Genomic DNA, 71,372 nt, shown 5'->3' with positions numbered 1-71,372 from the left:
CTGATACTACTCTCAGGGTTCTTCACGGTCTAGTATCCTGGGTGAGGCAACAATTGATCTTGCTGATTATGCTGAAGCATCAAAGCCTTCTGCTGTTGCTTTACCTCTTCAAGGATGCAATGCGGGAACCATATTACATGTGAGGCAAATATTGCTCCTTCTAGCACTTCTACTTGATCACCTTCAGCAATGTCTAGATTTGTGTTTTAAGTCATAATGATGTGCTATAACAAATTGTTTTTGGTTGATACAAGAAAAGTATTCTCAATTGGCATGTTTACTACCTGAATTAATAATCACCTTTAATTGTGTTAGTTGCAGTGACATCCTTTTTGTTTTCACCATTTCCAATCTTCTAGAATTCAAGAACTGCTCTTAGGCAAAACCAATGCCTCTCAAGCAGCTGCAGTTATATTACATTTTGTAGCTTACTCACCTAAACACCTGCTTGGAACTATATATTGAGCTTCTGCTATAAGTACATTTCTGCTTTTGGATTGCTGTATACCTTTTTACATGAGCAGTTTGGATGCTCATGGAACTTGATAGGGATCTATGGATCAGTTACCTTTACTTCTTCTTTCTTGCTGAACCAGTAACATACCTAAGAGAACTCCTATCATCTGCTATGTCAACCTAGTCAAACTTAATCTTCATCAGTTTGACACTCACTACTCATTAGGCTGCAACATAAACATCATTATATTAGGATAAAATATTATATCAGCATGAGTGTAGGATATCTGATCTACCAGTCAATCTTTTCCCCTCACAAATCTATTTGATGATTACTTTTCTCTGTACATATTAGTTCTGAATTTATAGTTATTCATTTATATGTATTCTGTTATTTATTTTTCTCACTTTTGTTTAATTTGTTGTTTAATTTGTTGTTTAATTGCATGTTATTGCTCCAGGTCACAGTTCAGTTGCTAACATCTAAAACAGGATTCAGGTAGCACATCTTAACATCTAAAACCACATGATTTTTCTTATGAGCAAGTGACAGAAGATGCATTTGCTTGCAGAGAATTTGAGCAGCAAAGGGAACATAGGGAGAGAGGTTTGCAGTCAGGAGAGAACAAAAATGATGACCCTGTTACTGGGAAAGTCCTATTTTCAGGAGAGACTGGCCATGATCACATCGATAAGGTCTGATTATTGTTAGCACCAGTAAAGTCTTCTTGATACACAGTTGATGATGGATGATCCCTTTGTATTTCATTTGGTGATCTAGAGTCTCAATTCTAGTTTTAGAGTAGGTAGTTATCAGCAGCCAAGCATGAAGATGTGATTGAGTTTTTTGATCTTTCAAACGAAAATATAAATGTTGTGATGGCTTGTGAACCACCTAACTGTTAGTTCCTAACACATTGCTGTTGGTCAAATAAGCTTCTGTGACTTCCTATATGATCTTATTGTTTCCTTGCCTTTGATCATTATCATGAATTTCTGTACAGTTGCCAAACTCCTGAATCGCAAGTACCAGCTTTATTTAGCCTGTTACTTGACCATGCCAATTTGGCGATTTGAACAAATGTTCTAGAAAAATAGAATAAATTTACTGGTCATTCATGACATTGAGAAATTAGATCTTTTTTTTTTTTGTCTTTGTTCGATTTGCAAATTTCTTGATTTGCTTCTATCTCATTTGCTGATTCTGGTTCCATTTGTTCTGATGTAGGTTAGTTCAAGGGTCAGATTCAGACCAGAGGCTAAAGAACTCTCTTCTGTTGAGGAGGAAGTGGAACTAAACGAATATGCTGACTTGACAGCTGGATTTGATGGCTCTTCCAATACTTCAGAGAGTCTATATGCCGAAAAGCATGATTCATCAAGTGCACATGAAACTGATAGTCAAGGAATGCAGTCGGAGAAAGGTAATAAATCTGACAGTCAAGCAATGGCCCAGAGTAGTAGTTCAGTTCATGGATGGGCGTCAGACTGCTCAATGGATAATGAATTGGCAATTGCTTATGAGGAGAATAATAGACTTAGAGCAAGCCTGGAATTGGCAGAATCATCAATTCTTGAGCTTAAGCTGGAGGTAAGCACTCTGCAAAGTCAAGCTAATGAATTGGGCTCTGAAACAGAAAAGTTTTCTCAGCAACTTACTGCTGAGATATCCTCTAGTGAAGAGTTGGCAAAAGAGGTTTCTGTCCTTAAATCAGAATGTTCAAATTTCAAAGATTGTATTGAAAGACTAAGAACTTTGAAATCAAGCTGTCAAAATCATGGTGGTGAAAGTTGTGGTGCCGATTCTGGCCGCTTAGTTCAAGATCTACAGCTTAGATGGATGAAAGGAATTTCAGTGGTTGAAGATAGAATCAAAGAACTTCAAAATAAAGTTTGTCTCGGATTCTATGAAAGAGACTACAGGTTTCTTCATTCGGAATTGGAGGCATTGCTTCAAATTGTACAGGAGGTCAAACTAGGAGCAAGAGATGAGATGTCATTGCTAAATAAAGTAACATCAGTGGATGTAAAGGAGACTAGAGCAACAGATTTACCCAATATCGAACTGCCGTTGCCAGGGCTTGGGTTGGAATTGGATCTTTGTACACCAGAAAACTTGCTTCATCATATTGGCATACCTCCTCTGGTTTCTCAAGGAACTGATTCCACTGTTGCTATTGATGCAATGAAAGCCAAAATTTTTGATCTGGTAAGAGAAGTGGATGAGGCGAAGGTTGAAAGGGAAAATCTGTTGAGAAAAATGGATCAGATGGAGTGTTACTATGAAGCTCTTGTCCAAGAGCTCGAGGAAAATCAGAAGCAAATGCTGGCAGAGTTGCAGAATCTAAGGAATGAACATTCAACTTGCCTTTATACCATATCGAGTAGCAAAGCTGAAATGGAATTAATGCAACAAGATATGAGTCAACGTGTGTTACAGCTTGCTGATGAGAGACGTGATTTGGATGCACTTAATAAGGAGCTTGAGAGAAGAGCCACTACTTCAGAAGCAGCTCTGAAAAGAGCCCGCTTGAATTATTCTATTGCAGTAGATAAGCTGCAAAAGGATTTGGAGCTTCTTTCCTCACAGGTTGTGTCCATGTTTGAGACTAATGAGAACCTCATCAAGCAAGCGATCCCAGAACCTTCACAATCACAATTCCTTGGGTATGCAGATGTTGTTCAGAATTTAGAAGAATATGATAATACTGAGCAGTTGCGGTCTAAGGATCAACATGTGATTGCAAGGAAACTAACACTCAATGGAGATGTCCTTACTGATGACTTGAAAAGATCACTATGCTTGCAGGAGGAGCTTTACAGGAAGGTTGAAGAAGAACTTGATGAAATGCATTCAGTTAACTTGCACTTGGATATATTCTCCAGAGTTTTACTTGAAACTGTGTTTGAAGCTAATGCTAATGCTGGAATGATGAAAAGAGATATGTATGAACTTGCTCAGCACTTGGAGGCTTCAAATTTCAACAAGGAGCAGATGGCTATAAGATTGCAGGCTGCTTTGGAAGATGTTCACATTTTGCATGAGGAGAAAGCAAGTTGCATCCTCAGATGCAGCGATCTTGTTCTGCAGAATCAATCTTTGGAAGCTGAACTCGTGAGTCTTTCAAAGGCAAACTGTCTCCTCACTGAGAAGGTCATGGAATTGGAAGCAATCATGGTGCAACATACGGAAGCTCAGAATAGATATGAAGCTTGTGTGGAAGAAAATATAGCACTCTCCACTTCATTGAAGCAGGAATTGTTGAACAACAGTAGGCTTCAAGATGAGATTTCACTTCTGAAGGATGATTTGCTAACTGTCAGAGCCAACTCAGAGGGCTTGGCTTCCTCAAATGAAAATCTTCATGAAGATATTAGCTTTGTGCAGGGTAAGTTGGCTGGTATGCTGGTTTCTTATGAGAAGGAACTATCTCTTCTATGCAATTCCTCTTCCCATGAGTTGGAGCTCAGGGATATAAGAGGTCTCACCATGCAACTGGAAGAGGTGCAGTATAGTGTGTCTAGCAAGATTCTTCATCTTGTGCAGGAGAAGCAAAATCTAGAAAGTGAAAAATCAGTTGCTGAGGTGTCTTTGAATGCTAGTAGATCAGAAATAATTTGCGTGAAGCAAAAGTATAAAAAAGATATACAGAGTATGGTAGCTAAATTTGATGTGTCAACTGCCCTCGTAGAGAAACTTCAGGTTGAACTTGAATCTGTGACCAACAAACTTCACCTTAACTCTGAAGTTGAAGAAAAGTATGCACAACAGAACAGGGAGCTTCTGGATGATCTTGCTGCCTTTGAAGTCGAGCTACAAAATTTAGTCTCGAAGAATGGGGATATTTCTCGAGAGATCTTTGGTTTAGACTCTATAGCTACTGAGCTTGAGCAGAATGACTTAACCATTTCTGAACTAGTACAAGAGAAGGAGGATCTCATGACCTCTCTGCATGACAAGTCTGAGGAATTTGCCAAGCTTACGTCAGAAGTTAGTCATCTGAGAGACAAGTTGCAAGATGAATTGCAACTTGAGAGAGGTCTTAAAGATAAACTAGAGGGTTCAGTGCAAAATCTTACTTTGCAGTTGAATGAGAAGGATGACAGGTTACTGGATTTGGAAAAGCAAATAGCTGAACTGGTGCATTTCAGGCAGCTGGCATCAGAGTTAGAGATTGAGAAATCTAGACTTAGTCATCTTTTGCAGAAGCATGATGAGCATGCAGCAAAGCTGCAGCAGGAGTTATCCTGTGTGTCTGGTCTAGAGGGTTCTGTAAGAGATCTCACTTCTCAATTGAATGAGAAGCATGACAGGTTACTGGATTTGGAAAAGCAAAATGCTGAAATGGTGCATTTCAGGCAACTGGCATCAGATTTAGAAGTGGAAAAATCTAGACATGATCAGCTTTTGCAGCAGCGCGGTGAACATATCATTAAGCTTCAGGAAGAGATGTCCTGTATTTCTGGTTTAGAGGACTCAGTGCTAGGACTTACTTCTCAACTGAACGAGAAGAATGACAGGTTACTGGATTTGGAAAAGCAAAATGCTGAGCTGTCTGAGCTGGTGCATTTCAGGCAGCTGGCATCAGAGTTAGGAGTGGAGAAATCTAGAGTTGATCAGCTCTTGCAGCAGCGTGATGAGCATGTGGCAAAGCTTCAGGAAGAGTTGTCCTGTGTTTCTGGTTTAGAGTGCTCAGTCAGAGATCTTACTTCTCAATTGAATGAGAAGCATGACAGGTTACTGGACTTGGAAAAGCAACATGCTGAACTGGTAAGTTTTAGGCAGCTGGCAGCAGATTTTGAAGTGGAGAAATGTAGACTTGACCAACTTGTGCTGCAGCGTGATGAGCATGTGGCTAAGCTTCAGAATGATTTGTCCTGTGTTTCTGGTTTAGAGAGCTCAGTGCGAGATCTTACTTCTCAATTGAACGAGAAGAATGAGAAGTTGCTGGATTTGGAAAAGCAAAATGCTGATCTGGTGCATTTCAGGCAGTTGGCATCAGAGTTAGGAACGGAGAAATCTAGACTTGACCATCTTTTGCAGCAGCGTAGTAAGCAAATGGAAAAACTTCAGCTAGAGGTTTCCTATATTTCTGATCTTAAAAGGCACATGCTAGAAATACAAGAGTATGCCATAGCTTCTGATGTTAAGTTCACAGTTGCCATGAGCCACTGTGAAACACTTAATCTGGAATTGGTGCGGCAGCTTAAATCATCGGATGGGTCCACTGCCGAGCTTCAGAAGAGATGTCATGATTTACAGGCCAACTTGAATCAATGCCTTGCAAGTGAGGCTTGTTCAATTAAAGAAAACAAGGAGTTGCTAAGATCTCTTTCTTCTGTTAGATCTGACTTAGAAGCTTCTATTGCTCAAAATAATGTTCTTTCAGATGCCAAGTATGTTAACACAGTGAAACTTGAGCAATACAAAAAGGAGATGACAATATTGGAGGATTCTCTCCTCGAAACTAATAATCATCATGCTCTTGAAGTGGAGAAGTTGAAGAGCGAGCTGGCAAATGCTGAAGAAGAACTTAATTACTTGTCACTTTGCAAGGAGGAACTGGAGATCATGGTGATTGTGCTCCGAGGCAAATTAGATGACCTGCACCCCTACAGGATCTTACAGGAGAACAACAAAGATGAAATGGTCACCTTGCAGTTGCAATGTAATAAGCTCACCCACAAGTGTAATGAGCTAACTCTTAAGCTCTCTGAGCAGGCATTGAAAACCGAAGAGTTCAGAAACTTATCCATCCATTTGAAGGAGCTTAAGGATAAGGCTGATGCAGAATGTCTCCAGGTTCGCGAGAAAAGAGAATCTGAAGGACCACCTGTTGCTATGCAAGAATCCTTACGGATAGTCTTTATAAAAGAGCAATATGAATCAAAATTCCAAGAGTTGAAGCAACAAGTTTCTATCTCCAAAAAGCACGGAGAAGATATGCTTTTGAAGTTACAGGATGCATTAGATGAAATTGAAAGCAGGAAGAGATCTGAAGCTTTGCACTTGAGGAAAAATGAAGACCTAGCTCTCAAAATCTTGTCTTTGGAATCTGAGTTACAGTCTCTGCTTTCTGATAAGCGTGATATAATGAAAGATCATGACAGAATAAAGGCAGAATTGGAGTGTGCTCTGCTAAGTCTAGAGTGTTGCAAGGAAGAAAAGGAAAAACTCGAAGTAACTTTGCAAGAACAAGCGAGAGAATACTCCAGAATTGCAGCTGAACTTACTTCGACTAGAGAAGAGCTGATGAACGTCACATCTTCTGTTGTATCTAAGAGAGAAAATGGCCAGATGAGCAAAGTTGAACTTGCGCCTAATGAGACAAATGTAAATCCTTCTCCTGATGCCACACCTCGAGAGGATTCATCTGATGCTTGGAATGTGAAGGAAACAACCTTATTTATGGATGATAGAAGTGAAGAATCAAGCTCACCAGTGAAACTTCTACTCAGTCCGGTAAGCTCTCTGACAAGAACTACTAATGTGGTAGTGATGTAGAATGTTTTCTTGAAGACCTTATTTAAATATTCATTTTTTGAGCTACACAGTAAACGGCTACAGAACTCGCATGATGAAATGTAGTAACATAAAATAAATAGTAAATATACCCCTACACTATCCTAATTAACTGACGTGATGAAGTAAATATAGTTAATCAATGTCTCTGATTGCGCAGATTGCTTTTGTTTTTTACTTCATGGAGTCCTTTGGTGTTTGAAGTACTTAGTTTTTTCTTCCTTTTCAATCATTTACAGGATGCTGCATCAGTAGGTGTGCATGCAACAACTGGAGATGCACCTCTTGAAGGTTACTCACCACCCAGCAATGGAAGGCATATAGATTTCAGCAGTGAACAGTTTGGAAGCAGGAATTTGAGGTCTAGCATGGAACATCTACATGAAGAGGTATTTGTTGATCCAACTTTGAGTCAACAATCAGATTACAAGTGAGATATATGGTGGTGTCATATCAATTTTTTTCTTTTACTTGACTTGCAGTTGGAAAGGATGAAACGTGAAAACTCTCTCATTCCTGAGGACCATTATTCCGATCAAGGCTTTGAAATTTTTCAGAGCGAACTCGCGCAGTTACACAAGGTATACTGAGATAACTTGTATATATTGTAGTTGAATATGTCATTGTGCGCTGATCACTATTTATCATGGTTCTTAATCTGCAAGGCAAATGAAGAGCTCCGAAGCATGTTCCCAACATTCAAGGATATAGCTATCACTGGTAATGCATTGGAGAGGGTACTTGCCCTGGAAATTGAGCTTGCTGAAGCATTGAAGGCAAAGAATAAACAGAGTATGTTCCAGAGGTAAGTGCCTTCTGCTTAATTGTCCCTGGCAGATACTTCATTCTTCCATTTCTTTTAGTTAATTATAGTAAAACTTTCATTCATGATTTCACGCTGCTTAATCAACATTCTCAAGAACATTGGCCAGCCCTGCTTAATTTCTCATGTTACTAAATTGAGTCCACTGCTAACAATTGATATTACTGTCTATGTTTGATCTGTTGCTGTAAATCTATGCTAACATCGATTATGTTTTCCTCGGACATATTACTTTATTCTGGAATGTTTTTATGGAAATAATAGTATTTTACATGTAGCTGATTGACAGGTGATGCATCAAAATGGCTTTCTGAACACTTCTTGCCTAGCTTCTCAATTATACTAAGAATTACAAATGAAGTTCACATAATTCATATACTGAACTGCATATATAGAATCTGTAAATCATGTTCTAGAAGGAATTCCTTGAAGCATTTCCTATGTCTATCTATGAAGACATTAAAAGACGAATATTTTCTTTTAATCTGCTATTGTGGCAAGAAGCAGTATCCAAGGCTATTGCCATATCAGTAGTTTCTGTCTTTCGCTAGGAAGCTTACTGGAGAAGTAACTATCTAGAAGTGTTTTGCTGTTTTCACAGTGAAAATGTGTTGTTTTCTTGGGGTTCAATGTGATGATATTTATTGCGAGGATAAAATACTATAGAAGTGACAAGTAATTTATTTATGCTTCAGTTCGTTTCTGAAACAACATAGTGATGACGAAGCAATCTTCAAAAGCTTCAGAGACATCAATGAGTTGATCAAGGAAATGTTGGAAATCAAAGAAAAGCAAGTAGCTAAGGAGAATGAACTGAGGGAAATGCACGATCGGTACTCTCAGTTAAGCCTCCAGTTTGCTGAGGTTGAAGGCGAAAGGCAAAAACTGAAGATGACACTCAAGAATGTCAGAGCATCTAGGACAAAGCTCATGCAACTAAATCGCTCCTCATCCTCCATTGTAGACAGTCCTTCGTAGGCACTCTTTCAATCCATTTCTTGATTTGCTAGTTTCGCATAGAGTGTCAACGTGCAAGACTTTCAACCCTTGTCTTGCATGTCAGCTCTAAAAGTTGGTTCACTTTTATGGACAAGCATGCCAAGATAAGTCCCAAATATGGAGGAACCAACCCTGCAAGCTGACTTGCTCCTTGTAAATGTTAAACTGTGGCTATCAGATTTTGTAACCCATTTAAGTTATGTGTAGATCTAGATATCCCATATGTTATAGCCTCATTTTTCCATTTTATACCTGTATTTGGCTGTAATATTATGTATAGAAATTAGATTATCATGTAATTAGCTCAGCTTCTCCTACTTTAAGCCACGCAAGAGGCATAAAAATTTGTTATAACTCAATTGCTCTGTCCTTTTTAAGTTTTCAATTTGGGTGCCTCCCTGTGGCACAGCTTTAAGATGTAATGTAAGCTGGAATTTGACATGCATCATATTGCTGGAGATGGAAGTAGGACCATATCCTACTTTGGAAATAACATACATCAACAACATACCCCGTGTAATTCCACAAATGGAGTATGGGGAGGGTAATGCGTATGCAAACCTTAACCTTACATGGTAGAGAGGTTTTTGATAGACTCTCAGCTCAAGTAACTTGGGAAATAACATAAACAATATAAATTGTTATGGTGAATTTAATTCCATAGACATTGGATCATCAATGACAAAAGAAATGGTGCAACAACAACAAAGTACACATGCCTGAATTTGTAAGTTCTTCATAGTTATATGATTGCAAATTTAAAGAAATCAAACCAACTATAATCTTGAACAATTCTTTTGTTCTTCTTGTTCCCTTGTTTACCCACCTGAACAAAGGAAGAAAACTTTTCGTACTTCCCACAAAAGTTCCTACACAGCAGTGCACCAAATCCCTTTTAGCCTTCTAAGCAAGTTTGTCAAGCTGAAATCTAAAGGTAAAAGCAAAGAGCTTGAATGATAATTGAACTTCAAATTTTGCCATTTGATACTTCTTGGATGCATCCAAAGATCCGCTACTGAAAAATCCATGAACTACGGAATATTACTGAACTGGAATAATTTTGTTATATGGTTAGACGGATTACAAGATTGTGCATGCACACCCGCCTTTGTTCAGGGAATCATCCTGTAGTTTATCTGTAACAAATGCATTGAATCTTCATTCAGCAGAAGGCTTCAGAAAAGATAGAACTAAAAAGAAGAATCAATAAATAGATTATGGATGGAAATGCAGAAGCTCATAAAAATTTCCCAAAGACACAAAGCTTCATGTACATTGCACATGGGAGTGATCCCTATAACAAGGAATCACTATAGAACAAAATAATTTAAAGAGTCTCCAGATAAATCATAAAATATCTGTAACATACATCAACATATAAATTTCTCAGGATTCACTTAAGTTTGAACTCTTATTGAACAGCACAATTAACAATCATAAACAGAAATGAAGACCCTCGGAGAAAGTGCATCATAGCTGCGAAGTTGAATTGGAGCTATCATCCGACACTTGACAAACTAATTTTTTCTTTACAACCTAAAAATTCCTTCCTCCACCCCAATTATTTAGGGCTCAGAGGTTAACAAGGCGATGATGAGTTTTGACACAAGCAAAATATGCATAGAGTACCAAAAGTACCAGTTGTACCAAACAATTTGTTTTTTTGTATCAACAAGAATCTACAACAAGATACATCAAGGAAAATTGAAAACAGGAAAAGGTAATCTCATCACTTCTACTGATTGACACTTTGGTTACGTAAAAATATCCAATACGAGCTACCGGTGATTTGTGACAGAAGGCTGTCCAATTATTGTCATGTACTACAAAAACGACAACATGATACATTGAAGCATCTATCTAATACACATTTATCATGATCTGAGTTTCTATGATTACAACAAATTGTGAACTTACCACGGGCTTTTTCATTCATAGGTGGGCGTACAACAACATGCATAGTGATGACACCTCCTGGAACTTCAGCAACTGGAAGTCTTGATTCACCAAGTGTTTTATTGTTCTCAAGTATCCTTCCAGCATTAATAAGCTTCACATCATTTATTGTCTTTGGCCCAGAATCTTTATCTGCCATGAAAAAGATCCTCCGTCAGCAAGACGATTATAGGTGACTAAAAGAATAGATAAACTAAGAGCAGCACATTTGTGATTTCTGATTCAAATTTCCTCTAAAACCAAACATGTGGAGAAGGAGAATACACCTAGAACTATATTACGTGCTCCTGTTGTAGCTTTCTGAGATGGTCCTCAAAATTAAGCGTATGATAGTCAGATGAACAAATGATAACATCCTAGTTTACTTTACCGTTATCAGAGCCTTGTCATTAGTCTAACAAATAAAACACTTTTTAATTGGCTTCAAAGCAATATGAGGAATGATGGGAGGATATCCCTTTTCATCAATTCGCAATTACTGGCCAACAGTAATGTAAAATAAAAAAGATCCGGAAAAGACCAAAGAGATTCAAATTCCAGAGCTCATGTTATCATAAGAAATATTTAGACCTTAAAGTTTTTTAAGTTCATTTTCTTAGCAAGTGCATTCACATATCCGTTGTTAAAAGGGGATCTGCCTCAGCTGAATCTGGTGTATATATGCTCAAAGGTTCACCAGTGAGACACAGAAATTCGTATTTTAGAGTTCTATACTATCTTTTAGATGTTTCAATATTATGCAGTATTTGTATTTTAAATGCTTCAATAGTCTAAACTTGGGCAGCAAGTCTATGGAATCATGAGGAAGCAAGTCTACAAACAGCTTTCATCCTTACTTGGTGCCCAAGTAACTGTCCTTATAAAATGCATCTTTACCATCAGATTGCAGCAAAGCATTGGACCAAAGATGTTTCAGAAATATATGTAATCTCTTTCTCTTCTTCTCCTCATTCATCTCTTCATTTTTTCTTAATTCGTATTTGAGGGGTCATCAGTATCATGTCAAATCACGTGGAAAAGCCTAGTTGCGGGAAGCTAACCGATATTCAAAGGGATGAGTTGCTACTGAAGTTAATTGAAGAGGTTCAGAATATAAAAACTCGTGTGAGAGCCCTTGAGTTGCAGAACTCACAGTTGCCAACTAATTTACCAGCGAAAGGAAAAAAAGAATCTGTCCGAGTTGTTTTGCATGAAGGACTAGAGACCGGAGAAGATGTTCAACAGCTTGACCAACCAACTAATCCAACTGAAAAAAGAGGACTTGTGGCGAAAAGGCCTCTGCAGATGCCTCAACCACCACTGAGTAGAACTCTCCTAAACAGAACCCTCTATGAAAATCAAGGTACAACAGGGAACATCAGAAAGAAAGTCAAAAAGGAGTTACCAGTTTTTAATGGAAAGCTCAATCCAACAATATTTGCTGATTGGCTATCAGCTATGGAGGAATATTTTGACTTGTATGACTTGTCAGATGATCGAAGGGTTAGATTTGCTAAAACGAAGCTAACTACTCTTGCAAAAGAGGTGGTGAAGTCCACAAGTAAGAGTTCTAATGTATTGTAAAACAATCTAAGCTTAATTTACCAATATTGCGAATAAACTTAAGATTTCCTTTCAATTATTCAACTGTACTTGCCAGTGACTAAACCTAACGCAGTTTTACAAATAAACAGAAGTTACAAATATCAAGCAATTAGGCACACACCATAATCTTGTAGCATTAACTACAAGTGAATTTAACAGGTTAAGACAATTATTCACAAAGCATGGCACAACAAACACAGGGATATCTAAAACCAATCAGGAGATGTACTCAACACTAATAATAGTCGCATAGATTATGTAACTAAGGGCCAGAAGTACATAAGAGTATCAAATAAACTCAACAAATTGATGACCAATATAGCAAATCCTTGTGGATATGAGACAATTGCCTCTGCAATAATTATTCAAGATCAGTATAAAGATAGAGGCCTTATATGTGTGTTAATTAGGTCACCTTTTGTTAATCAACATGCAGCAGGTTTGCACTGTGCAGTGTTTGTGCACAAAACATTGACCTTTTAACCTATATATAGTACAGGATATGCTGGCCAAAGGAGGAAAAGAGGAACAATAAAGAGTAATCAAATGCAAAGCTTTATTCATTCACATAGCAAAATGCATCAAAATTATTGTAATGGTAAGCCAAATGGAAATCTATGATGCCATACCATGTATACATGCCTTGTTTACAATCTTGCATCATGACAGAAAAAAGATAAAAAGAAATCTATCCTTATAATTGAAAAGACAAGCTTTATGTATATTTTCATGAGGCAGAAACTACAGTCAACACAACAATTAACTGTTCCATTTCAATTATAGTGATAGATTCCTTTTATATATTCATCCAAGCATACCCCCTCCCTGTTGGTCCAAGAGAGAACAACAACAAGAAAGTACAAGAATGATTGTCAACAACAACCTACCCAGTGTACCCCACAAGTAGAATCTGGGGAGGGTAGTGTGTACACTGTACACAAACCTTACCCCTGCCTTAAAAAGATAGAGAGGCCTGTTTCGATAGACCCTCAGCTCAAAACAGATGAAAAAGACGACGACAAGAACAACAAGCAGGACAACAACAAGAAAATACAATAATCAAGGTTAGATAATCAACCAATAGAAATACAAGACTAATACAAGAACGATTGTCATCAGAACAAAATACGTTCGTTCTGAAAACAGAAGCACTACATTTTAAATCCAAACACCAAAATATCCAACAAGCAAACAAATTATGCACCCAAACAAGAGCTAGCTATTAAGATGAACCAAACTGCCCTGAATTCACATATACAGTAAAAGCTAGAGAAAATGAAAACCTTTGGGCCACTGTGCAATTATCTTTTCTTTAAGAGAACCCACTGTGGTGGCAGGTGTATACTTGTTGGGTCCAATATCACTGCCATCAGCAAGCCTGAACTTGATCTCAATCAACTCTTTTAAAGCCATTCAAACAATCTCTCACAATCACCAATCCACTTCAAACTCTCATCAATCCACCAAACAACAACCACAAACTTCCAAGAATACGCCAACAGATCAAAAACTTAAATGAACAAAAGACTCAATTTTAACCAATACCCACAACACCCAAATCCAAGAATATCTCAAAAACCAACTTTTTGATTCACCCCCTTTTTTCCAACCCAAATCAAGAAAAACCCCAAATAGCAATACACTGAAAAGATTACAACTTTGGAAAGAAAGTGGAAAATTCGAATCCCTCAATACCCAAATAACCAAGAAAACAAAGTGATTGATTTCAGAAATGAATCATATTTTGTGGGAATTTCTTAGAAAAGTTTCAAGAAATGGAAATATGAGAAAATAAAAGAATCAGAGAAGATGAATCAATCAAAAACTATGAGTCAGCTGAAAGAGTGAGGAACTTGTTTGTTTCTTGGGTGCTATAAATTGCTTGATGTTGAAAGAAAAGTAGGAAAAAAGAAGAAGAAGAAGAGATCAAATTGGAAAGTTTAACGTGAATCTTTACAGGAAGAAATATCTAATGATTTGTAAAGCGATGCTTCTTACTTCTTCTTCCATTTTTGGTAATTTAGTAAAATTCACTACAAACCGACGCGTTCAGGAAATAGGTTAATTACATTCACGTCCTTTATGTTTTAGATTTGGCAATATCACCCCTGGATAGGTGTCGTTACACAAACTGAAACTTCTCGTTGTTATCTAATTGAAACTTTTCGTTGTTATCTAATGATGAAATGATACAGTGAAATTTAAGTAAGTAACAATCATAACAATTAAAATAAGTATTATATTTAAACTAACAATTCAATATAATACAATGAGTAACAACCATCTAAACAAGGTGTAACGAAAAAGAAAAAAAATTGAGTAGGAGAATTGATAAACTTTAGTACATAACATAGAAATTCATCCATTCTTAATTAAAGGTCTTAAATTTGAAATATTAGGCATAAAAAATTAATATCGAGAGCATTGTCCCTAGAAATGAACTCATATAATATGTAGAAAATCTCCAATAATTTTTTTTAGAAACAATTCATCATTTCAAAGATGGCCTAAAATTAAGAAGTCAATTCGTAGCTATGAGTGTGATTTAGTCGTTAATTAAGCTAGTCGAAAGTCATAAAGTTTTAAGTTTAAATTTTAATAGAGATAAACAAATATTGAATGATTATTTTGATTTATTTTAACTCTGTTGAACGGGGTTATTCAATATCTATTGCTGATGAAAAATGATGATTATCATATAAAATTAATTTAAGTACACACAACCTAACGCAAACACTGTAATTATTTAAAAAAGGAAAAAGTCAATCGAAACATGGAATATGACACGGTATTATTCTAACTCTTAAAATGTTAATAAAATTCGTTGATCTGGATCCAGCTTAATTTTTTGAAAATATGGGAAAATGATTAAACTTTATCTTCGTAATAAACCAATAGAATCTAAAGATCAATTCCGCAATATTATAAGAAAGAACTAAAAAGTTCAATTTTTTCATATTCAATTGATCAAAACTTTTAATAATATTTTATTTAGAAAAACAAGTTTTTTTTAAAATGATAAAAATAATTTTCCTACTTAAAATAAAAAAAAAAGCAAAATCCTACAAATGACATCCTACATTGATGGTATCATATTCCCGCTTTAATACACTTTATGACTTTATTTCAATCCCTTGCCCCCCCCCCCCCCCCCTCACACCCCACTTTCTTTAATATTTATCTAAATTATAAATAAATACATTTAAAAATACATTTTTAATTTAAATATCAAACACAAAGAATAAATTAAAAAATATTTATTTTTATTAAGAAAACATTTCTCGATGAAATATTTTTTCATAAATATTTTTTTTTCTTAGTACGAACACAACCTACAAGTAAAACAAACTAACCAAGAATATTCAAATGAAAATGATGTTGACATAAGGTAGGTAGTAGAAAATTTATTTTGGCCGCATTCTTCCAAATTAATTCAATGAAAAGTATAGTAATTATAAATAGCAGTATTCTCTTCGTTTTTATTTATTTATTTTATTTATATTTAATACAAGATTTAAAAAAATAAATAAATTATAATTTTAAATTAAAATATATTAAATATTAAAAAAATTTAAATCTTAAACATATCATATAAAAAAAATTAAATCCAAAAAAAGTATATCACTAGTTGGCAGCTAGTATCTTCAAGCTCCAACTTTATCCCACTTTTGCCAGCAGCCTTTGAATTATGTAGCCGTAAATATTTGAATTCTATGGTTAATTTCTGCCCAATGACGCAAGAGTAAAATTTACTACCTTAAAAGCATGAATTTTCAAATTTGAATATTGAATTATTATAATACCCCAATTAAAAATACTCAATTTATTTTATTTATTAGTTAAATTAATTTTATTATATTAAAAGTAGATACCTTTTTAAATTAAAGGGATTGTGTCTTTTTCAATGAGTTGTGATTTTTTCGAAGGGTTGTGAATTTTCTAAAGGATTGTGTCTTTTCTGATGAGTTGTACATTTTTCTAAGGGTTGTGACTTTTCCGAGAAGCATTGATTTTTTCGAAAGGTTGTGACTTTTCGGATAAGGCACAACTCACACCTATTCGTACTACTATTTGGAAGCTATAAATAGAGGGGTTTCCTCACACTTTTAAACTACAATTTCTTTAAGTTCTCTACTCTTCTTCTTCCTAAAAAATCTCAAGTGTTATTTGAAAAAAATGATTAAGTTCGAAATTCAACGAAATTCGAGGTACCTCATAAGAAATAGTTGGTGAAAAAATTGTAGCAAATCATTCATCAATTCACACACTTGTATTTTTTTTCTTACCATTTTCAAGAGTTAACAGTGACGAAAAGTTTTGGGAGAGACTAATAATAAACATATATGAAAAAAGACATATGATTTGGGTAAGATATTTCTTCTTTATTTTTTTATTTTTTTATTCTTTTCCCTCAAATGAAGGAGTTTCTTCCTAATTTTGCTAAAACAATGAGTATCAACGTAGTCCATTGAATTATTAGTTTTGATAGTAAATTCACTATTTCAAAAATTGATTTTCACTTTTACTTATAATATGATAACATAGCCATGATAATAAATATTTTTTAATAGATATGTATGTAAAAATGAACGGAGAAAGTAAAGTGTTGCTGACAAGATATTTAAATCAAATGAAACACTAGAGTGAATATAGCATGAGTATATATTTTCGTCTTCCTTCTTCATTGGCTATGTATTGTTCCATATATTTTTTCTTTATGTCACAAGATACACTCCTTACTAGCTATATAAAAATAGATAAGAAAATAGTCATTGATCATAAAATTAAATGATCTTAAATCAAATTAATGATTCTATAAATAATACTTTAAATTTTATTCATCTATTAATTTTTATTATTGAAAAATTTAAATTTTTATATCATGATACAACTTCTATAAGATACAAGATACTTTCATTAGACAACAACTATATGATATGTAAAAAGGAGAAGACTACAATTCCACAAAGATAAGGTAGAAACTTAATGAAATGAAATATTTTTCACCATATGTGATGTTATTCATATATTAAAATTAAATTATTATACTGAAGTATATATAACCATCATTCATGATAACAACCAAGTACACTTTTTTGGTAAAATTACCTCTCTATAATAGCTTTACTCAAATATTAATTGAGTAATAATATTTTGTAAAGATATGTTACATATAAAGATAAAACATTGAAATACTTGTGGTAATCCTTATTAGTGTCATGCACATACTAAATTTCAAGTAAGAATATTTAAGACAAAATTTGTACTTAAATGGTGCACATTATTTATGTTCACAACCTCAAGAGGAAAGGCGGTGACATTTTTTGAATGAATATTTTGTTTTCTAATTGTTGTTGGTTAGATTTGTTTACAAAATTGAGTGAAGCAAGAGATAATGTTATTAAAGATATGTCACTTTCTCCCATATTTAAACTTTGAATGTATTTTGAAATGTTTTAATCATATCTGGTCATTTTGATCTCAAAATACAAGTAAGTCTATGACAATATGTATTAATAATTTAAAAACACTTGTACTATGTTCTTTCAATTATAATTATTTATTAAAAAGCTTTAATTTAGTAATATTAATTCTATTTTACAACATCATATATTATATATACGATATACACGTGTGACACACGTATCGTGAAACTAGTATATATATATATATATATATATATGGACAATATTATAAAGAATGTGTGTATTATATTGTTCAATAATTTAATTTATCAGAACAGGTTACTTTAAGTTCAACTTGTATCAGATGACCCCTCAAATCTTGTACATCGTGCAATAATATATCTTGATTTATTTTTTTGATTGATTAACACACCATGTTGCTGTGTGATGGTGACATTAGACCAATTCACTATAGTGAACAAATATTGTATTATTATTATTATGCATGTTGCACTGATTCCCTACCATGCACTAATCAATACATTCACTTGTTATTTATTTTTTAATAAATGGTTTGATAAGTTCCCAACTCTCTTTATTTTATTTTATTTATATGACTTTCACTTCAAGGATATGATTGGTCAGTTTTTTGATATAAAATATTGGGGAAGGCATTGATTCTGCAGCTATTTGCTCTTTATTTAATGAAGTTTATAAATGTAAATAAAGAACGGAAACCAAACCTCGTCAAGACATTGAATATTTGAATTGCAAGTTTAGTGACCATTGACCAACTCACATGATAAATAACGTGGAAGTGAAAGTTTTTACAATGGTAGATGTCCAATCAATAATTGTTGTGTGAGGCTTTATTCTTCTTTGAGAAAATTGTATGAAATAACAAACTATTAATTCAAATTAAATGTTATATTCATAGTTTATTTTATTTGTAATTCGCAGCAAACATCCCCTTTTTTTGCCATCTGATTCGGTATACAATTAAGCATTTTCGGTTTACAATTAGCCATTTTATACATTTCGGTATAAAATGTATAAATTTCGTTTGTGTTTGTATAAAGCGAGAGAAAAGTGTATATATAAATATAAATACATATATTTTCATCCTATACACTTATAACTATACAAATACAGATCTTATTATATAAATTACAATGTATAAATGAATTTATACAAAACTGAATGATTTGTATAAAATTGGATGTATCTAGCGATTTAAACAAATCAAAAACTCCATAGCAAACATAAAATTTGCTATGGAGCGCAATTATGCAAACTATAGTTATAACATATAAATATGATTTTTATGTTTGCTATATGTGAAAGTTATTCTTCTTCTTTTAACACTTGGATAGTGAGCCCTTTTCTTACTTTTTACATGTTATCCACCACTTCTCTTCCACTCACTCCTCTCTTCTTTTATTTTCTTTTTTTTACTCCTAATAAATATCTAATTTTTAAATGCATAATTAAATAATTATTACATCTGATAAAAAAAATATAGATGAACATATTTTCTGTTAAATTATTTAAAAACTTTTAGAACTGTTAATTTTAAAAAATTAACTTACTGCTCAATATTTTTTAATAAAATAAGTCAATTTCTGATCTTGGGTGTTTTTTAATAAAATAAGCCAATTTCTGATCTTGTTTAAAAATTATAGATAATTTTTTCATCATAATTATAATTTAATAAAAATACTAACAAGATAAACATGGCAAATGGAACGGATTTATAAACGATTTAAAAAAATTATGCAGGATAAAACAAATCACATAATAAAATTTAAGTTTTTTGAATTAAGACTTTAAATACTTAATTTATTCTTCAAGAATCAATTAGTTTCGCCAACGTTTAAATTAACTACTCATTATATATTATTATTATTATTATTATTATACGTTTTCTGTATATCAAGAGGTCTTCACATTCACTTACAATTTTATTTCTTTAGCGGCTTTCCATTAAGTATTTTAAAAGATTGTAACTAAAAAAAATTTAAAAAAATTAACTGATAATCTATGTTAAGATAATGACTGCACATATATGAATTAAAGTCTAAGACAAAACAAAAAGAGCTATCAAATAATAAATTTGAATTAATTTAATTTTTGAAAAACACTAATAATTAAGAAACTGGATTTTTTTTAGTTAATTTTATACTAGTAACAATATTGAATAATAAGATTATTTTTAATATTCAGTCATGAGAACGCTTTCATTTGACAAAAAATATTTATTAGTATTTTTATTAATTATATCAATTGTTTACTTATATAGTTGGGAATTGGATATTTATTAGGACTTAGGAGTAAAAAGAATTAAAAAAAATGAAAGAAAAGAAGGGTGAGTGGAAGAAGAATAATAAAAAAGTAAAAAAATAGGTCCACCATCCAAGTGTCAAAAGAAGAATGGAGCCTCACACAATTATTGTTGGTTGGGCCTCTACCATTATAAAAGTTTTCCCTAAATAGAAAAAATACGGAGGTTGAGGATTAGGATAGTAACAAGTAGTCAAGTGTTGTGTAGTTTTTTAACCTATGGATATTGTTATGATTACTCTCCAGTCTCCTCCTATAAATCTTAGTATACGATTAATTTTAGTTTTACATTATCCCTTGGCTACAATTATTATATTATTTGTAGTTGTTACGATTCTTTTTTCCATTGTTTTCAATATGACTTCATCATTGTTGTATTTACTTTACATACTTGATTTTTGATATATTTTACTTGAGTTAACCGTCTAGCAAGAGTAAAAATTGAATTTGATTGACTATTTGTATGTAATAATCCCTTTTATAAAATGTAGCTTCTTACTTTTTTATAAGAAAATTGAACTTTATGATTTATATTTCTCCACTTGTTGGATTTATTATTTGTGACAAATTACACTAGCCAAACTGTCCAATGATGAGAGGTATCACCAATAATTATATACCTTGTGAGTTGTATTAAAGTGATTAAAAGGTATTCTAAACAGCATAATTAAAGAGATTAGCATGTAATGATATAGAATAATTAAGTGGAAATATTCTCCCAATTTTGATTGATAATTCTTCACTCTTTTGTTGTATGTATGTAGACGAATTACAAGTTAGATACTTATATTAAGTGGACTTTTTAAATATAGACGGCATAAGAATGATTCTATCATAAACAACTTTCACAAATATACCAAATAAAATAGTGTGTATATATATATATATATAAAAGTAAGACAAATCTTTTTTTTATTGTCGTAATTTTTGAAAGGGTTCGTAGCGCTATTATACCTTATGGTGTACGAGTTCGAATTAATCGACTTGGATGAATGATTGAAAGAGAGAAAAAAATGTTTTTTCTTTAACAAATAACACTTTTTTAATCTTGTAACTAAGAAATAGTTATTATCTTGTAATTTTTAAGTTCTATGCGTGAAACTTCAGAATATTGTTGTACAGTTATATTTTACTATAGTCACTTACCTCAACAAGAAAACAAAGCCAATATGTGTATATCCATATATATTCTATGTATATTCATTTGTATTTATCTTTCCTGTATATATGTGTATCTTTTGTATATCATGTGTATGGATATATATTCATAAAAATATGTGTATCATTTTACATTGATATATACCCCATGATACATATATATTATTGCAATGACATTTTTTAAGTCGATTTCATCTTTGAGTTTTGACTCCAAAGCAGTCCAAATTCAAATCACCTCCAATCTTCCTAAAACTTTGTATATAGCCTCATTTAGTATTATCAATCAATTTCAACCACACCCACACAAAAAAAATAGAGAAAAGTATTTTTTTTAAAAGTCGAATCAATTTTGGACAAAAATGTCCTAGAAATAGAAATTTCCGACGACCTGCTATTTTTCGGGGTATAGTGAACTAGCTTGAAAATTTTGTGGTTTATTAGGATGAGAATATTCAAAATAGACACAAGTTAAATGACGATATCAAAAGCAGGTATTTGTGCACTTACCTCTGAAGTCTATTTACTGAAATGTGTGAAGGGTTTGGGCCATTGCATGAAATAAAGCCCATTGTGCAGATGTTGGCTTTGAGTTCTGTTTCTTGCTTCAAGTTTTTGCATTAACTCTCCCGGCCGGAGAGCCTCAGGACAAGGAGATAACGATCAACCATCCACTCTCGAGATTCAAAGGAGAAAAAATAAACTAATGTTGTGCATGACAAAGTTTCAGTTAAGACATATGATTGTTAATCAAATTACGTAGTACGTCTTTTGGAACCTAAAATAAATATCCTCGTAAACTTTAGACAGCTCAATGCACATAGTACTTTGTGTTTATGCAAGGTTAGAAAAGCCGAAAGTAATTATACTTTAAGGGGTCGTTTGGTAGAGTGTATAAGAATAATGTTGAATATGATGTATTAGTAATGCATGCATTAGTAATGCTTGCATTAGTTATGCTTGCATTATTTTTTATACATTGTTTGGTTTGATGTATTGGAAATAGCAAGCCTTGTATAAAGACTATTAAAAAAATATTTGTTTACAAAAATACCCCCACATTCTTTTACAAAAATAATAATAATAATAATAATTATTATTATTATTATAATTATTATTATTAATATTATAATTATAATTATAATTATTATATTATTATATTATTATTATTATTATTATTATTAGAGGGTAGTTTTGTCATTAGTTAATCTAATGCATGCATTAAAACCATTGCATTGCTAATACCTAGAAATCCATGGTATTAGCAATACACACCTTAATACACAATAGAGTGTATAACTAATGCAAGCATTAGTTATACATAGGTTGGAAAAGAGTATCAAACAAGGTACTAGTAGTACACAATGCTAATGCATGCGTTATTTTTCCTAATACATTCTACCAAACGACCCCTAAAAGATGTGATATAGAGAATATTTATCCTAATATAAATACTAATAACTGTTTCCGTTCTGATTCCATTCGTAACCTTTAAATCACACAGAAAATAATTTGTGACAGATAACAGGGCGCTAGGGAAATCTAGAGAGTGTATTTTGGATGCCAAAAAAAGAGAAGGCCAATGATAGATTCTGACTACAGTAAATCAGAAATGAGAATCTAAAGAGTAGCTGTAGAGCATAAATATACTCACAGAGAATTCAAAACCTACTGTCTTACTCACTCTGCTAACACCAACTTCCTTGGGACTTGTGTTCATATATTCAATTATATCTCCTTCCAACAAACAAGGTAATTTAACCGCTTTTTTCGTCCCAAATTATCTAATAATTTATGTAAATAATATTTGTCCGCTATTGATTTTCACATTTCTTAAAAAACTATAAATAGAAGGTTAATTTTATTATATCACATTTTGAATATACTCTCTCCGTTCCTTTTTATATATATGTCATTCTTTTCTATTATAAATAGTTGGACCATAATACTTGTCATTTTAGAAAATCAATACATAAATTATCATATTCTTCTCATTATACGTTTGATAGAGTAGTTAATTAATCTTGAAAATATATATTTTGATCAACCTAGGAAATTTATAAGTAATTAATATTCATTGGAGTACTTCATACATTAACTTCTTTTTCCATTCAGTATTGATCTAAAAAATCTGATTTTGAAAATGAAATATCAACAAACAAATTAAAACATTTTTACACAATATCTATAGGAAAATTGAGGTGGGAAAAAATTAATTTTAAAATTTTTCGGATCAATTGGTGAAAAAATTTGGCTCCAAAAATAAACTTAAAAATTTAAATAGTCATCCAAATGCATTTTAATTTTTGAAATCTAACATATTCATCATTTATTATAAAGTTAACTTAAGAAAACATAAAATAAGGGTAGAAGGGTAAGATTACTTAATTTCTTAATGCAAGTGCAAATTAAAAATGTGACATATAAAAAGGAACTGAGGGAGTAATGGACAACTATACTATTTTGGAATGTCCAACAATACTTGTCTATTTTATGAAATCAATGGATAATTTTTCACTTAGGGTGTGTTTGGTATGACGGAAAATGTTTTCCAATTTTCTCATGTTTGGTTGGGTTAAATGTTTTGGAAAATGTTTTCCAAATCAACTCATTTTCCTCAAATTTAAAGAAAATGACTTACCTTCAAAACTTAAGAAAAACATTTTTCAAAACTCTCTTCCAACTTCAAATTACAATTATTTTTTTGCAGAAAAAATTAATTTATTTTGTCCCTACCCTCAAACCAGCCCCCCGAACCACCCCCAACCCCCAAAAAAAATTTAAAAATTGTTTTTAAATTCAATTTTTTTATCCCACCTTCACCCCTATCACCACCCCCTCCCAAAAAAATATTAAAAGTTGTTTTTAAAAAATATTTCTAATTTCAATTTTTTATTTGTTTACCCCCCACTCCCTACCCTCGCCCCCTATCAGCCCCCCATCCCCTTCAAAAAGAAAAAAATTTAAGTTTGTTTTTAAAAAATATTTTCAACTTCAAATTTTTATTTTTTCATCCCGATCCTCGACCACCCACCCTCCCCCCCAAAAAAAATTGAGTTTGTTTTTAAAAAATATTTTCAACTTCAAAATTTTATTTTTTCACCCCTACACTCGACCTTCCCCCCCCCCCCCCCCACCCACCCCCCTACCAGCCTCCCCCCAATCAAAATTTCATTTTTTCACCCCTACCCTCGACCCACCCCCAAAAAAAATTTAAGTTTTTTTAAAAAAAATATTTTCAACTTCAAAATTTCATTTTTTCACCCCTACCCTCGACCCCCCCACCCACCCCCTACCAGCCCTCCCACACCCCAAAAAAAATTTAAGTTTGTTTTTAAAAAATATTTTCAACTTCAAAAATTCAATTTTTCACCCCGACCCTCGACCCCCCCCTACCCCCCCAAAAAAAAAATTAAGTTTGTTTTTAAAAAATATTTTCAATTTCAAAAATTATTTTCTACTCTAGTAAAAATAAAAGATATTTCTCAAAACATTTTTCATTCATAAATCAAACACTAAAAATCTTTTTCGGAAAATATTTTCTACTGACCAACCAAACATGAGAAAATAAGTCAAAAATCAACTTATTTTCTCGGAAAACATTTTCTATCATACCAAACACACCCTTAGTTCCTAATTTACCCTTATCATTAATTATAGTAATTTCTCTATTACATTTTTCAAGACAATTGTATTTGTTAGAGTACATTCAAAGGGTAATATAGTAAATTTATCCTTTTATTTATAGTTTCTTAAGAAATGTACGAAGTCAATAGTGAGCTAGTATTATTTGACAGAGAGAGTAAACAATACTCTCTCCGCTCACTTTTACTTGTCATAGTTTGACTTGACACACCCATTAAGAAAATAATTAATGATATATGTATTTTACCAAACTATCCCCAATTAAATGATGTTTTGAAAAATGATTTGAAAAATAAGTATTTAATGTTAAGGGTAAAATATGAAAAAAAAAATATTGTTTTTTCTTAATATGTCAAAAGTGACAAATAAAAATGAAAATCTATTTTAAGAATAAGTGGCAAGTAAAAGTGAACGGTGAGAGTAATAATAATGATAGAGTTAATTTTTTTATTACAATAATATAAATATGAAAATTAATATATCAGAAAGCCAGAAAATTCAGAGTGAATGGAGGGTAGTTGACAACATAATTGTCTCATTTCTAATACTTAGAATAAAACTAATTTACTTTTTATTTTATTTTGGAGCAATCGTCGGTAGAAAGAGTACTTTTTAGCTATTTGGTTTGGAGGATATTTTTTATTCAAAAACAATAATAACATATCCAATTAAATTTTACTTAGTGGGTTATGGGGAGGGTAGAGTGTACACACATCTTATTATTACCTCGTGAAGGTAGATAAGTTGTTTCTGAAAGACCATCAGCCCAAGTACATCAAACTCAAGTAAAAGAAGAAGAAAACAACGAAGAAAGCATAACAGTACACAAGTAGTGTGATAATCAGAACGCAATACACAATATATGCCGATAAGTTATGTTTTGTACTCTTAAATAATTTATGCTCCGTTAGTCATAAATTCAATTTCTGAAGATAAAAATAAAAAATCAACCCATTTAAAGAATATGCAATCAAGTTAGGGCAAACAACATAAATTTCTCTAGTTTAGGGTTTAATTATGTGGCTTCTCATGAGTTTTTAAAATTATCATTCGTGTTAGATTTCGATCCCCAGATACATGTATCAGTCACGTCCACATAGATGTATTTTGGATACAAGAGAATACATTATATCCAAATGAATTCGCATGTATCTGACTCCCTCGCTCACCTCTCTCCATGTGTATCTGTATTTTAGAATGTATCTAGCTTGATCTATATGTATTTGGAATACACATGTTTTCTAGCTCGTCTTTCTCCTATCTCGCCCGCCTCGCTCCCTATATGTATATATATTTCAGAGTGTATCTCGTAGAAAAAATAAATATTTCTAGGTGTATCCGATTAGAAATCTAGGACGAAATTATTAATTAGCGATACAACATGTAATTAATTCAAATTATTAAAAAAATATGATAAAAATATTTATATAATTAGATAATTTTTACATTAGGTTTATGTATATTTTCGTTTGGGGTAAATGCAGAAGTTTGTTTCTAGCTGGCCGGTGGGAGCTATTGCGCAGATAATTTCTTCATCCAAATTAAAGTCTTACTTAATTTATCCTTTAGCGTGTCCCAGCATGATGCTATAATGTCTGTTTTGGATCAAATTCACATGATTTTTCTCGAGAGGTCTCGTATCGTTGAGAGATTCTACATTTTACATTTAACTATCCAATAGCATAGCAATGGGAATGTCCATTGGAAATTCACACACACACACACACATATATATATATATATATATATATATATATATTTTCATTCAGTATATTATAAATATCGAATACGAATAATTTTGACCTTTAAGACATCATGCTACCATCACCTTCAATTTGTAAATAACAAGAAGACCTAATTGGATTCCGCAGACTTACTACTACTACTTGAAGTCAGGTTTCTCATTTAAAACAAAGTTTTGCATTTATCATACATATTGAGCTGTCAAGCAGCAACAAAATTGTACACTTCGGGGTTACTTTACTTGTTACATTTTTTTATTATACGCCTCTTAAAAAATTATATATATGTTGGACTATACATCATATTTTTTAATTATTTAAAATATTAATCTTTCTACAGTAAATAAGAAGAGAGTTAATCTTAGCAATTATAATATTCGAGTATGTGTATAGGTTTTTCACTTGCATTTTTTATATTACTAGTAATAATTATTTTGAATCATTTATTTTTAATAAGGACGATAAGTAAAATAGTACAAAGAACGATGTAATATTTCCAACTATAATTACTCCTATTTTCTTGAAAAAAAAAGTTACGTGCAAGTGTTGGATGTATACAGCCAGCAGGTTGAGTTTATTTAATTTGGACAATATTTATGTGAATGCTTCTGAAACTAGACAGACCCACTTGTTTCTTGTTTTTCTCCTTATTTAATTTAATGTTTTTTTCCAATCAAAAAGGGAAATAACAAAGGAATAAATGAATAATAAATTATTTTAGGATAACTAATTTATGGATAAGATGAAATATCTCATATCTACAATCTTATGTAAGCAATGATCTAGGAAAAAACATCAAATTGATGAAAAGGGGATAAGTAGATCTTTGACTTCGATCCATTTCTATCAATGTGACCAAATCTAGGATATGCAAGTTTTGGTATAATCGAAAAATCAAATAAAAAAAAAATGTTAGGATTTAGGAGTATTAATTAGTTTATTGATTTTTAAAAACTTAAATCACATATTAGAATAAATATTTTATTGATTTATAATTGATTAGTTTAACATGTTTATAAATTAATAACAAGACAAAATTACATTTTGTAATATATAAAAATCAAAGTGAACCGATCAATATATGAAGCGATAGCCAAAAGCAACTGATTTAGTTTCCTCATACGTCAATGGTTAATAGTATCTTTTTGAGTCACGATTTAGAATGGAGACCAATGGTGTCTCACAACCAATAAGAGTTTCTAACGTTAGTAGATTTTTTTTTAAAATGATGAATAAATAAATAAATTGCAAGAGCCATCAAACATTGGATCAGATAAAGATACGATAGAATTAGTTCATAAAAATATGATTAATTTAAATTTGACTGGATAAATGCTCGTCCATTTATAAAGATAGTCTATCTTGACTTGCCTTAATTACATTCATTAAAATGTAAAATAGTAATCTAAATTGACTTATGAAAAATTTCGTTAAAATATTAAAGTAATTTTGAACTATGACTCATCATTTTATAATTAGCTTATCTAAGATTCATATCATTTAATTAAGTCCAAATAACTTTTAAGTAGGATTTAACAATTGTTGAAAATGCCAACTTCATTAATATAATCAATAGCATATATGTCACGGTGATAAGGTTTCACCTAGGAATGCATCAAAGGGAAAATTTAATATTTCTGGTTTCGTCATAGGCTGCATGCCATGGTTTGTAAGTTGTAACGATTTTGAGCAATCGCGTTAATGCGATGACTAATTTAAATTTGTATTATTGTTATGTCAAAACCCTTCACTATATTCAAACTACGTTTAACTTCTATTCACTTACATTATAAGTAAATATAAATAAATTGGGATTCATTTGATAGTTGGAAAATGCATCTTATAGATCAATTTGGATAACCCTCTTAATTACTCTTTGTAAGTCCATATATAGCTAGAAAGTTTATCCGATCAATTTGCTTCAACATAAGAATTACTAATACTTATCTTTGATTAATTAGATGTAATTAGTCTTCTATTATCTGTCACATGCCTTCTTTGATCCTTACAACTGTGAAATAAAAGTGGTGAATTAATGACAATGATTAATTTATGCAAAAGGGATACTATCTATTAAGTATTATTTTTAGGCTGAATATATCAACATAAATTTTATATTCAAACTATATATGGCCTGTTTAAGTTAAGTACCATATGAAATTTTGAATTGAAATAATTTATATGTAATATACGTAATTATATATCATACCAAGCACAGCAGAATAATAATATTCATTGAATTTTAAAACTAATACGAATAATTACTGTAGTAGCCGTACACTAGTTTTAAATTTAAAAAATAAACCTGGATATATCAGGGGTAATTTTAGAAAAGAAATAGACATCCAAGTAGGACTCCACTCATTTATAAATTCAAAATTTAAATAATGCAAGGAGATTCACATAATTAAATTTATCAAAGACAACATATTGAAATTGAGGGGTAAAAAACAATTACAGGTATGACACAGCCATGCATGAGAAGGAACTGGAAGGATAATCTTAAATTTGGTAAGGAGCGTTTTAGCTTTTAATATAAAATTTTATAATATAAATTTAAATTTAAGCCTTTATATAGATATTCGACACCAATTGAAAAATCAAATAAAAGAAGGAAGGAAGGAATCAATTACAGTTTGATTATTTCACGTACTTTTTGTTGCTATACTAACGTATGTTAAAGTCTTAAAGATGTATATGTTTAATTATTTGTTTTCATTATTGTATGTTTCATATAATTATGTAAAAATAACTCTTACTCAACTCTTTTTATTTAATTTCATGTGGTATTTTTCGATCTCGAAATTCAAATAAATTTATCTTTGATCATAATTTTATAAATTTGATTCTAAAAAAACTTGAATATTTCATCTCCAAATTTACAGTCAAACTTAAATTGTTTGACTCTCGGAATCCAATAATATCACATTGACTTTTGAACTTTGATTTTCGAGATCTAAACAAGCCTATTTTTTTAAAAATAATTTTATGTGTAAATTCACGATCAAACTTAATTGTTTGACTCTCAATATTTAAACTATATCATATAAATAAATAACTATCAAAGTCCGAGACTCGATAAGATTAGGGTTGATGCTAGCGTAGATAGTGAGTGTATTTGGTTCGAAAGTCTTTTTCTGAATTCAGAAAAAATAATGTTTAATTGCACGGTAACAAATATAAACTCAGAAATTAAAGATTAATAATGAATTTATCAAATCAAATATTATTTTTATTTTATTTTTTGTATGAGATAGCACGCATGATGGAATAAACAAAAATAATCATTTGATTATTTCATACATTCATCAATATTCATAGATTAGCTAATACCTTAACCCAAAAATAAAATAAAATTAAAATTATTATCCTTTATCACATTTACCTTAGCTGAGAACAAAAAAATCCTTAAAAAGAATAAAAGTAATTTTTAACAAGCTAAACAATATTATTATTATTTTCAAAAAAAGCCACACCAAACACGCACATATATATATATTTTAGTCCACTAAGAAAAACATTAGAAATGCAGCATAAAGGGATCATTAAATTAAACAAACAAAAAAAATTGACATTCAAAAAAGAATTTAAAATTCAATAACATCCCAACAAAACTTTTTCCTTTAGAGCTAAATAAATAAAAATAATTTAAAACCTAAAAAAAAGCCTCAAATATATGGAAAATCCCATCAATTTCTCATCAAGAGAAGCTTTGCTTATGTATGAACTGGCGTTATCGCCGGCGCCGCCACACCAAACGTACACAAACTCGAACACTTCACTCCTCCGCTTCCACCACCGCCGATCACAACACCACCACCACCCCCATTAACCAATGCCGATTCACTCTCCTCCGGCGCCGTCCGATCAATCTCCCCTTGATCACAACCATCCTTTTCAACCACATCGCCTCCATCAGCAGCATCGTCGTCATCATCTGAATCACCAACGTCGTCGTTTAACGGAATGAGATTCAGCATTAACCTTCCTTCAGTACGGTGAGTCTCGAAATACTCAAATCGCTTCACTTTCTCCTCTTTGATAATCAATCGTCCATCAGAGGTATGATACCTCTTCATCACCCACGGCATTTGTGAAGACGGAACATTCTCCGTCTTCGCAAGCCCTGGGATCGGCGGCGGATATTCCCTCTCAATTTTCACTTTCTTCTTCTCTCTCCTTAATCCAAAAACTCCTTCTCCGCCGCCGCTGGTGCAGCTGAACCACCCATAAGTTCCCAATTTTGAATCGAAAATCAATTCAACACCGCCATCAACACTACCAACTGATTTTGATTTCTCCATGGTAGAAATTTGGGAGTTTTTTGCATGGCATGGGGGATGGAGAAAAAATGTGAAGAAGAGTAGGAGTATATATAGGGGGTGGGGTAGGTGGGGTAGGGTTGGGGTAAAGAAAAAGAATATATTGAAGAAAGGGAAAACAGAGATTTTAATTTGGCAGTGACAGCTAATACTTTGCTCATACTACAATCTCCGGGGATTGGGTTATTCATTTAAGGGATTTATTTTAAAAAATATTCAGATGGTAAAAAAAAAAAAAAAAAACTAAAATTTAGCACCTAATCCCATAATTTACTCAAGGTAAATAACAAAACTTACTATTTAAAGGGTTTAAATATTCCATTTTAAGAAAAAAAGATACAAAGTCACTAGTCTTGTAAAAACAAAGTTTAGTTAATGTATGTTTTCACTCTAATTAATTTTACTTACCAAGCTAGATTAATGAGATAATATTTACTTACCATCCTACTCATTTAACAGATAAGGATGACTAAAATCAGGTTATTGAATTACTTGACAATTGAAATTAAAGTAAGTTTACTACTATTAAGGTAAGTATTCTTTTTTTCCACCACTGTCCTTTGTTTTTAATGAATAAGAAAAAAAATTAGTCATAAGTCAAAGATTTATTAACACGCATTTGACAATATAATGATATCACTAACCTTAATCATATTTCATTATTACATAATATAAAAAGGAGTATCTGAAATTAAAAATGTACACTTGGATTCACTTTATAGTCTCATAATAATTAAATAGAAGGAGTTCTAGCAAAACAACCTTAGTAGATAATTTAATAAAAAAAAGTTGGAAAATATCTTGGAACTGCTAACTTTTAACTTTTATAATGAGATGTCAATGATTGATGATAGTGTAGTTCTAGCATCTTTAGGAATATTTTTTTTAATTATATTATTATTATTATTATTATACTTCTGGTAATGCTAAATGACTAGAAAATTTGACTAGGAATTTAAAAAAATTATAATATTTTTTTTATTTTAAAATAAATTAATCTTTTTTTTATTTTTTAATTAAAAGGTATTAAAGTTAAAAGGGTAAAAATGATTTAAAAAGTAAAACAACATAAGTAAAATACCATTCTGGCCAAATTTTCTGGCCAAAAGGTTTTTTCCTATACTTATTACTCCCTCCGTTTCAAAAAGAGTGGCCTAGTTTGACTTGGCACTGAGTTTAAGAAAATTAAAAAAAAAATTTTGAATCTTGTGGTCCTAAATTAAAGTTATGTAAAATGTACAAAACTGTTCTTTAATCTTGTGGCCTTACACATGCCACGTGGAAAGCTGAAATTAAAATGTTACCAAAAAGAGAAAGAGGTCATTCATTTTGAAATAGACTAAAAAGAAAATGGGGTCATTCTTTTTTAAAAAGAGAAAGTATTTTTTTTTTAAAGTACGAAGAATTAAGACATGGGGTTTGTGGTAGTTTTGTTCTATGTAAATTAAAGGAAGAAAGAGGAAATTTAGCTGGCGTTTGGACATAAAAATTATGAAATTCAGAAAAAATAGAAATATAATTTTTTTTAATTTGTTTGGCTTACTTTAATTAGGCACAAAGTTTAAGAAAAAAAATTGAATCTTATAATTAATTAAATATACTAAAATGTTTACTAATTTTATAATTTTAAACAGATAGAAAAAAATTAAAATTGAAAAGTTTATTTTAAAAAAAAGGAAAAAAATCAATTTTTAAAAATGGATTAAAAAGAAAAGTAGCTCACTTCAAACAGAAAAAAAGAGAGTAGTATATATCTTTTTTCATCCATGGCCAAATGAGAATTAATAATAATAATATATATAGTATATGGTTTTATATATTTGGCAGAATGGGTTGATTTAGGTGGCATGTCAGTGTACACCTAGCCATGTAGGTTTACACGTGGTTGGCACGTGTACAAACACCTTCTTGGCCTTATTGTAGGACCCCAACTACTTCTACTATCATCCCATTAGATGCGTTGGTTTTATGTTTTTCATATTCATCTTTTGAGTTTCGACTAATTCAAATTTGTTTGAAAAAAACAATACTTTGAGGGTATGTGCATGTTATTCTCACAATTGATACACCAAAAAAGAACTGCAGAGGTACTGAATATCTGATGGTCTGAAAGGTTTTGTTCGTGCACACGTTAGATGGCAATTTCAGAATTACTGAATATATATATATATTTCTCAGAATCTAATGCTTTAAAAGAAAATGGAAAATACTGAATATTGTTCATTTGTTTGTATATATTTCTCAGATTACGTGTAACCTCGTGAAAATATTCTTTCAATTTTAATTTTTGAAAAATATAATATGAAAAAGTTAGAAACTATATACATTGTCGATATGTGATAATTTTGTACAATCGATCACCTTTATATGTTATGCGAGATTATTTTATTTTATTTTGAAGTAATTTATCTTATTTTCAGTATTCAATATCTACAATTATTATTTTACAATTTTTAAATTTATTCCCAACTCACTCAACAAAGATTGTTCCAAAGCAGTCCCTTAACTATCCGCCAAATAAGAGATAATAAATTTCGATATAAAATATAAATTTATTTTATTTTGTGTTTGATTATATTAAAATTATTTATGCTATATTTGAGATGTTATTTTTATATCACACTTTACATGGGATAATAATTTCGAAATTGCTAATCTCATAAACCAACAAATGAGGTATTTCCTTCTTTCTCAAAACTCTTGTCTTGTAAAAAAGTTGAGATTAAAATTGAAAACATTTTTTAAAAATCGAAATCGATCATGTTATATTCGTATAAATCATTGTTTATGATGAACCAGACATCTATCAATAAAAAAGTACTAAATAATTTTAGTTTCAATATAACTTATTCACAAAAGTCAAGGACCCCTTATATCATTCTTTTAATTAATTCCAACACACATTTCAGCTGAACTCGACAGCTTTTGTTTTCCGTTTTTGGTTTCTTCAGAAAAGTTCTTTATAACTAATTTAATCATAAGCAAACAATCATTAGGGGATATTTTATTAAATAAAATGCAAGTTCCATGGGCGAGAAAATGACAAAATGGTCCCATTAATTAGGTTCAAAAAATATTTATGCATGCATTGAAAGTCTGGCGGAGGTGATTAGATAGCATATGACAGTTTCAGTTTATTGATAATATGAGTTTAGATAGGAGGTTGTGAATACCACATATTAGGATAGGAGGTTAGTAAATAATGGTATATTGTCGTAGGGGTAGTATTGCTCATGTAGTTTCTTGTCTTTTCATTTTGTCATCATTAAGGTGTTTCTTGTACTTCGACTATCATATTATTTTATTGTAGTTACTGTGATAGTTTCACTTCTATTTATTCGACTATCATAATATAAAAAGGATTGATTGTATTACTCCAATTTTGGAGGAGGTAATATATAAAGTATTCTAGTCAGACATGAACGGATTATCTGGCACTAAACTTGGAAAAGATGATTATTTAATTAATTAATTTTTCTAAGTTAATAATTTCATAATCTATGACGAGATCCCAACAAAGATCATCTCCAAGACATGCCATATAAAGCTCTCATATTATTCTTAATTTTAATCCCAACACATTTCAGCTTTACTCCACAACATTTTTTCTTTTCTTTTTTTGAGGTCTCTTAATTTTTTTTTAAAAAGGGCTCTTTATAACTAAAGTAATCATAAGCAAAAAAAAAAAAGTCCATGAACTCTGCTAGGTGTTGTAATGTTTCAACCAAAATACAAATTAATTAAGGTGATAATAGCTAATTAACTAATTGGATGAATTACGTAAACAACTAATTCACGGGATTAACTATAGAAAAGATATAGGATTACTCTAATTCTGGAGGAAGTAATATTTATATTGCAATTGTCTAGTCAGAGACTTAATCTAACGGGTTATCTGGCACTAAACTTGGAATATGGAAATTTGGCACCGATTATTAACAGTCATAAATGACATGAAATAACATTACTATGAAAAAATTGGAACTAAATTGTCAGGATGTCAAATGGCCGGACCAGGTTACATTTGAAATTGAGTTAATTAATGAACAGACTATTGACTCGCTTAAATGTTATTTGAGTAATCATTACTCAACCAACAACAACACTCTTTCGAAAAAAAGAAAGCCCAGTGGAAATCTGTGAGAGCCCATCCTGTAAACTGTCCATTAAACTTGGATCGTCTCAGTCATATACGACACTGGGCTTCACAGTTAGGTTGAGTGAGACAATCCAAGTCTAATGGACAGTGAAATGATATACTAATATCATTTTCACTTTTAAACACATTATACATTTGAACTAAAGATTTATCAGCAAACAGGACTTGAATACTACCAACATATGACACTATTCGATTAAGAAATTCCATGGCAGATACCTTCAACATCTCCAAAACTTGACAACATAGTCGATGAAACATGGCAGATGCTGCAAGTACAACATTTTGGGCACCAGAGAAAAGGGTCAGGGGCTATGATCACAATAATATCCGCATGATTCATTCCGTTCAATCTTTCTACAGGGCAAGTCTTCTCAAACACTATATTGATATATTATGGCTTTATTGAATAAACTTACTTTTTCATGCAATTGTTAAAAACGAAGGAGAAGATGAAGCACGGTGAGGAAAGTAATCAGTGATGAACATGATTGGCACATAACAGGTGGTGGTTATCGTACTAATGGAAACTTGGTAAAATATGGCATGTATACAAATATAACGCTAAGCCCATAGTACAAACATTATTGAGTATGAGCTTCAAATAATTGCAAACAAAGAAGCTAGACAGATGCAGTTAACAAGAACATATTCAAGTGAACTCATTCAACAACATACCCAACAAAATTGTTTATCAGCAAGTGAACTCATTCAGATATGCAAAATTATCAAGGGAAATTGATCTATGAATAAATCATAATGTATTTGGCCTCAAACTTCTGGAGAAATGATAAAACCAACAAAACTAGATAATACCAAAATACTCTAGAATCTTGGTATAACTCCAAAACACAAAGAACAAAAAGATACTACAGATTCTCTCAACATCAGTAAAATGGTTTAGAGCAGCCCGGCAAAACATTTTCTAGATTGTTTAAAGGGAATGACTACTAGATCACCAACTCTTACTGATCTCCAGGCAGAGACTTGATAATGTCGGAATCACCTGAAACATCATTTCCACGAGTCAGTCGAACTGTGTGCTTTCCCTTTAGTACCCATTATAAGATTTTTACAGAACTACAATTAATAATCTCAAATGCACTTTACCTGGGTCAATGATGCTCAGGCATGACACACGGTGGAACTTTCCACATGCTGTTCCAAGATCAACATTGTCTGCACGCAAAATAGTAAGGGGAAAAGAACACATAGATTAGAAAGCTGTGAAAATACTCTATCTAGTCAAAGACAAAAGTCACATAAAGAAGGTTCCTCAAAACAGGACCTCAATATACCGACAGAAGTTACATCTTCACACCTCCAACCATCCAAAAGAAAATGAAAGAATACAGCACACGGGACTTAGCATCACACAAATATCCATAAACTAGAGAAATGACACTAAAATGCAATATATCCTTAAAAACAGATATGTGGGAATGACTTTTAGTAGAGATTATGTTTAATATATATTAGCAAACCACTGACCCATAAAGCCCAGCACACCTATCCACACCAACATTATGCTGCAGATAAACTAAAGAGCACCGACTTAAGTTTAAATTTTGCAACATAAAATGCAAGGATAGGCTAAAAATACTATTTCAATTGATAGAATAATTTCAATGAATAGCTTATGGTCTTGACAATCTCACGAAGATGAAATCTCAGTGACTGACATTTACTGGTCTCATCTTCTACAAGCATTCACAACTTAAAATTCCTAATTTAAAACATAATTCCCTACATGAGTAGTTTAAAAATGCTTAAACAAGAAAGGGGTTCAGCACTTCGACTTGACCATGATATTGGACATAAACCCATGAGCAGATCTCAGTACCTTCACTTGCGTATTTGATCAAACACACACAATATAGTCCCAGAAATGGGGTCTGAGGAGGCTGGGTGTACTAGGCAGGACTATTTGAACAAATTTATAGCATATCAAATACACTGGAATCTAATGAAATTAAAAACAACATAAAATCTCAAATTGTTCATCAACTAACATGTACAAAATCAATGCCAATACAAATAAACCCAAATGCTAGAACTGGATTACAATTAAAAAAAAAATCATTGAAAATGCACTTACTTCCATTGAAATGGTGAACACCAACTTTAGCAAGCATAGCATAATACTCAATCTCAGATTTCCTCAAAGGTGGGCAGTTGTTTGATATCAATATCAACTTCCCTGCAAAACCCATCATACATTAAACCCAAAAACGCCAGAAAAATACAAAAAACTAACAAAAAGGGAAATTAAAAAGAAAAAAAAAAGAGCAACCTTTTGAGGTCCTGAGAGTCTTGAGCACAGTCTTGTAACCAAGAGTGTACTTTCCACTCTTCATTACGAGAGCCAATCTGTTGTTGATGCTCTCATGGGTCCTCTTCGATTTCTTCCCGGTAGTCACCATTCTTGATTACACAAAGATCTGTGAAACTAAGGGGAAAGGGGAAGGGGGAAAAGGAAGAGGGAGGCTGCGTTTGTAGTACTAGTTGTTATTATATGAGATTAGGGTTTCTTCATGGGCCGCTTTTTGTTGATGAAAATATATTTGATGTTTGCTCACGTGTATGTCACGTGACTGTGAAAATGATGAAATAGGTTGAATGACAATATGGGCCGGGTGGATACATTCTTACTAATTTAAATGGGTTTTGAAATTTAACGGCTAGGGTCGGGTAGTTTATTATTTTGATGAACCTTATTCCTTAGTCATGTCGGGCTAGTCCATTATTATTTTTAAAAGTATTTTTATAATCTTAGTTTCAATTTTAAAATGCTAATATATTATTACATGGTATTAGTGCTTGCTAATCAAGTCTCAACTCACAAATAAAACAATCTTAATAATATTCGTTAAGTTTGACTTCAATTAAAAATTTGATTATATGACTTCAATCTAAATTCACTGTCATTTCATGCAAATATATCGGAGACAACATACAAGAGAATGATCTTGTTGGACATAAAGCTCCATTCTTAAATGGACTTCAAAAATCATAGTCCAACCCTATTGAATTACGAATTGATTTGGGCCTAACCCATATTGATAAATATACATTTATTAACCTTTGATAAATTTACATAATTTGGTTAATATATAATGAATTCAAATAATTTTCTTGGGGTTATGAATGTTGATAAATTAGCTTTTATGATACTTTTAATGAGCAACTTTCACATAGCAAACATAAAAATTATATTTGTATGTTATAGCAAATTTTATGTTTGCTATGGCGCTTTTGATTTGTATAATTCGCTAGATACATCCAATTTTATACAAATTGTTCAGTTTTGTATAAATTTGTTTATACATTGTAATTTGTATAATAAGATCTGTATTTGTATAATTATAAGTGTATAGGACGAAAATATATGTATTTGTATATACACTTTTCTCTCGCTTTATACAAATACAAACGCATTTTATACCGAAATATATAAAATGACTAATTGTATACCGAAAATGACTTATTGTATACCGTATCAGATGACAAAAAAATGAGATGTTTGCTGCGAATTACAAATAAAATAAATTATGGCTATAACATTTAATTTGAATTAATAGTTTGCTACTATTTCATACAATTTCCCCTACTTTAAACACATTATAAACGGCAACTGGCAAATTAAAAACAGGATCTCCAATGGAATGGTTATTCATCAGATGAGTGTTGCAAAAATACAAATGCTATTAAGGTTAGTCTGATAATCTGTTCGTAAGTATGAAATCACGATGATTGTAATCATAAATAAAATGAGATGTAGCAGTCACATAAAAGAAAGTAATCTCGAAAAAAACTACGGTCTTAAAAGTTAGAACACAAGCAAATTTAGCTAAAATCAGATGCAACGAAAGAAAAAGAACCATAATAAAATGACAGCCCGGTGCACAAAAGACTCCTGCGTGCACACAGGATCTAGGAAAGGATGGGTTAATAAATAGAAAACAAACAGATTAGTAAATGGCATTTACAGCTTCAGCACATTGATACCACTTACATAATATATCTCATAACTCAGATAGTTAATATTCGAATAGTTCTCCAGAAATCTGGAGAAAGAAAGAAGTCAGACTAACAGAGATTCTTCATAATCTGAACATTCAGAAGTTTCTTCAACCCAAAGCAAAATACAGTGAAGACTTGCACCTAGCAGCAACCAAAGTCTGCAAGCAGTAACAAACCGAAAATAGAAAAGAAAGGAAAGTCTCAACGAGCCTCAAGAAACTCACTACTCGCCTACAAATTAGACTGCAACTTCTTTATGCGGGCAAACTTGCAGTTTTCAGCATTACACTAGAACACCACTCTACAGATCCATCTAACATGCCCCTTTATTCACCTAAAATCTCAAGGCTTAGCATTTCCCCTAATGGCAAGCTTTTTAGCAACTTCTTCATCTGTCAGCGGTAAATAATAGATACGGGGAGTGGCTTTGGTCTTTCTGAAGAGGTCATCCAAAGTAACAATAGGGGGATCATTTTTATCAGCAACAGGTGAAGGCAGCATCTCTTTTGTTGGAGGAGCACTAGGAGGAGCAGGTGGTGGCTGGCGTGTGAGTGAATGTTCCAACTCAGCTTGCTGTTTGCGACCCTGCTGCTGAGCAGGTGGTGTTTGAACAGAGGATGAAGCAGGCACAGCAGGACTGGTAACTTTCAGTGGAGAAGCAGGTTCCCGACCCTCTATCTTGGTTTGCACCTGTTGAGGATCAACAAAATCTGCAACCAGGAGACGACCTCCATTTGGTGGCCATTGGAGATTGTACACTGCGTTTCTGGTCTCTGTGGCTTCTTCTACCGAAGAATACTGTAAAGAGAACATGTACCAATTAATTATGCTGAACCACTATGGAAGGAAACACAATATATATAGACTTTTCTAATAAGTTCAAGAGAGCATTGCCAAGAAGCCAAATCATACAAGTTACAACGCATTGCTATTTGGGTATGCATCTCTGAAAGGCAATGATGCGTATTAACATGCTATGTTGTGACAAATTGACCAGAGGGACTTAGGCCAACTGGTGCAGCATCAAGGTTTCAAATAATGCCCATCCCAATGACAACTGTCCCCCAACCCTGTCCTTTCCTAAGAGTAGCCAGCCAAATTAGGCTACTGATGCTTCATTGCAAGTATCATTTAAGATGGAGAAACTCAATAAGCATGAAATGCAGTAGGAGATCAGGGCAAGATTGTACCGTGACATAGCAATGGGTCTTTATCTGGTCCATCCAGAAACAGCAGACTTCACCAGTCCTTGCAAGGAGCTCTTGCACAGCTTTCAGCGTAAAAGGCCGCAAGAAATTCTCAATTTTGAGAGAAGTAGTGGCTGTTTTTGAAGACTTTGGTACTGGAATATTAACAGAACATTAGAAGTAATTATTCTTGTGCTGCTACTGTTGCATTTGAAACTCATGCATTACCAAGAAAACAAATACTCACCAAAGCGCTCCTTGGGTGAATCCCCACCAACTGTAGAGTTAGTCCTGCCAAGGATGGGTTTGATAGGGGTGGGCTGAACAACCTTCTTTGTTAAAGCAATACTAGAATTTTGGGGTTCAGCAGTCTTCTCAGTGTTCCATCTACGCTGCCTCTTTGCAGGCTCTTTACTCCCACCTCCTGCTTCATCTACAAAGAATGCACAAGAAGTCGAAAATCTTAGGAACAAAATTATGGAATAAGAAAAGAATAAATCGTATTCTTATTCGCCATTATCGCTATAATTATCCAAAGTTGATGTAAATGGAGAGGGCTTCATATCCCACATTGCAAGAAGATTCTAATACCTGCCATTGGTATCAGAAATTTCATTATACAGACACACTCTAGTAAGCACAACTTTAGCTGCTTTCCAGTTGTGAGCTTCAACTTTAACAATGAAAAAATAGGCAACTTTTTGTGGCCATATTCTAGTAAAACATGTGGCCCAATCAAATGTTTGAGCTATACAAAAGTTTCACCATTTAAAGCTTCACAAAATCAATTCAAAGAATACATAAGCAACGAACAGCTAACTCTAATATTCTTTTCTTGATAAGGAAGCAACAAATCCTAATAATAAAATTGTAAAAGTAAAAAAGAAGAAGTAATCAATAAACATGTGTAGAATAGAAGGAGGAGAGAATTTACTGCATAAAAAAAAAGAGGGAAAGAGAGACAATTAAAGAGAAGACATGAGTACCTTGAAACTTTCTCTTCTCTGACAAAGCAAGAGACTTATCTTTAGTTTCTTGAGGAGACGCAACCTTCTCAGAAGGAATGTCTAGCTGCATTGCATCAGAAGAACCAATTGGTCGAACTTTGGGCTCTTCTGTCATTCCCGTAATAAACTCTTCAGTCTTGTCATTCTCCTTCTTAGAAATATGATCAAAATCCACATGCTTTGTATCTACTACATCCTCCTCCATGGAATCATCAGCTGAAGACTGATCCAAGTTTATCTTTTCCATATTCTCACCATCCACTACATCGGCTATCTTGCTAAAATCTGCAAGCAAAGAAACAACACAGAAGATCTGGAAGAACTGGTCTTAGGAAAGAAGAGAACGTTCATTTTTAGTGGAAGGAGGTGCTTCCTTACCTTTTCTATCATCACCAGAAGCAGCAAGACCATGTGTATCTTCCGCAGATGCCTCAATTTTCATGGGTGACAAACTAGGCTCTTCAACATCACCTAAAGTTCTAGCATTTTCAAACTGTATATCGGGTTGTTGCTCACTATTATTTGGAGTCTTACTCTCGAAATCATGCTCTACCTTGGAAACGTCAACAGAAACCTGATCTGCATTGTCATTTTTCATGCTAAATTTCACATCTGAAGATTTGTCATCATCAGTTTCTCCAACAAGACCCTGCATCTCATGTGGCATCTGACCATCCAATGGATGAGAGCTACCAACACCTGATAGGTCTTTGCTGGATGACTGCAGCTCCATCTCTTGCCTAACAACTTCAGTTTCTAATTTGACATTATCAGCATTCAAATTATCATTTAAATCTTTATTTTCATTAATGGGCAAAGTATCAGTAGAAAATGAGTCAGATTTTACTTGAGACCCTAAATTAGGGTTGACCTCATATACCTGAGTGGCTGGATTGGACATATCTGGCTCAGCATCCATGTCTGAGAGTTTCAGACCCTCATTATCCAACTTAATGCTGTGGTTTTTCAAGGCTTCCTTTGATGTTACTGGGGTTACCTCCACATCATTTTCTTGTCTCCCAAGGTTGTCCTCAAGCACTCCCTCATAAGATGAAATTTTCATATCCTCAACATCCTCTCTAGTACTACCGACTGGAATAGAACCATCCCGGACTTCAGATACCCCATCAACAACATAATTATCCTGAGAAGAATCAATAACCTTGTGTTCCTTATCAAGTTTGTCTTCACCAAATTGATCAGTAGATGCAATCTCATTTATAACACTAGTGCTACCAACAGGTGCCCCCAAATGTTCTGATTCTCCAGCAGTGGTATCTCCAGTTGCAACCTCATCCAAGACTTTATTCTGGTCAATTTCAACAAGAGAATTCTTGGTGCTGGCACTGGCAACATCACCATCAATTTCGTTAACTTCATTTTGGTGATGCTTCAGAACATCATCATTACCTCCAGTTGCAACCTCATCCAAGACTTTGTTCTGGTCTATTCCACCAAAACAAATCTTGGTGCTGGCCCTAGCAACATCACTGCCAATACTGTTAAATTCATCTTGGTATTGCTTCTGAACGTTATCAACCAATATATCAGGATTACTATTTGGTTGAGCATCATCAAGACCACATGTAGCATCAGTAATCTGATCAGAACCATTAGTAACTTCAATTTGGGGATGCTCCAGAACATCATCAACCAATTTAACAGGATCAGGCTCGGGTTCAGTATCTTCAAGACCACTGGCAGGATCAATGTCACGACCATCATCCTTACTCGCTTTAACTGCAGCAGCTTCCATTTCTATGCAGATAGCTTCATTTAATCGCCTAACCAGATCATCCTTCAAACCTTTTGTCGTTAAGTTCCTCCTCTTAAGCTCTTCCCTTAATTCTGCTACTTTCCATTTATTAATTGGACGATTATCAAGCACAGGGTAGTCCGACATCTTAGCCACCAAGTGAAAAAATCACTTTGACAAACCTGAAAGTTACAGACATATAAAACTTTAAAAAAGAGACCTGAATGGATCTCAAAATCAAGAAAAGACAAAATCCTTATATGCAGATCTTTTCCTCTTTTTTTTTTTTTAACATTAGCAAAGATTAGTAGTCTCACCTCTATAGAAATTTCAACTAAACATGACAGGTTTCAAAAAAATGCATATTTGTAGTGGATAAGACTTTCTTTATTGTGTTCTCTTTTTCTCTTTTTTCTTGAAAACACAAAATGTACTCGCATATTGCACACCAAGCCGGTGTTAAAATATATAATAGGAGTTTGAGCAATATTCAGTTGAAGTTGGAAAAGAGTATTTGGAAGTTAAGTTGTATTTGGATATGAATTTCTCCTTGAATATAGGAATAGAAATGAAAGATTGGTGAGTAAAATCCATCATTTAACTTGAAATACTCTTCAACAAGTTTTTTAATATTTTACCAAGATCTCAAATACTAATGACCAAGCAAAAACCTAATATAGTTCACGGCTCGGCAACATTCAACTATCATGTCTTGCCAACTCTTAATAAGAAAAGGAATATACTCCTTTTTTTTAAAAAGAGAAAAGGTATATACTCCTTGTAAGTTGTAACACAAAAATACATATGGAACACTAAGAATTGCATCTTGTCAATATTAAATTCAGGCAACTCCCAGTATCCATAAGACAACCCGTCTTACTGCTTACTTCCTCACTTTGGAAGTTTTCTGTACCTTCTATCTATGTAATTGCTTCAGGTGCTAGCACTGCCCCTGTTCGAGATAACACCTACATGACATCAAAACGTGAAACACTAGGGCCCATAGCTGTAAGAAACTCTTATAATGCAACAAAAAATGGTTCCAATCTTCCTCATACTCCTTGCACATGAACCATCACCTCATCAATATCGTCTCCATCTCTCAAATTTTCAAATGTAAGAAATGCTTCACATGCTAAATACAAAGTGAAAATGCAACTCCTCAGCATCTTTGCATTCTCTTTCCTACTAACCAAAGGCAAAAAAAACGACTCTTCAATTACATAGACTCCAGAATATGAAGCTGCTAAGAGCACAAATAACTTCACTCTCAACATGTCCTCTAGATTGTCCAATTCCATATCCACAAATTGACTGGATGCTGCAACTATTACATGCATCACAAATGAAGAGAGATTCCAGCCAATCTAACAACCCTAGAGCAGCCTCTCTTTTTTTCTCCAGAAACCATGCACCTCATTCTATGCGACCACCAGGTTACCGGTGAAAATGCATGGGGCAGCCAACGGAAACAAAGATTTGGCTATTTAGCAATTTCTCTAAAAGATTTTCCAGTTATAATTTTATGTTACCCTCTTCATACCAGTTCTTCTATGGATTTCTATCCTTCCCAAACATCAACCACAACTTATCAAGAATATATCTATTCATAAAGGATTGTCAGTGAAATACTCTTTCCTTTTAGTCAGTCCCATCTGTTCTATGTGTTCCTCTCTATCATGCACTTGCTCTTTCAAAATGGTTGCCGCAACACATTTAAGAACAAATTCTGGTGTATTCTTTCATACATGTCTCAATCCCTTAATAGTTCTTCATAGAGTTTACATTTCATAATCACAATGGTTGCTACAATACACTTAAGAACAGTTTGGTGTACTCTTTCATACATGTCTCAATCCTCAAGAGTTCTTGTTCAGTCACATTATAGAATTATCAGTTAGAATTTTTTATTTTTTTTTATGACAAGGGAAACCCGCGGCCGCTACCCTTTGGGTGCACACAGGGTAAAACTGCAATAGCTCGCAAACCACATAGGAGAGGTAACCCGCACTAGGCAAGCCCGGTGCGACGAGCTCGACCCAGAAGACAAACCCCTTGCTTTCCCTGGCAAGGGGTTTCGAACTTGAGACCTCCAACATGGAAGTCACAAGCCCAAACCACTGGGCCATCCCTAAGGGTTTATCAGTTAGAAATTAGCCTTAGGCCTTATTAAGACATAGTCAATTTTTCACTTAAACTTAAGTTGCTGGTTCTAACAACTTACCAAGTAAGAAAAGAATATTTCCCTCATAAGATTTCACCATTTTTCCAAGTGAAATGCATGTCCAAACATCATTTCAATTTCCAAATACCCTTTCTTATTGTACTGGCATGACCCCACTGATTTGTTTTCGATCAGAGCATCAAGCAGGCAACCCAGTTCTACTTGACTAAACCTGTGCTCCTCCAAGGAGAGAGTTTGCTTTACCCAACTCCATTTTTGATAACAAGGCAGTTCCTCCCGATAAAATAGAAGGACAGCTGGTGTTGAAGCTCTGCTCTCCTTTGTATATCAGGAAGGAAAGGGCGTTCTAGTTACGGAACCAGAACGGGGCACGGAGTGGGCGCAACCTCGAGCTCGGAAATGTGCAGTTGTGCTTACAGGCTTGGAACTCTGATGAATGAAGTAAGAATTTCAGGCTAGGGCTTAAGAATTAACATCTAGGTGCTTGTCTAGTTCCGGTGAGACCGTTGACTTTGCGACAACCCGAGGTTACCACCTTCTTTGCTTGAACCTCAGGTATTCTTCCTTCACTCACATATGAAATTGAAGCAAACTTAACTTCAAATATCATCAAATTAACCACACGCTTATTACAACAACATATCCCGTGTAATCCCACAAGTGGAGTCTGGGATGGTAAGATGCCCACATGCCAACTAAATCATTAGATTCTCAACATCATCTCAGGTAGATTTAAGCCCACAGTAAATAGAACCTCCTTCAAAGATTTGGTCTTGCACCTCTATATAGTAAAAATTTATCAGAAATTGTTGGTTATATCTATCCTATGCCTTCCTAATACTTCTAGACCTTACTTTTAACCTCTCATATGGTGATGCCCAATCAACCACAACCTACATCCCCATATTTATCTTTCCATTCTAACACAAAATAAGGACCACCCTGCAAGACGAAATTTAAACTTGGCATGCATAGATAATACCAGTTACTTGCAAAGAAGTTGTTTTTATGGCAAAAGACTCCTAGTAAATATTTATACTAATGCACGTACTGAACCTCGCAAAAAATATAGAAGCTAGTAACTTTTTGTAATTATACCGGGTATGTCGTTGTTGTGATATGTTAATTGCTGCTTCTTTTTTTATCATTTTCTATATTTGTTGTATGTGGTTTTATCTTTTATGTTAGTTATCAACATTTTTCAATATATTTTTTTGGGTAATTATGGTGTCCGGATCAGCTTGCGCACCACTCAATTAATTCCTACCTACCACCACTACTAGGTAACTCTATCCACCAAGGCTAGAACATATGGAAAGAAATCACCTAGTGTTTTATCCCTGCTGGGATTTGAACCTGAGACCTCGTGGTGCTAAACCCACTTCATTGACCACTAAACCACACCCTTAATCAACATTTTTCAAATATTCTGCTAAGATCCTCATATTTAAATATTAATACAAGCTCCTCTCATACAGAGAGTGCTAAGTGCTTTCCGCGCCTATATAAGTGGTAGCCAAATATATAGGACTAAGAAGAAAGATAAGGCAATATAAGGTTAAATCAGTCAATAAGCATCGGTATTTACTGAACAAATGCACTCAAGAAATGTAAATCCAACATAAGGTATAAGCATCTTAAGAAAACGACTACCTGGTGGAACTTACTAGAGCTATGAACAAAATTGTCCATAAAGAAACCATATCCAATCACAAGTCCAATATAAAGTAGCTAGATCTCAGTCTTCCAAATAAAAAAATTGCAAGAAAACAGTAGCTTTAACTTTAAAACTCAAATATATTAACCCCCATGTCTTTCTTGCTTCTAATTTTAACCCAATTGCATAACTTTACACTAAAAAAAAATCTTTGTTCCTACCCAGCCCAAACGTTTCAACATTTTCTATTCACGAAAGTGAAAAATCAAAAATTCAGACAATTAATGAAATGCGTACTTACCAGTGCAAATAGTCACTAAAAGACCGAAACTTTCGACCAAAAAGATGGTGAAAACCCTAGTTCCAGAACAGAAACGAGAGAAACCCTAATCCCAGAAACAAAAGCACACAATTGTTAGAAACAGAAACAAATTAATACAAATCTAAGCAAAACAATACAGTAATCCTAAATTATATTGATCTGTTAATAATATATATATATATATATCAATACACGTATAATTTATATAAAAATGACAAAAAAACACTGTTCTTTTGGAAGAATATCGAGTTTGTAAAATGCTAATGGCTTGAGATGAAGAGAATTTCTAGGGTTTTAATTTATGGAAGCTGTGAAATTTATCGAAAGCGGAGAGCGAGAGAGAAAATAGATAAGATTTGTTAACCTTCTGTCTATTGCTGCTACTGCCAATGGACGAATCGGGTCTTTCGGGTCGTCATACATATATGCCTTATACTCTTGTGAATTTGAGGGGAAGTGCATTAATAGCTAATTTTGGTACTATCATTTAAGTCGGATCGAAAAACTATATAATTCTTTTATAAATCTAACCGCACCATAGAAGTTTATAATTTGTTTTTTATAAAAATAAAATTATAAATCTAATAGCAGGATTGATGTTTATAATTTTTTATAAATCTAGCTATTTTGAAAACTATATTAAGCATACAGAACTAAAGTTAAAAAGATTTGCATCTGAAATTTGACTTAGATTGGTTTGTCAAGGCTAAATCATTTGGCAAAGTCAAAACTTTGTTTCATTTAAAAGAAAAGATTAATCGATGATCCGAAAATAATTAGTATAAAATTATAAGTATAACTACTCGAGCTTAAGGTCTGAAAAGATTGTGTTATGATCTATGAATATTTTCACCAGTTTAACTATTATTTATTAGTTTATATATATTTAGCTTTGTCTCTTCTCTAATTTTGTACTTTAGCCTTTGAGTGAACTATGATTTAGCATAAGTTTACTGCATGGATTGCTACTAGGAGTATGAAATGTGTGCATTTGTTTGAGCCTTGCATGGGAGAAATATTTAGAGAAGAAAAGATGGAGAAAAACAAAAGCTCCTTATAAAGTTTGGTCACAGGGAGGAATATATAATATTATATTGAGGGTAGTTGTTGGAGTATATAATACTAATAAAATTATCCGCGCTTCGCGCGAAAATTTAATATCACAAAATTTATAAAATAATACTTAAAACCTATCAGTCATTAAAATTAAAACAATATGTTATCTTACATACAAGATTACGTAATAACAAATATTAATAATGTAAAGGAAAATGAAAATTATTATATCTTATCATTTATCCTTAATAACATAAGCATAAATTAATGTTTGTAAAAATACATACCTAGATCTTTAACATAAGCAATGGTGTCAGTGAACCACTCAACAGGAGTAAAATACACAAATATTTAATTGTGATGATGAAGAGATTCAAAATTTTCATTGTTTTAAAATGAGAGGAAATCCCTCTATTTATAGACAACAAAAGGAAGTGTGAACAAATGCTTATTGTGCCTTATCGGAAAGGTTACAACTATTTAGAAAAGGTCACAACCTTTCATAAACATCACAATTTTTCATAAAAATCACAACTTTTCATTAAAGTCGCAACTTTTTATAAAAGTCACAACTTTTCATAAAAATCGCAACTCATCATTTAAGTCGCAATTTTTCATAAAAGTCACAATTTTTCATAAATGTCACAACTTTTCATGAAAAGAAAGGATAATTTTGGAAATAAATAAATTAAAAGAGAATTCTGATTTGTGGTGGCACCACGTAGGCAGACCTAAGGTTCTCTTTTATATATATATATATATATATATATATATATATATATGATTTCACAGATTTTTGAGTGAGGCCTGAAAACTCAAAAAAAGCAACTGGCTCCATCATCAATGCATCTCTTCGATTTCTTAAAATTTTACAGTAAAGAAAACGATTGGAGATAAATGGCATTTACAGCTTCGGCGCAATTCAACGATGAATCTGGATGAAGAAAGAAGGCAGACTCTGCACATTTTGTTATGTTTCTTCAACCCAAAGTATAATACAGTAGACTTCAACCTTGCAGTAACCATTAACAACGAAAATAGAAAAGAAAGCAAGGTCTTAAGTGAGCCTCAAGACTGCAACTTCTCTGTGAGGGCAAAATTAGCAGTTATCAGCATTACATCGCAACACCTCTCCATATACCATCTATCTAATAAGTCCTTTGTTCACTTAAAAGCTCTAGTTCTCAGCACCTCCTCTACTGGCAAGCTTTTTAGCAACTTCTTCATCAGTCAGCGGTAAATAATAGATACGGGGAGCGGCTTTGGTCTTTCTGAAGATGTCATCCAAAGTAATAACAGGGGGGTCATTTTTATCAGCAACAGGTGGAGCCAACCTCTCTTTCATTGGTGTCGCAGTAGGAGGAGCAGGTGGTGCCTGGCGCGTGAGTGGATGTTCTGACTCAACCTGTTGTTTGCGACCCTGCTGCCAAGCAGGTGGAGCCAACCTCTCTTTTATTGGTAGCGCAGTAGGAGGAGCAGGTGGTGGCTGGCGCGCGAGTGGATGTTCTGACTCAACCTGCTGCCAAGCAGGTGGTGCTTGAACAGAGGATGAAGCTGGAGGCGCTGCAGGACTGCGATTTGTCGCTGGAGTAGCAGGCTCCCGTCCGTCTATCTTGGTTTGCACCTGTTGGGGAGCAACAAAATCTGCAACCAGGAGACGACCTCCTTTTGGTGGCCATTGGAGGTTGTAAACAGCATTTCGGGTCTCTATGGCTTCCTCTACCGAAGAATACTGTTGAGAGAAAATATTCATCAATTTAGTAACCAGAGACACTAAGGAAGCAAAGTAAGACACTTTTCTAACAAATTCAAGACAGCATGCCAAGAAGCCAAGGCATGCAAAGGCCATTGCTATTTGGTTATGCACCTCAGAAGGCCAATGATGCACATTAACATGCTACATTATGACAAATCGACCAGAGGGACTTAGGCCAACTGGCGCAGCATCAAGGTTTCAAATCATGCCCATCCCCATGACAAATGTCCCCAATCCTATCCTTTCCTAAGAGTAGCCAGCCAACTAGGCTCACAGCTTCCTTGCAAATAGTATAATTTAAAATAGAGAAACTCGATGACCATATGGTCTAAGAGGAGTATCAAATGCAGTAGGAGAGAGCAAGATTCTACCGTGACATAGCAATGGGTCTTTATCTGGTCCATCCAGAAACTGCAGACTTCACCAGTTCTTGCAAGGAGCTCTTGCACAGCTTTCAGCGTAAAGGGCCGCAAGAAGTTCTCAATTTTGAGAGAATTAGTGGCTGTTTTGGAAGACTTTGGTACTGAAATATTACCAGAACAAAGGAACCAATTAGTGGCTGTTTTGGAAAACTTTGGTACTGGAATATTACCAGAACAGAGAAACAAATTATTCTTATGCCGCTATTCTTGCATCTGAAACTCATGCAATTTACCAAGAAAACAAATACTCACCAAGGCGCTCCTTGGGTGCATCCTCACTAACTGTAGAGTCGGTCCTGCCAAAGATAGGCTTGACAGGGATGGTCTGAACCAAGTTCTCTGATAATGCAATACTTGAATTTTGTGGCTCAGCAGTATTCAAATTCTCAGTGTTCCATCTGCGCTGCCTTTTTGCAGGCTCTTTACTCCCATCTCCTACTTCATCAACAAATAATTCACCCCCAAGTCAAATATCTTATGAAACCAAATTATAGAACAAGAAAATAATAGATCATTTTTGTTAATTCCCATTATTGCTAAATTATCCAGAGTGAATGTATTCATATCCAGCATTGCAAGACGAATCCAATATCTATCATTGGTGTTAGAAATTTCAATACACTTAACACGCTAATAAGCCCAACTTTAGCTGCAAACCAGTCGTGAGCTTTAACTTTCACAATGGATTCTTGGGCAATTGTGTGGCAATTTCTAGATCATAACTGATAACACCATAAAACATGTGGGTCAATCAGAAGATTTAACATTCATAACTGAACAAACTAATAAACAACATACTTAAAACCCACGTTTGATAACATCTAAAAAGTACACAAATTTTACCATTTAGAGCTTCATCAAATCAATTAAAAGAGTACAAAAGCAACAACTCTAAAATATTTTAATAATAATAATAATATATAGAAGAAGTTGGAAACTAGTTATCCCATGATTAATTATCCTGGGGTTGGTTATCCTGGGATAACTTATCCCATCACTATGGTATAAATGGTGGGATAAGTTATCCCAAATGTCAACCAAACAAGACAACAAACTTTTATCCCAGGACTATATATTCTTATCCATCACTCCAAACGACCCCTATAGAATAGTAGCAGTAATAAAGAAAATGCTATCAATAAACATGTGCAGAGAAGGAGGTAAAGGAGAGATTTTTTTCAAGAAAAAGGGAGGGAAGAGCAAGAATTAAGGAGAAGACATGAGTACCTTGAAACTTTCTCTTCTCTGACAATTCAGGAGACCCATCTTTAGTTTCTTGAGGAGACTCAACCTTCTCAGAAGGATTGTCTTGCTGTGTTGCATCAGAAGAGCCATTTCGTACAACTTTGGGCTCTTTTGTCATTCCCGTAATAGACTCTTCAGTCTTATCATTCTCCTTAGAAATATGATCAAAAGCCACATGCTTTGTCTCTACTACATCCTCCTCCATGGAATCATCAGCTGAAGATTGATCCAAATTTATCTTTTCCATATTCTGATCATCAACTACCTCAGATATCTTGCTCAAAACTGCATGCACATACACAACACACATAAGATCTGGAAGAACCAGCCTTAGGAAGGAAGAGAACAGTCATTTCTTTATTAGAAGGGAGTGTTTCCATACCTTTTCTATCATCATTGGAAGCAGCAATACAATGTTTATCTTTAGCAGATACCTCAACTTTCTTGGGTGACAAACTAGGGTCTATAACATCACCTAAAGTTCTAGCTTTTACAAACTGAACATCTTTTTGCTCACGATTATTCAATGTGTTACTTTCTAAACCATGCTCTACCTTGGTAACAGCAACAGAAACCTGATCTGCAATGGCCTTTTTCATGCTAAATTTCACCTCCGAAGATTTGTCATCAACAGTTTCTCCAACATGACCCTGCATCTCATGTGGCATCTGATCATCCAATGGATAAATGCTACCAACATCTGACAGATCTTTGCTGGATGACTCCTTCTCTTGCCTAACAACTTCAGTTACTAATTTAACATTATCAGCATTCAAATTATCATTTAAATCATTATTTTCATTAATGGGCAAAGTATCAGTAGAAAATGCGTCAGATTTTACTTGAGACCCTAAATCAGGGTTGACCTCATATACCTGAGTGTCTGGATTGGACTTATCATACTCAGCATCCATGCCTGAGAGTTTCAGACCCTCATCCTCCAACTTAATGCTATTGTTTCCCAAGGCATCCTTGGATGTTACTGGGGTTACCTCGGCATCATTCTCTTGTCTCCTAAGGTTATCCTCAAGCACTCCCTCAGAAGATGAAATTCTCATAACTTCAATGTCCTGTACAGTGCCACTGCTCTGAATAGCAGCATACCTAACTCCAGATACCTCATCAACAACATCGTTGTTCAGAGAAGAATCGATAACCTCGTGTTTCTTATCAATTTTGACTTCAACAAATTGATCAGTAGACACAATCTCATTTATAACACTAGTGCTACCAACAGAAGCCTCTGAATGTTCTCTTACTCCAGAAACGTCATCAGTACCCCCAGTTGCAACCTCATCCAAGACTTTGGTGGCATTGGCAGGATCAGTATCACGATCAGAACCCTTAATAACTTTGTTTTGGGGATGCCCCATACTTTTATTATTCCATTCAAGAATATCAGGATTTATTTCAGTACTCTCTTCAACCTCCGGTTCTCCTCTTTCTCTGTGGATAGCATTATTTAATCGATTAACAAGATCATCCTTCAAACCTTTTGTCATTAAGTTCCTCCTCTTAAGCTCTTCCCTTAATGCTGGTACCTTCCATTTATCAATGGGGAGATTATCAAGCACGGGATAGTCCGACATCTTCGCCACCAACTGAAAACCATTTTGACAAACCTGATAGTCAGATAGATATATAGAAACCAGAATAAAAAGAGATCTGAATGGTGCTCAAATCTAGAAAGAGAGAAAATACTCTATGCAGATCTTTTACTTTTTTTTCCTTTAGCAAAGATGAGTAAAGTTCTCACTATCGAAATTTAAACTATACCTGACAGGTATCAAATAAATGCATATTTCTAAAGGACAAGACTTCCTTAATGGTATGTTCTTTATAAATCAAAATATATTCACATATTGCACACCAAGCCGGTGTTAAAACTATTTAATAGGTGTTTGGATGATAGTTGGTTAAAATCGAAAAGAGTATCCGACTTTGAAATTGGAAAAGAGGATTTGAAAGTTTAAGTTGTTTGGACATGAATTTCATTTGGAATAAAAATTAATGAGTTAGTGCAAGACATTATTTCACTAGAAAAAACTCTTCAACAAGTTTTTCAATATTTTACCAAAGTTTTCAAATACCAACAGGCCAACCCACTATTTGCAAACACTGAACTTCAGTAATTGCAAACAAAGAAATACAACATATGGCCAAAAGGGACCTAATAGAATGTAGTTCACTGCTCCACAACAGTCAACTATGTTGTCCTGCCAACTCTTAATAAAAAAAAGGTACACTCTTTTTAACCCAAAAGTACAATCTTAAGCTTATCTCATTTCCTGGTATTTAAAAAAGGCAATCTAGTTACTCAATGCTTACCTCCTCACCTTGCCGCTCTTCTGCATCTTCCAGGTCTGTAATTGCTTATGGCCCTAGTTCTACCTCTATTCAAGTTAATGGAAAATGCTAGAGACCACAGCTGTAAGGCAACGCTAAATGCAACAGAGTACGGTTCGGATCTTCCCAATATTCCTTGAACATGAACACCACCTCATCATTCTCCTCCCAAATTTTCAAATGTAAGAGTCGGTTCATAGGCAATATATAAAGTGAAATGCAACTTCTCTTGGTGTCTTTGTGTTCTCTATCCTACGAATCAGGTGCAAAAACAAAACACTTCTTCAATTACATAGCTCCAAAATATTTAGCTGCTAGGTAGCACAACTATCTTATAGATTGGCCAAGTCAAAATCCACATCCACAAATCCATGGAAGCTGGAAAATTTCCCGTGCATCACAAATGAAGAGGGATTCCAACATAATTACTCTAGATCCCCTTTTCCTCCTTAAACCATGCACCTCACTATCGGTAAAAAATGCATAGTGCAGCCAAATAGCCAATAGAGAAAAAGCTTTGGCAATTTCTCTAAAAGGTTTTACAGTTGTAAGTTTTCATTCCCCACCTTATACCAGTTCTTCTATAGATTACCGTCCCTCCGAAATATCAACCACAACTATCAAGAATCTACCTATCACAAAGGATTGTCCATAATATACTCTCTTCCTATTCATCAGTCCCACATTGGCACATTCCATAAATTTGAGTTATGCATTTACTTCGTAACATGCACCACTTCTTCCATAATGGAAGACACAACACATTTAAGAACAATGTTGGTGTACTCTTTAGAATATGTCTCAACCCAATTAAGTTTGCGTTTGGACATGCGATATTAAGTCATGATTTCAAATAAGTGTTTGTACATCGATTTAGAATCATGATATCGAATTCCAAATTCTCCAAAAAAGCATGATTTGAGATTCCAAATTGCATGTCGAAACAAAACTTCAATTTCATATCATTATGATTCACATCACAATTTCATATCGCATGTCCAAGCGGTCCCTTAGAGTTCTTTTCATAGAGTTTACATTGGATAGGCACAATAGCTGCTGCAACACATTTAATAACAATGTTGATGTACTCTTTCTTACATGTTTTAATCCCTAAAGAGTTCTTTTCATAAATTTCACATTTGATAAGCTCATATGAGATTAGCCAAACTTGCTCATAAATCTAAAGTACCATAGACCTATATCAACCATACCAAATTATTTGATTCTTGAGCAATGTTATAACCTCAAACAATATTAAGTAATATGAACACACAACATACAAACACTATACAGATGACTGTTGACAAACCCATAAGCTAGTTGGATATTATGCATTTCAATCTGTTTATGTACGATATCACAGTTTAGAATTATCAGTTAGAAATTAGCCTAAATAAACAAATTATTAACGCCATCTTTCAGGAAGATTGAAAAACCACTATAAATGCAACAACGTTCAAAGATCTGGCTTTGACTCCTCTGTATAGGCAAACTTTCATGTCGGACAATGTTGGCCATATCTATATTCTATTCTGTCTTCCTAATACTTCAACACCTTAAACTCTCAGATGGTGATCCCCCACTAACCACTACTTAGATTCACATTTGTCTTTCCATTCTGACACAAAAGGAGGACCACCACCTTGTGAGATGAAATATGAACTTGTCATGCAGAGAAAATGCCAATGTGCTTGCAAACATTGAACCTAACATCAAGAAAAATATAGAAGCTACTCCCTCCATTCCGCTTTGCTTTGCACACTTACTATTTGGAGAGTCAAAGATGTTCTTCTTTGACCAAGTTTTTCTTAAATACATTGAGTTGTTGACTATTTTGACTTGTAATACTTTTTTTGTAGTTTTCAAATATGCAAACTTTATTTTCAAGAGCTTTAAAAGTCTCTGTCCGAAATTCATACTGAAAATTAAGTACTTTGACCTTGGTACTCTGAACCATGCCAAACAAAGTGGAACCACAGTAGTAGTAAAGTTTTGCCTTATGTGACATGTTAATTTCTTGTTTTTTTCTTTTAATCATTTTCTAATGTTATTTATTTGTTGTATGCGATTGTATGTTAATCATCGAGCATTTTCCAAGATAATCTTATGCTGTGATCCCCTCATATATAAACATTAACTTTGACCTGGATATCTCTACCTTTATAGTTCTATTAACAAGATTTATCAATCTACAGTGCTTTCTTGATAACCAAATATCTAGGATTAAGAATAAAGAAAAAGCATTATAATGTTTAATCAGTCAATTAGCATTAGTATTTACTGAACAAATACACTCAAGAAATGAAATCCAACATAACACACAATTATCTTTCTGAAAACAAGAAAAAGGACTATCCTGCAGTGGAAGTTAAATCAACTAGAAAATAGAGCTAAAAAACAAAGAAGACAACAACAAACCCCATGTAATCCCACAAGTGCAGCGTAGAATGAAGGCAAACCTTACCCCTACCTTTCGTAAGACAGGGAGGCTGTTTTCGAATTATAAAACAGCAGACGAACCCTGTTCTACTAGTACTAATGAACAAAATGCGAAGGAAACAGTTCCTTTCAACTTTTTCTTCTAGCAAAATTACAAATACGAAATCAAATACTTCATCAATTAAAGGAAAACTTACTGAGACGGAAGATTCTCGCCTGAGAAGGTGATGAAAACCCTAATTCCGGAGCAGAAGAAGAATTATTTCAGTCGAAGAAGGGTTTCATTAGGGTTTTTTCCATTCATCAAAGCAGAAAAAGTGTCAATTCATCCCTTTTTACATTGAGCTCAGCTAGCTACAAGACAAAAGTCTAAACAAATTCTGACAATTTGACAATAGGACTAAAATGAACGAAATTAGAAATTATACCGGACAAAACTGTAACTAAATAAACTTGAACTTTGGAAACTACACTAAAACCTCTCTAAATTAATACATGCAGAACCATCAAATATTATTACTTTGTAGAGGTATTATTTAATCGAAAAGAATTGATCAAGGATGAAATCTCAAAAAATTTGAAAGAACTCACTTGTGAAAAAATTGAGTTCATGATTAATGATCTCGTTACCGCAATAAAATGGACGTTAATAATCTATTGGATGGGTGAAAATAATACATGTTCAGAGCTTAAAACAAATTGTGGATATCATTGAAAAAATAATGTTGATGATAAAGTTGAAGATGATATAATACATTTGGAACCAGTTACGCGTAAGAAAACACTTGCATCTTAAACTCTTCGCAATTTTATGGTGCAATTCGAATAGACAACACCGAAACTTTTGGATGCAATAAGGAAAGTTAGAGATAAGCTTTAACTAGATTTAAATTTTAACAAAAACCTAAACATAATAAAATTATATTTTACTAAATTTTCTTAGATACATTTGTACTTTTAAAGAATTATAAATTTATAATATTAATGGGACCATATATTTATATAGCGGTTTGTTAAAAATATATTATCTTATTGAAATGAGTGGTTTTTACATTTGTCCAAGTTGGGATCGGAAGAAATTATCATCTTAGAGAGATAATTAATTAACCGAGTATTATTTATTGAGGTTTTACTATTTGGGTAAATAGATAATTGACTAAACTAAGAGAAAATGACAAAAATGGTCCATTTTGTTTTATTATGATGGTTCAAAATAGTACCTTGAGTGTACATTTGGAGAATTTACAGAAAAAAGTGATAGTTTGAATAACTATGAAATATGGCGAGAGTTTCTTAAATTCAGTTTGTATTGATGATAAAATAATTTATTATGTATGGCGTATACAACAACAAATGCAAAGTGAATTGATTTATCAGAATAAAATGTTACGTCACTAGTATATAGCAAATTGTTGTGTCATTAATACAAAACAATTTCCAGAAAATGTTGTTTCACTAATACAAAACGAATTTTAGAATTTGTTGTTTGATCAATACAAAGTGAATTTTAAAAAAACTCTAGCTATATTCGATAAATATAGTGTGTACATTTGGTTGGTTAAGTAATTATCCCAAAATATTTTAACAAAAATCTTCATGGGCCAAATTTTTATAAGGTGATATAAATTGGGCTGAATGAGATGAAGTTAGGTTGGATTAGTTTGAAATGTGTTCGACCGAAATAAACTAAATTGGAGTCAAACTCAAGCAAGTTGAATGGTTATATTTTCATGAGCAAATTTTGCAACCTCTGGTTAGTAGGGATATGTGGAAATGATTCAATAAAAAATCGAACAAAAAATATTATTGTATTATAAGAATTGGTTTATCGGATCAGTAATTTATAGATTTTTTTTATTTGAAATATCCGAATCAATTTTGATTTTTAAATTTTAGATAACGATTAAACTAATAACCCAATAAGGTCACTTTTCCTTAATGTTGTATGATACGAATAAATACTCTTTCCTCCTTTTTGTATGTTTTTTTTTTTCTATCTTGTGTTCCCCTAGATTAAAATGATCATTTCACGGTGTGTTTAGTAGGGATAAAAATGTTTTCTAAATTTCTTATATTTTGGCTAGTCAGTATATTTGGAAAATATTTTTTTAGGAAAATAAATTCATTAAAAATGAGAAAAATGACTTCTCTTATTAGAACAGAGAAAACAAGTAGTTGCATAGACGAAATTTCAAGTTTATTGTCTTCTCCACACCCACTCAATCCCCCCAACTCCCACCCTTTAACCATCCCACCCCGTCAGCTCCCACTCCCCACTCCTTAATCCACTCCGTCTTCATAGTACTTTATAAAATAACATATAAATATTCTTGGCATAATATCTCTTTATTTACTCATAAAATACCAAAAAATAAATAAAAAGTCCAGATTTCCGAAGAAACATTTTCCTTCATACCAAATACACCATATAGTTCATTTTTCTTTTCGCTTTTTTCAGGCAATGCATAAGTATGGGTGTACATGATCGGGTTGGTTCGGGTTTTTCAAATATCAAACCAAACCATTTGTGTAAAAAATTTAAATTTATAAACCAAACCAAACTAATAAAATTCAGAATTTTTCAGGTTTTCCAAATACCAAACCAAACCATTGTTTCAAATTTTAAAATTTATAAATCAAACCAAACTAATAAACCTCGAATTTTTTCTGATTTTTGGATTTTTAAAATTTGCATACAAACATATAAGGGAAAAAGGCTTGATATACCCCTCAACTTTGCCATTTGGAGTTGATATGCCCTCGTTATGAAAATGGCTCATATATACCCTTACCGTTATACAAACGGCTCACATATACCCCTACCGTTACAAAATGAGCTCACATATACCCTTCATTTAACAGAAGTGAAAAAGTTAATTTTAAATTTATATTTTTGACTTTTAATTTTCTTAAAAATTATTTAGGGGTATATGATTCTTCTAGCAAAGTTCAAGGTATATTTTAATCTTTTTTATACATAAATTATTTTTTGACTTCTTTTATTATAATTATTTGAGTTTCTTATTTTATTTTATTTTTTTCTTTCATTCCTTAATGTAAAGAAAAAAATTTAAAACTATTTTTTTTGGCTATATTATAATTTTTTTTTGTCTATATTGTAATTTAATTTTTGTATTTGAAGAAAAAAATTTGGTCATCTATAATAAGTTTTACAAGAATATTAGTGAAACATAAAAAAATTTGACCATCAAAATAATAAATCTAAATTAGTTATTGAAACAAAAAAAGAGTTTTAAAAAATATATATGTTTGAGGAGGATTAAATATACTCATATGAGATTATATATATTTTTATATATATATATATATATTTATTTATTTTTTTAAAAAATAATAAAAAATTAACCTGAAATTAATTTTTTTCATTTCTGTTAGAAGAAAAGGGTATATGTGAGCCATTGTATATAAGTAGGGGTATATATGAACCACTTTCATAACGAGGGGTATATCAGCTCTAAATGACAAAGTTGAGGGGTACATCAGACCCTTTTCCCAACATATAATTAACTTGTACTTCAAATATTTCTTTAGTCCAACCAAAATACAATTATCTAAGGTGTTTCTTAAGAAAATAACACAAAATATGAGATGAGTGAAAACACTAAAATATTCAATAAAAACTAATAATGAAATCATCATATAAAACAAAATATTGCAAAGTCATAATGAAAATGATCATAATTTAAAAGTACTAAATCATGCTAAAATAAGTTTAATAAGTATTGGTTACATTACTAAATATTTAAGGAAAATTAAAATTAGATTATGTATTTTAATTGTCTAAACTAATGTAAAATTAAAGAACAAATATTCAATATTATTGTCATTCTTAGTGTTGAATTATTTCTTTTTTGCATTAGTATTAATTTGATTTTGATATAAGTTTTATTATAATTATCAACATTTATGAACTATAATCTTTATTGGATCATTCCGAATTCTAAGTTTTAAACTTGAAATAATATATTAAAAAATAAAAACTATGAAATAGTATAAGAAATATTTTAAAATTATATCAATGTAAATATTTTTATGTATAAAATAAAATTTTAAAATTACATATATAATGTCGGGTTGGTTTGGTCTCGGTTTGGTTTTTTTTAGTTAAAACCAAACCAACCCAAATATAGTCGGAATTTTGTTTTCAATATCAAACCAAGTCAAACCAAACTACTAGTCGGGTTTTTTATTTGATTTGACTCGATTTGCGATTTGATTCGATTTTCGGTTTTCGATTTAATTTTGTACACCCCTATTCATAAGTAAAGGAAACTGCTTCAAGCAACTACTATCTAATGAAAAGAGAACGAAAAATAAATTTGGAAGAATATTTTTTATCGATTTAATCAAAATTGAATGAATCATTAATTCATAAATTGCAAATCAAAAATTGATAATAAATATTTTGAACAAAGAAGTATGGATAGATATTCTTCGACCTTCGGACTGAAATTTTGTAAACAACAGTAACTAAATCATGAATGTTACGGGATTACAACCCCATGTACTTTTTGACCATAGTTATTTTTTTTTAAATTACATGCATATTAATCATTATTATTTGTTCATAGGATTCTTATGGGCATGTTAGAATCTCTGTCACCTTTCTTCATTCTGCCATCAATAAAAGTCACTTAAGTGAAAAGGTCCATTATAAAGTCTTGAGAATAAATATATAATTAAACATGTGTATATAATGCCGAAAGTGCACCTACGTAAACTCAACAACATAGTTTTTTCTTTGATATCTATATTAGAATTGGACTAATTTAAATTCAAATTGAATTGAATTTCATTCGAGAGATAGTGCTCCTTACTAAGATTAATTTTATATTCAAAGCTCGAATCTGAAATCTCTAATTTAGAAAAAAACAATCTCATTCATTTGGAATGGATCATTTGATAGTCAATCAACACAATCAAATTTAAGAAGGTTCAATGTATGATAGCTCCTTAAATTACATATTGTTTAATGATTAAATTATTACATACTTTAATTAAACATCTAAATATATAATAAACTATTTTTTATTAAACCATCAATCTCTAAATTTGAAATTTATTTTATGCTATTTTTCAAATACCAATCAAATAGTTTATTTTTAATAAACATAATTTTTTTTCCTACCAAACACACCTAGTTATTACCATGATGTATGGTAAAATAAATAATTTTTTTTTTTCATTAGGGATCTCAAATTCTAGTTTAGAAATGAATAGTTGATATGAATAATGAGTTCATATCTATTTAAACTATGATCAATATTTTAAGATATATATTTTTTCTAGTGTAATAAAATTTAAAGAGTGGTATTTGTCTTTTTCTTTTTCACCGAAGAGTGGTGCTTGTCAGAAAAAGAAAAGAAAAAAGTAAAATCTAGACTGGCGATATGACTTTTCCCGTCAATGAACAGTGAACACTCCCCCGTTAGTCCCCAGTTTTCTTACTTGAAAAAACAAAAAAAGCCTCGGATTCTCTATTTCTCTTCACACCTAACAAAAATCTCTACCCTCTAGGGCTTTGCTTCAATGGCGATTTCTCTTACGGCAGTTGTACTACTGACGATGGCGGTGTTGATGCTTTCCGTTGAGCTTGCCGCCGGATATACATTCTCGTCGAGGTTGATTCACGGGTTCTCAGATGAAGCGGTGTCGTTTTGGGCATCTAAAGGGAAGAGTATGACGTGGCCGAACCGCGAGAGTGTGGAGCATATGAGGTTGCTACTTAGTAATGATTGGAAGCGACAGAGACTGAAGCTTGGTTCGCAGAAGCAGCTTTTGTTTCCATCTGAAGGAAGTGAAACGCATTTCTATGGAAATGACTTGAGTTAGTTAGTAATACTGCTTAATACTATCAGTTTAAGAGATTTATTAGAAATTGAAGCTTATAATGCGCAATGCTGTAGTGGATTTTGAGTTTTTTATTTTTTGTTCTTTGAATTACTGTTGCATAAGGAGTCAATTATTTTTGCTTATGATATTCAAGTTTTAGTTGAAAAAGCATAAGATAAGTGACCTCATAGTTGCTGTCCTCCAGTGGGGCTTTGGTACTCCCTCTTAGATATGTGAAAGAAATGAGCTACTAAAATCATCCAACTTTTTCCCCAACTGAGCAATGAGTTGAATTGTTTTTGGAAGTTAAAATCTTGGTGTTGTTGCCTCCTTGAATAAATACTCTTCTAGATTGTCCATGGTTGAAATATTGAAATGATACAAGTTGGCCACATGTTTTTCTCCATGCCGTTAAGCCATTTTCTTGACAAGTGTCAAGCCTCATAGTTATTCGTCTTTAGAAATCTTGAAGAGATCTCCTTTCCCCTTTTATTTTAGTAGTTGGCTCTTCATTTAGAAAATTAAAAAAATCCTAAGCCCCTATATGCTGGGAACAAGAAAAAGTTATGTTGAAAAATAAGAATAAGAATGCTAAGCTCTTTAACAATATTAGTATATGAACACGGCAGTTCCACCTTTCTTGACAGGTCATCTTTTCGAACATGCCCCTTAGTATGGAGCTCGGGGATTTTAGATTCATGTGATGGTGGGTGATTATGTTCCCTTGTCTCCCCTAGAGGAGAGGAGTGGAAGTGTTGGAGAGTTCGTTTCATCTTTCCTTGACGAAATGGATGTTGTAGGAGAGGTTGGAAGGGGGGATTTTGCTAATGATGGTTTGTTTGTGCACAAGGAAGGTCTTTTCCTTTCTCTTTCCATTGCTTGACTATGTTTGCTTTGCAAGGAAGGGAAGCTCAACCAAAAATCCAAAACCTTTGACAATTCAAATAGTGATAGTATTGAATATTGCATCAAATATTTTGTCGAGATCTTTGCCGAGTAAAAGAATTCTTTTTTTCTCAAGTTCTAATCAACTGTCTTGATTGTTCTGGATTACTATTATTCAGGCTGCATTATGTGTGGATTGACATAGGGACACCAAATGCATCATTTCTTGTCGCCTTGGATGCTGGAAGTGATCTGCTCTGGCTCCCTTGCAATTGTGTACAATGCGCTCCATTGTCTTCAAGCAACTACTCAATGTTGGTAGGTTGCTAATGTTAAATGTTGCATTTGACTGTTTTATTCTTATTGGTAATATTTGACCTTTCTTTTGTTTCAAAACACAAGTGTGGTTTTGAAACTACCATCAACTTAATTCCAAGGGCGAAGTCACCTTCACTTACAGTGGGACGGCTGGGACCACTAAAATATTATAGCATGCTTAATTTAATTTGAGGTAGTTACTCTAAAGGAAGATATATAAACATATAAACTCTTACAACATCAATTGTGCTCTGCAATTTTTCTGTCCAAGTTAAAGCTACTTGTGCGTTTGATGCTTTGTGCAACCTCAAAGTCCAAGCTTCTGCGGTCTTAACTCTTCAAGTTACTGCTATACCCTGATATATTATCTTGGAACCTCAACATTTTCTTTCTGAAAGGCATTGATTTTCATTTAAAGATATGCCAACTAGTAAAAGGTTTAATGATTTTAGATTTTGTTGCATCTCGCAGCTTCCTCTGTCAGTCATTTTCTGTTTAAGTAAAACATTTTTATTTTAAGATATGGAGGATTCAAGGTGTAGAAAATTAGTTTTTTCCTACTTCAAATTCTTGGACTGATTTGGGGATGTACATTTTGGCTGGTTCATCTCTTACTGAACAAATAGAAAAGCCATTTTTACTTTTCTTTTATAGCTATTAAAACTCATTATTCAGTTGAGCTAATTAATCTCTTATCAGTGAAGTATTTAAAAGTGACAGTGTATCTCATCATGTGAACAGTTTTAGCAGTTAATTCTCCAATGATTGATTGGCAGGTGCTCCCTTGTATTTGGGGCATCTATTATGCAGGATAAAGATCTGAATGAGTATAGCCCAGCACGATCAAGCAGTAGCAAGCATCTATCTTGCAGCCATCAATTATGTGAACTGGGTCCTAACTGCCGGAGTCCAAAGGAACACTGCCCTTATACTGTTAACTACTATTCTGAAAATACATCAAGTTCGGGTTTTCTTTTTGAGGACCAATTGCATTTGACTTCAGTTGGTGGACATGAACATCAAGGTTCTGTGCTAGCTCCTATTGTTATAGGGTATGTTTTTTTTTTCTTTTCCAGTTCTGTATTATTGTAAGTAGGATCAGCTCAATGGCTTTGTGACAAAAGAAGACTTGATAGACCTACTTTATGAATTCCATTACGAGCGAGTTTGTAGGTGCCTTAGCCGAATGTAACAAAGGATTCTCCAATGAGAAGATTTGACCCTTGAACCTTGACACCTTTTATAGCTGTCTCAGATGTGACTGTTTATTTTTGGCAATATGATTAGTCGCCTAGCTGCTAGTTGTCAAGTTACAGTATTTACCAGTTGGTTGATGAATGTGGTTTTCTTTTACCTAATAACTAATTGCAGCTGTGGTAGCAAACAAAGTGGCAATTATTTGAGTGGAGCTGCTCCAGATGGGGTGATGGGATTAGGGCCAGGAGAAATTTCTGTTCCAAGTTTGCTGGCGAAGTCTGGATTTGTTCCACACTCATTCTCATTGTGTTTTGGAAAGAGCAATTCTGGCACAATTTTCTTTGGTGATAAAGGGCCTGAAAATCAAAGACGAAGTTCATTTGTCTCTTTGGATGGAAATTAGTATGTATCTCCTCTATTTTTTTGTGCTATGTTTAGTTTGATAGACAAATTAAACAACTTCATTTGCACATTTATCTTACGTTCCTACTCGTAATTTTTACCAGCAATACCTATGTTGTTGAAGTTCAACATTATTGTGTTGGGGGTACCTGTCCAAAGCAGAGTGGATTTCATGCCTTAGTTGATAGTGGGTCTTCCTTCACTTTTCTCCCTTCTGAAATCTTTACAAAAGTAGTGACTGAGGTACAAATATCATTTTTTCTCTTGTCCTTGCTATTCCCTTTTTCCCTCTCTTGGTTTCACAAGTTACTCTTCTGCTTAGATTTAGAATGCACATGCAGTTTTTTGCTGTACCTGAGCTATTTCCTATTTTTTCTCTTCTAGCTTGAAGAGCAAATGAACGCTACAAGGTTAGCTATCGAAGATTTTCCTTGCTGCTATAAGGCTAGGTAAAGTCTGCTCTCGTGAAAATGCTGTTTTTTGTTTTATTTACTTGTAAATTATTCTCCATTCTTTCTCAAAAAAAATTATTCTCCATATGCTCTTTTTATGCAGTTCACAAGGTTTACTGAATATTCCTAGCATGAAACTTTTGTTAGCTGCTAATCAGAGCTTTGTAATTCAGAACCCCATGTTTACCATCTCCAGTGGTCAGGTCAGTATCTGAATCTCTTTGCTTTGTCATCATCCTGCAAATTAATCTTTTTTCTTGAGGCATGGAAGATTTAGCTGCAAGATTTTTTTCTTTGAATGAGCTGGTAACATGCGATGCTTATATATGCAAACTCACTTGCATTTATATGAAGAAGTTAGTGCACCCAAAATGCAGAAACTGACGCAGGTCTTAATCTGGAATTAATACTATCTGTACCTTTATCTATCAATTTGAGTACTTCCTATTTTTCTTTTTCAGGAAAAAAAGTACTCCCTATTTTTCATTTTGTGTCTGGTAGCTAACTAGCTTTAGAGCTTTTAATAGTTGTTAGATATCATTGTTACTATTATTTTGGATTTGGAATTTCTCTAAAATCTAAGTACTTGTGAAATTGAATCCAGCTCTTCACCAAGAAACTTTTGGTAGAGATGCTCGAAGCATATCACTTAAGGAGAACGAGAGTCGCTGCAAGAAAGGATCCAAAGTTTGCTATGAGTGATGGTGAACAGATAGGCCATGGGGCTAATTAGTGCCATGACACCTAAAGTTTAAGAAAATTTCTGCTGGTACTTGGGAAATTTTTGATAGTGTAAATTAGCTCTATAAGATTTTGTATGTGGCTTCTGTGATAGGTTTACTGTAGAACTGCAATCCTTCCAAAAATTTCTTCTGTGTCCATCCCAGCTTGTTAGTTCTCATCATCTCTCCCTATGAAGTTAGTTCTCTAAAAATTCTACTCCCCCTATTTCAATTTGTTTGTCTTGCTTTCCTTTTTAGTCTGTTTCAAAAAGAATGCCTCTTTCCTAATTTGACAACTCAGTAATGAGTAACTTCAACATCCTACCTGGCGTGTTTAAGACCAGCATAATGAAGTGAATTTTGATGCATTAAACATATCTTTAGTTTAAGACCACAAGATTTAATAGTCTTCTTTACTTAAACTCTGTGCCAAGTCAAACTAAGACAAGCAAATTGAAACAGAGGGAATATTAGTTTTGTCAACAATAGAAAATATATTTATTAGTTTTGTCGTAGTGGACTGTCTACAAAGTCAATTTGTTTGGTCCCATTCATTAGTTATTAAAGTTGTAGCATGTTGTTTTGCAAACTTCTGGAGTAAAATGCTCTCTATGTGCAAAGATGAATGATGGATAAATGCCCTTGTACTTGGCCTATGTTCGTTTTGGTTTTACTGCTGTCAATATACATGTTACCCTGCTGCCTTTGCATGCTTATACAAGATCTTTTCAATTCCTTTATGACAAAGCAAGTATGGTTTTCTCCATAGGTTTTCCAGTGTATGATCTCAAGTTCATTGTGCCCTCTCATGGACTTTGTTTTGCAGTCCTGATAGTGATGGTTTCTTATTGGAGGTATTTTGTGCAGGGCGATAACTTTTATTGCGTGGGTCTCCTACCTATTGAAGGAATGATTGGTATTATTGGACGTAAGTTGATATGTAATTTCAAACTCATTTAAGGTGCACATACATGCATGTTGACCATTGGATGTTCCATGCAATTTCATTTGAGTTATGCTGTGCAGAGAACTTTATGGAGGGATATCACTTGGTGTTTGATTGGGAAAACATGAAGTTGGGTTGGTCTCGCTCCAAGTGTAAGCTCATTGTGCATATTTAGTTTAAATTGAACTAGTTTTGTTTTTTTGTTGCTGGTTTAAAAGGGAAAGACGAAAAACGAGTTTTGTGATATATGGGAGATAATTGGATTTGATAGGTATTTCCTTGATGTTCCAGTTTAGAGTTTTAGATTGTATCACGCGGGTTATTTATACGGTCCTGAAGTTGGTAATTCTTATGTTGTTCTTTGAGCGGATTCATGCAGACAACACCTTTGCTCATTTTTTGACTTGTATCTGCCGGTTAATCCTAGTAAAACCTACTTTTGTGAAGTTTGGCACATATAAATGTTTCACTAAATTCGGCCCTTCAATTAATTGTCTATTGAGTTATAATTGGCATATTAACAATGATATTTATGAAAACCATAGTAAACTTGTAGTAATTAGCATAATAACTATCATGGCTAGTGCCTGCCTCATGGTAATGGCTTTCCTACAAGAGTCTTAAAAGCATGGATAATTTCAAAAATTCATGCAATAACCCAATTGAAGTACATATGTTCTTCTGTAGTAGCATGTAGAATTCTGTTATATAATTTTGTGTGCTTAATTCACGAATTCATCTTTTACATCTTCAGGTCAAGACATAGGCGGGACAGCAAAGGTATCACCAACACCACCTCCGAGTGGTTTGACATCAAATCCGCTGCCAACAACTGAGCAACAAAGAAACCCGGGTGGACATGCAGTTGCACCAGCCATTGCTGGTAAAGCTACCCCTAAACCATCGGCAGCATCACTCCTTGCAGTTTCATGGCGTTACACTATGAGTTCTCTTCTATTTTCATTGGTTGTATGGTTGCTTTATCTGATATAACATTTGTAATTATGTACGTATATGTAAATTCTCATTTCTTCAATCAGATCCTTTTCTCACAAATCATGCAGTCTAGTCAGTTAATTTCATTTTTTTTGTTTCTTTCCTCATATCTATAGCTCTTTCTATGTCATTTTGGTGTTCATTTATTTCCTGGGGATTCAGTCATTCAGTATTGTTAGAATAGGAATAGGTTTATAAAATCCTATTAAAATAGAAATATGTTTATACAATCCTATTAGAATAGGAATAGGTTTATACAATCCTATTAGAATAGGAATAATAATAGAAATAGAAATAGGAATACTAAATAGTATCCTACTTGGTAAAGGATTGTATTCTAGGGTCTATAAATAGGGTCTTTATGTAATAATGTTAACAACACAACAATTCAATAATATTCTTCTCATATATTTTTCACATGGTATCAGAGCCTCTACGATCTTGGTAGAAAATCTAAGAGCTTCCGCTGCCGGCGGGCGGCTATTACTCATATATGCCGCCCGTCTGGCCAACAATTATGTTAGCAAAAGTTGGGTCACCGTGTATCTTTCTGGTGACTATTTTCTCACATCTAATTTGTATAGCACCGTGCCATCATTCCAGTGACTACTTTCTTATATTTAATTTGTGTAGCACCGTGCCATCATTCCGGTGACTACTTTTTCATATTTAATTTTTGTAGCACCATGTCATCATTTCGGTGACTACTTTTTCATATTTAATTTGTGTAGCACTATGCCATCATTCCAGTGACTACTTTTTCATATATAATTTGTGTAGCATCGTGACATCCTTCCGGTGACTACCTTTTTTTTTGCATATCTGATTTGCGTAGCACCGTGCATCTCTCCGGACTACTTTTCATATTTAATTTGTGTAGTACCGTGGATTTTTCCAAACTATTTTCTCATATCTGAGTTGCATAGCATCATGTGTCTTTTCAGTGACTCCTCAGATTTGATTTGCATAGTTTCATTCGTCTTTCTGGTGACTCCTCAAATCTGATTTGCGTAGGGTTGTGCCATCATTCCAACTCTACCCGTATAATTTTTCTTTTTCAGCAGGGTCGTGCCATCATTCCGACTCTACCCATATTATTTCTCTTTTTCAATAGGGTTGTTCCATCAATTCGAACTATCCTATATTATTTCTATTTTCTAGTTGGGTTGTGACATCATTCTGACCCTACCCATATAATTTTATTTCTTAGATTGTGACCACTTTTAGCCATCAAATCTAATACTCCGACATATGAGCATGTTCTGGCCAGTTTTTCGATGACTTGTTTGATATCGACTCGTCTATTGATTTCAACATGATCCATATATTTTATACTAGATTTTGAGCACTTACAACGACCGTTGCATTGTGAAGAAGTCTATATGGAGCAACCACCTAATTTTGTTGCTCAGTGGGAGTTTAGTAGCCTTGTATGTTGATTAGGTAAGTCACTCTATGGTCTGAAACAGTCCTTGCAAGCTTGGCTTGGGAAGTTCCAATACTGTAATTTTATCACTCAGTGTTTTATCAAATTCAGTATTTCATGAGAAGACCAAGCACATTGAGATTGATTATCAATTTTGTGAAGTCGAGTGATCAACTTGCAGATATCTCACCAAGCCCCTCATCAGTCCTCGTGTTAATTACATTTGTAACAAGCTAAGTACATGAATTGTATGCACTAGCTTGAGGGGGAGTGTTAGAATAGGAATAAGTTTATACAATCCTATTAAAATAGGAATATGTTTATACAATCCTATTAGAATAGGAATAGGTTTATACAATCCTATTAGAATAGGAATAGTAATAGAAATAGAAATAGGAATACTAAATAGTATCCTACTTGGTAAAGGATTGTATTCTAGGGTCTATAAATAGGGTCTTTATGTAATAATGTTAACAACACAACAATTCAATAATATTCTTCTCATATATTTCTCACAAGTATCATGATTGATGCATGATGGGACACAAAGTTGTGATTTGACTTGCAATAATTCACGAGCGGCATAATATATAAATATGCCCTTTAAGTTGGCCTTATTTCACATTTACGTCCTTCAACTTTGGGTGTGCACAAGCAGACACTCAAACTTGTATAAAATTGTACAAATAGACGTGGCATCCTACGTGGCATCCTACATGGCAATTTGCATCCTACGTGGTGTCCTATGTGTTTTATGCCACATAAGACTCATGTGTCTACTTATTCAGCTTTATACAAGTTTGAGTGTCTATTTGTGCAGATCAAAAGTTGAAGGGCATAAATATAAAATGAGGTGAAGTTAAAGGGTACATTTATGTATTATGCCATTCACGAGCAGGGTTCTTTTATAGACGTAATCAATTTGAGTAGTAGTAAACTATCATTCCCGACACCAATGATAGTGTTTTTTAGGAATACTTATCATACACAAGTTACACGAGGAGTCTGACTGAAAAAATCATTGATTGGGGTGGTTCCATATCTGTTGAACTGAAAGTATGATGTGAAATGTTAAATACACAGAATTTGGACCTTACACTTGTTCATTTAAGTGCTGCATCTTTCTGCCAAAGACGACAAAGGCAACTCAGAACTCAAAAGCCTAGTCATTGTACAAAAATAAGACAAGCTGATACCCATTTATTTTCTGCTACAGTTTTTAGAGAAAATTCTTGTCTATTGTTGATCATGCTCACTATTAACTAGACATGCTCGGGCAGCTGTTGTGATCTGCTCTATATTTAGCCTAAATACTGACTATGGAAGAAATATGGTTCATGAGGATTCATATAATCGACCCTAACTGGCCGGGTGGGGGGGGGGGATTAAGATATAGTTGTTATTGACTACAGAAGAAGCTGATTGATTAGATTGTATAAGAATAGTATTGAATATGATGTATTAGTAATGCTGATACTATTTCTTATTCCCCGTTTAGTTTGTTACGTTAAGGGCAATTCTTGTATATTTGTGGATTAAAGAGGTTCCATTGGTAAACTAGTACATCCTTTTTCTGCTATGGAGAATCATGAGGGATATGTTAGGACAATGATCAACTTTTGCATGTGGATACTTTCATGTCCAAGTGTAATACTCCTGGACTTG

General features: G+C 33.2%; 7 protein-coding genes across 11 annotated transcripts in view; 2 read left to right on the top strand and 5 right to left on the bottom strand.

Annotated features, from left to right (window-relative positions):
* LOC125814310 (uncharacterized) overlaps nucleotides 1-9,148 on the top strand; it is an 11,788-nt gene extending 2,640 nt beyond the window's left edge. For all 3 annotated transcript variants that reach the window (XM_049493781.1, XM_049493783.1, XM_049493782.1), the window contains 8 exons: nucleotides 17-139; nucleotides 918-955; nucleotides 1,029-1,152; nucleotides 1,685-6,919; nucleotides 7,219-7,368; nucleotides 7,462-7,560; nucleotides 7,645-7,784; nucleotides 8,498-9,148. In XM_049493781.1, the coding sequence (XP_049349738.1) occupies nucleotides 17-139; nucleotides 918-955; nucleotides 1,029-1,152; nucleotides 1,685-6,919; nucleotides 7,219-7,368; nucleotides 7,462-7,560; nucleotides 7,645-7,784; nucleotides 8,498-8,780 (6,192 nt within the window). In that variant the 3' untranslated portion in view covers nucleotides 8,781-9,148. The remainder of the gene's footprint in view (nucleotides 1-16; nucleotides 140-917; nucleotides 956-1,028; nucleotides 1,153-1,684; nucleotides 6,920-7,218; nucleotides 7,369-7,461; nucleotides 7,561-7,644; nucleotides 7,785-8,497) is intronic.
* A 256-nt stretch (nucleotides 9,149-9,404) lies between these two features.
* Nucleotides 9,405-14,316, bottom strand: LOC125814314 (membrane-anchored ubiquitin-fold protein 3-like). 2 transcript variants are annotated; one of them, XM_049493786.1, is made up of 4 exons: nucleotides 13,625-14,315; nucleotides 10,719-10,889; nucleotides 9,647-9,937; nucleotides 9,405-9,603 (listed from the first exon to the last, which is right to left on the bottom strand). In XM_049493786.1, the coding sequence occupies exons 1-3, from the start codon at nucleotides 13,752-13,754 to the stop codon at nucleotides 9,882-9,884; spliced, it is 357 nt and encodes a 118-aa protein (XP_049349743.1). In that variant the 5' UTR covers nucleotides 13,755-14,315; the 3' UTR covers nucleotides 9,405-9,603; nucleotides 9,647-9,881. The 2 variants fall into 2 exon arrangements, with proteins under 2 accessions (XP_049349743.1, XP_049349745.1); XM_049493788.1 differs by lacking the exon at nucleotides 9,405-9,603 and having other exon boundaries at nucleotides 9,903-9,974; nucleotides 13,625-14,316.
* A 16,028-nt stretch (nucleotides 14,317-30,344) lies between these two features.
* Nucleotides 30,345-30,932, bottom strand: LOC125814313 (uncharacterized). Its single transcript, XM_049493785.1, has one exon. It carries the CDS (start codon nucleotides 30,930-30,932, stop codon nucleotides 30,345-30,347), a length of 588 nt encoding a protein of 195 aa, XP_049349742.1.
* Nucleotides 30,933-35,834: 4,902 nt separating this feature from the next.
* Nucleotides 35,835-37,643, bottom strand: LOC125814315 (60S ribosomal protein L30-like). Its single transcript, XM_049493789.1, has 4 exons — nucleotides 37,403-37,643; nucleotides 37,208-37,309; nucleotides 36,220-36,288; nucleotides 35,835-36,115 (listed from the first exon to the last, which is right to left on the bottom strand). The coding sequence occupies exons 1-4, from the start codon at nucleotides 37,530-37,532 to the stop codon at nucleotides 36,075-36,077; spliced, it is 342 nt and encodes a 113-aa protein (XP_049349746.1). The 5' UTR covers nucleotides 37,533-37,643; the 3' UTR covers nucleotides 35,835-36,074.
* Nucleotides 37,644-39,110: 1,467 nt separating this feature from the next.
* LOC125814312 (uncharacterized) lies at nucleotides 39,111-43,282 on the bottom strand. Its single transcript, XM_049493784.1, has 5 exons — nucleotides 41,705-43,282; nucleotides 41,306-41,611; nucleotides 40,567-40,752; nucleotides 40,323-40,474; nucleotides 39,111-39,930 (listed from the first exon to the last, which is right to left on the bottom strand). The coding sequence occupies exons 1-5, from the start codon at nucleotides 43,227-43,229 to the stop codon at nucleotides 39,475-39,477; spliced, it is 2,625 nt and encodes an 874-aa protein (XP_049349741.1). The 5' UTR covers nucleotides 43,230-43,282; the 3' UTR covers nucleotides 39,111-39,474.
* Nucleotides 43,283-49,177: 5,895 nt separating this feature from the next.
* LOC125814121 (uncharacterized) lies at nucleotides 49,178-53,314 on the bottom strand. The gene is made up of 5 exons (XM_049493573.1): nucleotides 52,108-53,314; nucleotides 51,709-52,010; nucleotides 50,733-50,925; nucleotides 50,430-50,581; nucleotides 49,178-50,034 (listed from the first exon to the last, which is right to left on the bottom strand). Exons 1-5 carry the CDS (start codon nucleotides 53,312-53,314, stop codon nucleotides 49,480-49,482), a joined length of 2,409 nt encoding a protein of 802 aa, XP_049349530.1. The 3' UTR covers nucleotides 49,178-49,479.
* An 8,689-nt stretch (nucleotides 53,315-62,003) lies between these two features.
* On the top strand, nucleotides 62,004-68,340 carry LOC125814243 (aspartic proteinase-like protein 1). 2 transcript variants are annotated; one of them, XM_049493705.1, is made up of 10 exons: nucleotides 62,004-62,362; nucleotides 63,428-63,566; nucleotides 64,377-64,618; nucleotides 64,938-65,165; nucleotides 65,270-65,408; nucleotides 65,550-65,614; nucleotides 65,721-65,820; nucleotides 67,207-67,267; nucleotides 67,366-67,437; nucleotides 68,040-68,340. In XM_049493705.1, exons 2-10 carry the CDS (start codon nucleotides 63,561-63,563, stop codon nucleotides 68,276-68,278), a joined length of 1,152 nt encoding a protein of 383 aa, XP_049349662.1. In that variant the 5' UTR covers nucleotides 62,004-62,362; nucleotides 63,428-63,560; the 3' UTR covers nucleotides 68,279-68,340. The 2 variants fall into 2 exon arrangements, with proteins under 2 accessions (XP_049349662.1, XP_049349661.1); XM_049493704.1 differs by having other exon boundaries at nucleotides 64,343-64,618.
* Nucleotides 68,341-71,372: the final 3,032 nt, after the last annotated feature.

This window comes from Solanum verrucosum, unplaced genomic scaffold (genome assembly GCF_900185275.1).
Source record: "Solanum verrucosum unplaced genomic scaffold, falcon-dt-bn FXZP01000230.1, whole genome shotgun sequence".
Classification (NCBI taxonomy): Eukaryota; Viridiplantae; Streptophyta; class Magnoliopsida; order Solanales; family Solanaceae; genus Solanum; species Solanum verrucosum.
This window is presented reverse-complemented; position numbering and strand designations above follow the sequence as displayed.

Excerpts from the sequence above, each read along its gene's own strand:
- LOC125814314 (XM_049493786.1), bottom strand. The coding sequence starts at position 13,754 with ATGGCTTTAAAAGAGTTGATTGAGATCAAGTTCAGGCTTGCTGATGGC. Across the intron at positions 10,890-13,624 it reads AATTGCACAGTGGCCCAAAG|ATAAAGATTCTGGGCCAAAG; the intron begins GTTTTCATTTTC and ends TTTTCATGGCAG. Across the intron at positions 9,938-10,718 it reads TATGAATGAAAAAGCCCGTG|ATAAACTACAGGATGATTCC; the intron begins GTAAGTTCACAA and ends CATTTGTTACAG.
- LOC125814313 (XM_049493785.1), bottom strand. The coding sequence starts at position 30,932 with ATGGAGAAATCAAAATCAGTTGGTAGTGTTGATGGCGGTGTTGAATTG.
- LOC125814315 (XM_049493789.1), bottom strand. The coding sequence starts at position 37,532 with ATGGTGACTACCGGGAAGAAATCGAAGAGGACCCATGAGAGCATCAAC. Across the intron at positions 37,310-37,402 it reads GACTCTCAGGACCTCAAAAG|GGAAGTTGATATTGATATCA; the intron begins GTTGCTCTTTTT and ends TGGGTTTTGCAG. Across the intron at positions 36,116-36,219 it reads CCTGAGCATCATTGACCCAG|GTGATTCCGACATTATCAAG; the intron begins GTAAAGTGCATT and ends ATGATGTTTCAG.
- LOC125814312 (XM_049493784.1), bottom strand. The coding sequence starts at position 43,229 with ATGTCGGACTACCCTGTGCTTGATAATCGTCCAATTAATAAATGGAAA. Across the intron at positions 40,475-40,566 it reads TTCACCCAAGGAGCGCTTTG|TACCAAAGTCTTCAAAAACA; the intron begins GTGAGTATTTGT and ends TTAATATTCCAG. Across the intron at positions 39,931-40,322 it reads AGACCCATTGCTATGTCACG|TATTCTTCGGTAGAAGAAGC; the intron begins GTACAATCTTGC and ends TTCTCTTTACAG.
- LOC125814121 (XM_049493573.1), bottom strand. The coding sequence starts at position 53,314 with ATGTCGGACTATCCCGTGCTTGATAATCTCCCCATTGATAAATGGAAG. Across the intron at positions 50,926-51,708 it reads CAGAGAAGAGAAAGTTTCAA|GATGAAGTAGGAGATGGGAG; the intron begins GGTACTCATGTC and ends GAATTATTTGTT. Across the intron at positions 50,035-50,429 it reads AGACCCATTGCTATGTCACG|TATTCTTCGGTAGAGGAAGC; the intron begins GTAGAATCTTGC and ends TTCTCTCAACAG.
- LOC125814243 (XM_049493704.1), top strand. The coding sequence starts at position 63,463 with ATGCATCATTTCTTGTCGCCTTGGATGCTGGAAGTGATCTGCTCTGGC. Across the intron at positions 65,409-65,549 it reads TTACAAAAGTAGTGACTGAG|CTTGAAGAGCAAATGAACGC; the intron begins GTACAAATATCA and ends TTTCTCTTCTAG. Across the intron at positions 67,268-67,365 it reads AATGATTGGTATTATTGGAC|AGAACTTTATGGAGGGATAT; the intron begins GTAAGTTGATAT and ends TATGCTGTGCAG.